The following is a 72,089-nucleotide window of genomic DNA, read 5'->3' as shown; positions in this document are numbered from 1 at the left end:
TATTAGTTTGGACCTAATAAACTTCAAAGCTTGGTCCCGATTAGCAGATAATCCCATGGGCTTTGATGATCCAGAGAAAGCATTTAGGTCAGCTCAATTGCTGCCTTATGCAGTTGAAATTCAGATTGGAGAGGAAGTCACCATCCCAGAAAGGACCCGACAATTCTCCCTGGAAGTGAAAATTGAAAGAGGACAGAAATTGAAAAACCCTGATGCCTATTGTAAGAGGATTCAAATCAACACTACAGCTAAGTCAATGCCTAGTCTGGGATACTGAATGGAAACCCTTATTGATGTATCTTTATGTCCAGTTCATGCGTTCTGGATGACTACCCCTATATAACACCCCTCTCTTGGAATCCCCCTGACCCCACTGAGCCAAGAAGTAGTTCTGTTTTGCAAGTTAAAAGGTTTATTTGAGAATTTAAACAATATATATATATATATCACACTTTATAATAAATTAATAATTGAATATCACACTTAATCTGATATGATAAAGATTAACAACGGAGAATCTGGCACTAGCCCACTTCTTGATAATCACTAAGGAGTTGACATGAAATGGATAAGGTAGCACACTGGTAAATAGGGATAGAAGAATAATGTGGTAGAGAATGCTTTATAGGGTTCAAGGAAATGCAAGGTTGAATGAATGAAATGCAGTATAGAAGATAAACTGATATGGTTTCACAAAAGACAAGGTAATCACTTTCCCTTTGGTGCAATTCACCCCCCCTATACAGTGTAAGGAGATGGAAGGAAGAGCACACGGTTCAGGTATACAATCACAATGTAATACAGAGTTCCAGTTTCCCAGCAAGCTTAGAGGAGAATAGATATGAGTTTTACACAGGCTCAAAATGCTTTAAAATGTGATAGCAATATATTGGAAAATGTGCTAAAATGATTTTAATTCCCTCTGGAGGTTCAGGTTGAGGATTAGTTGGTTTAAATAAGTTCAGGCTTACTTTAGCAATGTTCTAGGAATGATTGGCAGGTTAAACGAATTTTTGGCAAATGAAAGCAAGGAAGCTGCTGTTTTCACACGTGGAGAAATTTGCAAATCGCGGTAAAATTTGCGAGTGCGTTTTTCGCGATTGCGGCAAAAGTATAGGGAAAAGGAATGCAGTTCTAAGTTCGTTGAAAAGCCAAGATTCCCAGTTTTCAGAGGAAAGTTACTGCAAGTCTCTAAGACAAACGGTCACGGAGATATGAGCGATATGGTAAAGGTCGTTTTTCAGATTTGAAATTTTAAAAGTTCAAAGTGACAAGTTACAGCTAGCAACTAGAAATGACAGGTGACAGCTTTGCAAATGACAGGTGACAGTTAGGAGACAGTTCTGGTTAGATTAAAATAGATTGAATTATATTATTTTAACTAAGAGATTGGTTCTGCACAGTTCTGCTAGGTACTCACAATATATTTAGAAATAGAATGGGCCTCGCCACGGATCTGGTCAGGTTTTCTTCACTCGCCACGGACGGTCTCTGCGCACAGCGGTCTGGGTCAGCTCTCTGGTTCTGCGAACAGCGGTCTGGGTCAGCTCTGCTCTGCTTCTGGTTCTGGATACTGCTCTGCTTTCTCTGGGTACAGCACTGCTTCTGGATCTTTCTGCACAGCTTTCTCTGGACCCAGCGCTGATCTGCACGGCTCCTGGATGCTGCTATCGCTGTTAGGTTTGCTGGATGCTTAGGCCCACTGAGAAGAGTTCTCAGTTTGTGGGTTTATGCCCTGGCTTTGAGTTCTGAATCAAGTTCTTTGGAGTTTTAAAGTCTAAGTGTTGAATCTAGTATCTTCTGGATGTTGTGTGGTCCGGCAGAGCGCGTTGCAGCAAATGGAATTGAATGTCCCTATCTGTCCTGACTGTCTGCTTTTATGTGTTTTGAAAGTGGGTGGAGAGGCTAGCTTTCTAGACCCTACCCCTCTCCACTTGTCATTGCCCACTTCATCCTCTTCCCCTTGATTGGGGGAATGAAATGAAGTGTCATCATGATGAGGTCTGTTTATGATACAGAGAACCCACCCCTGTCAAATTACACACAATCTATATTTTGACCCAAAAGACATATTTGCACAGGTACACATTTGTTTAAAATTACATGCACCCATCACATATCACAGGAGGTATACCCTGCCCAAATCTGCTCTTCCTGGGGGATTGCATTCAGAAATGGCAACATTTGCACTTTTTAACTGGTTTTGCAATATCGGACATTAACCCAAATTTACACACATGTGCGCAAGGAGTATGGACATTAATTGATGAAGTGTCAGATTTTTAACATGCATACATTTTAAGTAATACCCTCTTAACTGCTAGCTTGCCCCCAGATCATACCACCGGTTGTAAAAACCTCTTAAAATGTGGGCAGAAAAATCACAAGAATTATGGTATCATTTAAATAATTTTCACAAGTCCGCTCTATGAATGATCCATCTTTTTAGAGTTATGATCTGGCCCCAAACGGGTGTGGTTTCCCCCAGCACAAGGTTGAATTTCTGGTTTTTCCAGTTCTGCCAAGCCAGCTTGCTCTCACAGGCAGTGCTCCTCCGCCTTCCTTCCAGGAGGAAGCCACTTTTACGACCCCCATAATAAAACATTTGCCTGAGTCAGGACAGGGCTTTGTTCAATTTCCTGCAGAGCCCAGGTAATTCAATCAGAGAAGTGTCATATCCCTTTTGGTGGGAACAGAAAAAGGCAGCTAGGCCTGGGAACACAGCTGTTGTGCAAGTCTCAACTCCTGACGGGGGTAGCTGGTGGGCAGAATTCAGTTTCATTAAGCCAGGTTTCAGATAAAATGTCACTTTTTGTTCCCCAGTTTAAGTCAAGACAATTTTTACATATACAGCTAGAATGCTGATTCTAAGTTCAAAACTATGACATTTCAACAGTGACAAACTATGTGCCACTCACAAGTAGGTCACTCAGTTAATTTAAACATTTTCGATTTTTGGTAGTTTTAAATCCAGTTTCAGTTAGGCTGCTGCAGACCTGCAGAGCTCAGCCAGTCTTGTTATGAACATTCAAGTCACTTCAGAATATAACTTTACATTGTATCCACCTCTTAGTAAGTCTTTCTTTGGCCTGCTTTGGGTTCATTTATTCAGTTTTACACAAATGTCTGGTGTTGTTTTAAAACGCCGGCTTTCTGATAGTGGTGAGTATTGGTAATGCAACCATTTTTGGGATTTTTCTTGGATTAATGCATTCCAAACAGGAATGGTTCTTACATGGAAGTAAATCCTTGCTTAACATTGTTTTGATGGGGCTCCTTACAGTAAAATGGTTATGTGGAACCCCACAAAAGGGTTGAATCTTTAAAGTGGTCCGGTGAGCCATGATTTCAGCAACTTTTTGACATCAATAACAGTGGATTTTGTTAACAAAGATCTTTCTTTACACTGGTGGGTGGCAAGTGAGGTAACCATTTTGGTGTGCGCACAAACTGCGTGGTTCTCCTGGATTCTGGCGCACTTGTGGGCTTTTTGGCCATCTTGGATTTTCTAAGCCCACAGCACCAAATGTTGCAGCATGATAGCTCAAACGTGGGTCAGGACACCCAACACTATATTCATCTAAATGCTTCTCTCCAACAGCAAGGGTTGGGGGTAAACCCAACACCACTAGTCAATATAGAACATGACACTATTCCAATAGAGGTGGATAACAGTGACTTAAAGAGTATCACTCTAGCCGCAGGCACCATTATTGGAATGGCAGTTGATGACCGACATTTTTCCATAGATTTAGGAAATGAACTGTTAGGACCAATCCCCAAGGACTGTTTTGACAGTGATAGTGATGACAACACGACACCAGACAGTATCTTTACCCGGCATGGGGGGAACTTCCTGGTGTACACTTCCTGCCCTTATGGTAAGGAAGATGTGACCTGTGACTTCAGGAGGATGAGGTGATTTTCCAGGTTCATGAGGGCTGCCTTCCCCACCTGAAGCCACCAGTCCAAATCAGCACTTTGACCAGGGACTTCTCCACCCAGCTGGAGGAGGCCGCTGAGATAGCAAAACCAGAAGTCTTTCCGGGCTTCAGGCAGATGGTTGAAGAGAGAATCAACCTAGATGATGCCTGTGAGACTCTGGAGCAGAAGCGAAAATTGAAACAAGTTTTCTTGGATTTTCAAGATCTCTTTGCGGTGGACTCATATGACTGTGGTCGCACTGACATCCACACAACAACAATTCCCACGGACCCTGGCATGACTCCAGTGTTTGTGAAGCAATATCGCTTGCCTCTCACATCAATGGAGTCCCTTACCGAAATAATTAAGAACCTTGAGTCCCGTGGGATAATCCGTCAAGTCCACAGCACCTTCAATAATCCGGTGCTGGGGATATTGAAGCCAAACGGCCAGTGGAGACTCTGCGCTGACCTTAGGGAGCTCAACAAATGGGTCCATACTTCCCGATGGCCTCTTCCCTACATTGGCCAAGGGCTGGCCCATATCTAGGGGTCACAGGTATTCAGTGCAATAGACCTGACCAATGGATACTGGACCGTACCTGTCAGTAGGGAGGACCAATACAAGCTGGCTTTACCTTTGGGGGGCAGTAGTACACATGGACCCGGACTCCCTTCGGATACATCAACTCTGACAATGAATTCAACATTTTTCTACATAATGCCATTGCCGACCTGGGTGAAAGGGGTAACCTGACTTATGTAGATGATGTTCTCATCAAAAGCTCAACTGTGTAGGTACACATAGCGGAGATCTGTTATGTTCTGATACAGTTGAGGGCTGTCGGAGCAAAACTTTCCTTTCAAAATGCACGGTGGAGTAGAACCCAGGTAAATTTCTTGGGGCATGAGATTACTCAGAAAAAAAAAAGTGGAAGCCCTCCAGAAATTGAAACACCCCACAACTCTGCGGGAACTAAGGAGCCTCCTTGGGCTGAATAATTACAGTAGAAAGTTCATTGAGGACTACGCAGAGATCACAAGACCCCTGATTCATCTTTTGAAGGAAGGTTCAAGTGGGAGTGGGGTCCAGAACAAGCCGATGCAGTAAGACAACTCAAAACAAGCCTCTCACAAGCGCCTTGCCTAGCTTACCCTGTCAAAAACAAGGAGTTCTTCTTGAAGACAGGGTTCTCTAATACATGCTTGACTGCAGTATTATATCAAAAGCATGACAAGGTCAATAAAGTAAAACTTTATCCTCTGTGGACAAAAAATGTAACGGTTGTGAGAAGGCACTCCTGGCAACGGTGTGGGCATTGAAGAATTACTGCCCGTTTATCCAGGGGGAACACATCATAGTGGAGACTCCACACCAGCCTCTGCAATACCTCCAAAGTGACAGAATCCGGGCCGGAAATGTGAGTAATTCCCTAATTACTTCCTGGATCCTGTCAATGCAAGGCTTTCCTGTGGAGATCATATATGGCCAAGACAAGAAGAATCCCCTTGCGCAAGGTCTGGCTGACTTGCATGATTGTGCCAGAGAAAACTGTCTCGAGGACGAAAGTCTAAAAATCAAGGGCAACATGAATGCATACCTCAATTCCCCACACAAAGTCTTTGAAGAAGACAAGTATGAGGGAATGCCCACTGTCTATGTGGATGGATGCTCTTACCATGTTGACAACAGGGAAAAAGAAATTTTGGCCGGCGTAGGGAATGCATGGGTGAATGAGACCCCAGATCCCTCTGCTGGGTACAAGATTGGTCCCCAAAGTAGTCAAGTGGCAGAGTTGATGGCTGTGCACCAAGCCATCCTCACTGCTGTCCGACATCAACTCTACAAACTGGTCATAATCACAGATTTGGATTATGTACGGAACGGGTTCGTAGAGCACCTGGTTAACTGGAAAACCAGAGGCATGCTATGTGCTAATAATAAACCCTTGAAACATGGGACATGAATTCAAAATATTGATGATCTGCTCACCTCGAATGGGATGGCCATCTACTGGAAAAAGATCAAGGGTCATTCCAAAGTAGAGGGACCAGACAAAACTGGAAGTGACCTAGCTGATCAGCTGGCTAAAACCGGAGCCATCCAAGGGGATCTACTTGAGATCGAGTCCCTGTTGGGGGAGATCCAGGTCACTGCTATCATTAGGTCCCAGACAAATGCTCACAATGAATTCTCAACTGCACAATGGAGTAAGGAGACCCCAGATGCTGATTTGATTACGGCTCAAAAAGGGGATCCAATAATTGGTAAGTTTTATCAACAGATTGAGGACTCTGAGAACTTTCCCCTGACGGATACTGATTACATAGGGAAAGAGGACCTCAGAGTGTTGATGAAATGTCCAAAACATTTCTGAATCCAAGACGGTTTGTTGGTAAGGAGATCCCTAGCTGGCCATGATCAGTGGGTGGTCCCTACCTCATTCCGAAGCCTGATGTTAAGTCACGCCTATGATGCGGCCACTGCCAGTCATAGGGGGTTTCATACAACACTTGAAATCTTAAGAGAAGTTGCATACTGGCCACACATTGGGCAGGACCTCAACCAATATTTGAAGGTGTGTCTTGTGTGTGCACAATTTCAGCCAACATCCCTCACACATCGTGTGCCTCTCCAAAAGAGGGGGATGACACTGCCTTGGTCAGATTTACAAGTCGATTATATCGGACCTGTGATTCGCTTCTCTAGGGGGAACAAGTACATGTTGACCGTGACATGCTTGTTTACTAAATGGGTGGAATGTCTCCCGGCCCCAAACTGCAAGGCAGAAACAGCAACTGCCCTGATGATCAACCACATCTTTTCGCGTTTTGGACTACCCCAAAGGATCGAGTCAGACCGAGGTAGGCACTTCACTAGCGAAGTAATGACAAAGATGTGGGAGATACTTGTGGTCAAAAGGAAGCTACTCATTTCTTACCGCTGGCCTCTAGTGGTGCAGTAGAGAGATATAATAAAACAATTGTGAGCATATTAAAAATGTTTGTGGCAGATTCTGGGCCAAGTTGGGATATTCGATTACCTCTTGTCCTAATGGCCATCCGATCTACCCCTTCATCTGCAACTAAAATGTCACCGTTTGAGCTGATGACTGGACGCAGGATGGTGCTTCCCCAGCATCTGCTCTACAGAACCCAAGAGCAGACATTGATCAATGCCTCCACAACTCATGAGTATGTTGAAAATCTAAGAAAACACCTTCAACATGCTTTTGCCTATGCTCAGCGAAATCTAGAAAGATCTGCAGACAGCATGAAGACCCACTATGACTTAAAGACTACAAGAAAAGAATACCATGTAGGAGACCGGGTCTACTTATACAATTTCCAAAGGAACTAGGTCAAACAGCACAAATTTTTGCCTAGCTAGAGGGGTCCTTTTGAAATTGTAGACAAAATCTCACCAGTCACCTACAAAATCCACATCGCCAAAGGCAGTTTGGCAGAGGGGGAAGATAAGTGGGTCCATATTAACCAACTAAATTGTTGCCATCCTAGGCACACTCTGCAGCAACTGGAGGAGTCTTCTGGAACCCCAGAGGGGGTCACTCCAGGGCCCTAGAATTCCAACTATAAAATATTCCATATATAGTCCATAAATTACAATCGAAAAATGTGTCCTGATTTGTCAAAATGTATGTGTCCACCCCACTACATTAATAGTGGTGGGGACATGTCTACAAATATGTTTTTGCTTTGTCACCCTAGTTAATTGGAAACCATGGAGACTAAAACCAAGGAGGACCACCCAGGGACCGGAAGCAAAGATCCAAGGGGCCCGGGGTATCGCTCCATACCCACATCAGGACTGGGTGAGGAGAACTGGTCGATCCACCCCTGATGGAAGAAAAGATGATGAACTTTGCCATTTTTGGAACCAAAGGAAAAGAGACAGATCATCCCAGTCTTGTGACTTCCCATTGATGGACGTCCACGCCAAATTGCCAGGGGGGCTTGTGGGATGTTCTGACCCACTAGTCTATGCACTGCAACATCACTGTGCGCTGCTTTCATAAAAAATAACTGTATGGCCACCAAAAAGCCTTATGTGCGCTAAAAATCTGTGAGAAGTGCGCAGGGAAACCTGAAAAATAGGCCGCCAATCCATTTTGCCTATGGCAGTGGTAAAAACGGAGACCACACTGCCAAAACCTATAATCGGGCTGCCCACAGAGTAAAATAAAACTGCTTGCAAGGGCAGTGCTACATCCCAAGGAAAACCCAGAAGTGCCTATAATCTGTTTTTCCTTGGCTGTTAAATTTGCTAAATAATAATTCACAAACAGCAGAGAAGATCCAACATCCTTGTGGGGTGTTCACCATCACCTTATTTAAGGAACCCCCATAAGCACAATGTCAGGAGAAACACCTTTCATTATAAAAAAATCCACATGCAAAAGGTGCTTACATGGGAAAAATATGTTAGAAATGGGCACAGTACCACTGCTCGCCTGTGTCAGAAGCTCTCATTACTTGTACTGTCAGTTTAAAATGTGTCTTAAATCAAATTGTAGAAAAGAAGAGACTTGCCATCAAAAGCAATATGGGTTGCTACAATTCAATTTCTATGTTTTAAAAAGACTGGAATGAAGAGATTTGTGTGGATATTTGTAGAAAATGTAAATTGTATTTTAGAAAAGCCCATGTTTAAACAGTGTTTTAAAGTGAATTAATGGCAGCTACACTGGACTTCAAAGACATTCCACAGCTTCTCCCCAAACAAAGGAATTTTCCTCCTGCTCTCTGCTCGGGAACTGGCATTGAGTTGTTAAGGGAAGTGGGAGGAGATTTTGGCCTGTTTGACGTTTGAAGTTTGATGTTTATTTTATTTGCAAAGCGCAACCAGGCCCAGGGGAACAAGGTGCATATTCTTAGATACAAGGTTACAATATATACAGTATGCACAAATTACATTACATTACAGATGGAGATACTAAAAGACAATGGGAAGTTAGCGCTACTCCTTCTCCTTGACCTATCTGCAGCATTCGACTTGGTTAACCACCAAATACTTTGCCAACATCTCAAATCTGCGGCCCACTTCTCATACTCTGCCAATGCCTGGATCCACTCCTTCCTAAGCAACAGGTCCATGCGGGTCTTCTCGCCCACAGCATCAGCTGGCCTGGATGGCCCAACACAAACTATGTCTTAACGACGACAAGACAGAGCTTCTATTACTAGGTCCAACTCAACGTCTCAATAAATTAGAACAAGCCTTCAAGTCTTTTACCATTGATGATAATAACATCAAGGTCTCTAAAGTAGGGACAAAGTAGTAGGGACAAAAGGCTCCCTTGACTGAAAGAAAATGCAAATTCGGGCGTCAATAGAAACCAACTGCTAAGGAAGAGAGGCTCAGGTTGCTCTGGCCCAGCCAAACCTTGGATGCGGAGCTAGACTGATATGTGTATCTGAAATTTCAAGGAAATATGTTTTTGGAATAAGACTTATAGAAAACTGTGAACAATTTGGAAAAATCTGTCTTTTACAGGTTGTTAATATAAAAACACTGCTCAAAATTGGAAACTACTCTGAACCCTGTGCGATATTCAGAGACCGGAATACTAAAATGTGGATATTGTTACAATTGTGATCATGCTAGGAATATGAAAGTTTACAGGATTATGCCCAGAGTTCATGTGCATGTACGTGGAAAAAGGTGTACAGATCTGACACTGGGTAACCAACCAAAAGTGCGAAAAACTGTCAGTTTTGAACCGAAACTCTCAAGAAGATGGGACTCGGACAGAGATGTGCTTTATTAAATATGTGATGTGTATATGTATTATTAGCAAGTTGGTGATATTGTAAATATGCTTTATGTGAAAAATAGGTTTTCTGTGTAGAAACAAAGGGGAGGTTTTTCCCTGTATTGTAAATTGCAGCATCACTGTGACACTAGGTTTCCTTCTCAAATCAGGAGAAAGGGAATACTTTGACCAATCGATCCCTAGAGGGTGGGCTTAGTATAATCAGCCTACCCACCCCTTTGGAAAATATATAAATACGGACTGTTGAGGATCTAGACACACACACACATTCACCCATCAACTGATTTACTGGTGAAGCGCTCTGCAGGAGTACCCAGATCAAGACTCCAGAACTCTGAAAGCAGAAGGCCCAATTTCAAAGCTGAACCTTTCTCAGCTTGGCCTTTAAAATCTTGCAACCTGATTTTAACCCCAGACTTCCAATGGGCACATCAAAATTGAACAGCCTGGCTGTGCTGTTTTCTGCTTCTTGCGAAGAACTCTTGCTAGAACCCAGAGATCCAAACCAGTAGATCAGAGCTGTAACCCAGAACCAATCCATCAGATCCAGTCCAGAGTGCCGTGCAGAGACCAGAGTGCCGGGCTGAGTGCGCAACCGGGTGCCTAAAACCTGTCCGGTGGGCTAGCAGATTCTAGTCCAAAACTTTTGACCAGATCTTTGACAGGCCTATTCCAAAACCATAGTTGTGAGTATCTAGCATAGAATTGTCCATAGCCAATCTCTAGCCTTAAGTAACCCTATCCAAACCATTTTTGCATATCCATACTGCATTGTAGAATCTCTTTGGTCTTTTCTGAATCTTTCCCTTACCCATTTAGTCCTTTGATAATTGCAGTGATAATCTCATCTTTGCGCTAATATTTTTGCTGAAGAAGGACAAGTGTCTTGGCGGGCAAAAGTCAGAGCGGAGGCGCCGCTGTTCTGGTGGCTGGCCGTTGGGTATCTTGCATCTTCATAGCCTCCCTTAGTGCCAAGAAAATCTTTGTTTGTAATATTCAAAAGCGCATCTTTCATTTGAAAACATTGACTCTTTCTGAAAAAAATCGACCTCTACTAAAACCTTCATAACTTCTGAACCGTACATGCTAGAAACGGAATTTAAGTGTCACATTCCAACTTCTCACAGTTTTTCTGTAATCGCGATTCTCGCGTGCTGAAAAGCTTGCAACGATTCTGCATTTGGCTCAATTTCACCACATGTAAAATAGCTATTTCTTGCATTCAACCTCTGAATTCAGTTTCCTATCTGCTAGCTATTCAACTATCATTGCTAGTGTTTACCTGAAGCTATCCGAAGCGGCTATCACTAGTTTTGAATCCAATTTAGAGAATTAAATCGATTTTTAGTGTTTTTCCCATTCATTACAAAATCACATTTAAAAGCATTTGACCTGTTTCAAAATCATTCCTGTCTCTCTCTAAGCTTGCTGGGGGAATTGGGATTGAAACTGGATTTGTGGAGTGTTTATTCGTGAAACCTGTATTCTCTCGTTCCTTCTCTATATTGCATATTAGGGGGGATTGAGTAGTGTCAGGGGGAAAGAGTGATTACATGGCATTTGATTGAACACACAAAAGTATTATTTCTGTGCTGCATTCATTTCCTCTCATTGCATTTGACTGAACCCACACAAAGTTTTAATTTAGGCTACATTATTCTTCTCATCCATACGCCTACTGATTAAAGAGATTGTTGATTGTTGTGATATTACCCATTGCTGATCATTGTATAAATATTAATAGTGTAGGTATTGTTCAAATTCATAAAAGTGTGATATATATCTTGTTCAAATCCATCAAATACATCTTTTAACTTTGCAAAACAACCTACTTCTTGGTTCAGTGAGACCGGGGGATTCAAAGAGAGGGGCGTGATATAAGGGTACCTCATTCAGAAATAATAGAACTTTAGACATAAATATATATAATTAAGGGTTCCAGCTGGGTATCTCACGCTAGGCATTGGCTTAGGTGGAGTGCTGGGTTGAAACCACTTACAATAGCTTTAATTTATTTCCCACTTGGACTTTGAGATTTCAAATGTTTTATTCTGACTAAATCATTGCTTGTGATTGTTTGCAACTGTTCAAAGCGGCACCCATTGGAATTTATAATAATTTGGTGTTTTTTCTCAGTTAATTCTAAAGACAATTTTAAAGCCATTCCCACATCTGAAAAGTCAATTCTGTTTTTTCTTGTGCTTGAAGGGGGAAGGTGGGACTGATATTCTGTTTGATTTGTGCTATTCCTGAATACCTGCTCTCTCCTCCCATCCCTTTACGTTGCCTATTGGGGGATTCAGGGAGGTTGAAGGGGGAACCTCTAACCATAGTGCCATCTGTTCTACACCAAATCAAAAGTATTCTTTTCTGTGCTGCATTTGTTTTTGTGCTCATTACTTGATTCATAGTGTATTAAAGATATCATTCAGTGTTCTGTCACGTCATTGGTGATTGCTGTTTACCTATTAAAATATATTGTGATTAAATTCTAAATACATAAATAAATATTTACCTTTGCAAACTAGCCTGATTCCTGGTTCAGTGTGACCAGGGGGTCTCAGGAGAAGGGTGTGATACGAGTGGTATATTGTTCAGAATATTGAACTTATAGATAAAAATAAATAAGGGTTTTCAATTGTGCACTACATGCCGGGCTTGACTTGGGTGTGTGCCGGAAAGAAATCACTTACATAGAGCAAAGCGGGGTTCATCAGGTAGAGTCCTTCCCTCAGGGAGCGGTACGCCACAATCCTCTCGTTGTCTCTTGTTGGATTGTGGAGCGAAACCCACGGCTTTCCCTTAGGTCTTTGTGGTGTGGAGCGACACCCCTTGAATTTCTTCGATCTCTCCTTTCCAGGCCCCTGGGGAGGTCCTCCTTGGTCTATAAAGGGTGCAGCCAGTACAAATCTATTGAATAAATAAGAACTGGTTACTACATTTTCCCACTGACTGCCTTCCTGGAATGTTGACAGAAGTGGGACACACATGCATTCCATTATTACAGTACTTTGATGATAAAGACAAATGATCACTCACAAGACACAGATAGCTATTGATTTGACTAGAATTTTTGGGAAACCCTTTCGTCCTGACAATGAAGAAAATACTCCCTATTTAATAATTATACCTATAAACCTACCTATTCCCTTCTGGTTCTTCTTTTTCTTGTTCTCATTCTACAGATATCTCCTCTATTTGATTTTCACTGGGCTCCTCAATTAGCTGCAACGTGTGCCTACGGTGATAACTCGTTATCTGATTAATATGGACCCATTTCTCTTCTAGATATAAATGAGGCTAAAGAAAATACTTTTAAAATTGCAAAATCGTTTAAACAATAGAACTCAGTACGCGAGAACAGAACCGAGTCTCGGCTGTGAAAGGAACTGACGGATACTAGGAGTGCATTGAGAAGCGGGATGACATGGCACCATGACTGCCCTACACTGTTATACCTTTAAAACTACTGTGAGGTGGAAGTGGAAAGTAGAGACCAATTGGGAATTGTCCACAAGTATCCCCTTCAAGTACAGTTCAATGAAGGGAGACGACCTCTTGGCCCTATATGAATAGGGGACCCATGTGCATGTAATTTCGGTCAGTGACTTGCTGGATTTATTTCTGGCATCAATACTACCCCTGACACGGTTTTGTTAGAGAGATATATCCCAGAATACATCACTCTTTCAGTTATATTGGGAATCCTGACTGGTGGCTCCGAGATCCTGAAGAAGGTCGCATAAATAGCAGACCCAGTGTGGTCCTAGCTCGACCGAAACATATGTAGATCTGAGAGAAAGGAATTATAGCTACTCTTTGAATAACAAATGTTTATTAAAATACAATAAGAACAATACTGACATTGATGGGATTGTCTTATGTTCATATGTGATTATTTAGGTTTCACTTTCAGTGAAAGAGATAAGATGTTTTTATATTTTTGAAATGTGTGAAAGTATGGAAGAGGAAAGACTTATGTCCAAGAATTTATGTTGTATAAATATGTTTTGAACAAAGAATATTGAAATTGTATGTGAAAATAAAATATTTTTCTATTGTTAAAACAGTTTTGCAATTTTGAAAGTATTTTTTCTAGCCTCATTTATATCTAGGTCCATTGCTTATTTTCTGTGTACTCAAAGGCCCACTTCTGTCCCCTGATCATTCATCTCTTGGCTCTCTCCCTCCTTCTGCTGTTCCTCGTGCTCCTTCGCGCACCATCCATCACAGGCCAGCTGTTCTCCTGACCAAACATGATGTGCCTGCACCATGCACATTATCCTTTCCTGGTCAGCTGTTCCTTGGATCAGGCGTGCAGTGCCTGCACCTCACGCTCAGCCATGCACCATCCCTCCTGGTCAGCTGTTCCTTGGATCAGGCATGCAGTGCCTGCACCACGCGCTCCCGCGCGCATCAAACTTCCAGGTCTGTTGTTCTTTGGAGCAGTATGCAGTGATCTCCGTTCGTTTCATATATCATCTAAATCAGCTGTTTCTGCCAACCATGCAGCATGTTTGCTGAGGGGTGATTTCTACCGAGCTAAACCTCACAGCCCCTCCATTTGACGTTGTACAGCATGTGATTTCTAGGCTTGCAAGTGTGTCACGTAGTTTCAGCCAAAATTGGGCCTAACTCTTATTCCAACACAGTCACTTTGTTTGTATTGATAAAAATTTCCTGAAACGTGTGTTTTTTAGCAATGCTGCACGGCATAGTTGGTCCTTATTGCTTTGAATATCTGGTGTTCCTGGCTGTTCTTCACCCCCTTCAAAGATGGCCGAACAAAATTGAGTCTGCCTACATTGCCTTTGCACGGTCCCCCCACCATTGGCTACCTTTGAGCTATCAGCCAATTGGTGGGACTGGGTGGTGGGAGCCGGTCCACTTACTCAAAGGCCAACTTCTAAGGCCCTTTTCTGCTTCCCTGCCCACTTACCGGGTCGCTTCATGACGCTACTACAACAGCCCGATCCCCTGGACCCGCCCTGGGGCTGCCATTTCACTCAGCCATGAACTGGAGTACCAAGACTCTCTTACATGCTTCTCCTTGGGTTTAGCTCCTTCCTTTTACCCTTTCTCTTCCCTTCCTGAAGCCTCACTCTCCCCTCTGCCTGTTCCAACTGTTCTCCTTGATATGCTCTGTCATGCTCCCATTCCAAAACTCATCTCTAACTCATACATCATTTCTTTTACCTATGGTGCCTTAGCATTTGTCATCAAAAGTCGAATTCGGGTGTGTTTTAGAAAATCAAATTTGGGTGTGTTTTAGAAAGTCAAATATGGGTGTGTTTTAGTTAAATCAAATTCGGGTGTGTTTTAGAAAGTCAAATTTTGGTTGTGTTTTAGAAAGTCAAATTTGGGGGTGTTTTAGAAAGTCAAATCTGGGTGTGTTTAGAATAGGCAAATTTGGGTGTGTTTTAGTTAAGTCAAATTTGGGTGTGTTTTTGTCAGCAAATTCGGGTGTGTTTTAGAAAGTCAAATTTGGGTGTGTTTTTCATTTCACTTTGGCCCTCAATGACTGTCCCATGCCGCTTCACTTGGATATTTCTCCCACTGACTCCTCTCTCTACCTGCCCATGGCTCTATCTGTTTCGCCTTTCTACTCTAACTGCTTCACTATCTATCCTTCCCTTCTCACTAAGTCTGGTAAGAAAAAATGTAAAAAGGATATCTTGGCCTCCAACCCAGGTCTCCCCATTGCTGATACCTATTCTAGCACTTCTGCCAGACAAACTCTCACTGACATCCTCTTTGTTGTTCGTTCACCAGATCTCTGGATCCCTCATATGATCTCTGTGCTCTTTCATTTCTCCTCCTCTCCCATTAATGGTGGCAGCTGCTGGGAAGTCAGTATGGATTCCTTTGACTCCTCCAGAGTCATCATTAATGTCTACCTACATGGCACTGTCATGGTGCAAAGCCCTCAGGCCAATCTACTTCTCTTTTATAGGCGGTTCCCTCGCCTCATCAACTTCCTCTCATCTCCAGCTGTCTCCTACTCTCCTCCCCTGGCTACCTTGCCCTTTTCTCCTTCCTCCTCTGCCCCATCTCATACTCCCTCCACACCTCCGCAGGGTGTACTTCTGATTTGTAACCCCTAACCGGCAGTTCTTTAAGGCTGGCAACTTTCTTCATTTTGCCACCCTCAACTCTCACTCCGCTGTCAAACACTCCTCTGATATCTGCCACCTCCTAGAAGAACTTGACCTAGATGTCCTTGGTTTTACCGAGAAATGGTTCATGGCCAGCTCTGTCACGAGCTTTGATACTCTCCTCCCTGACAGCTACAAGATCCTCTCCAGCCCCAGACCTTCCAGGCGCAGAGGGGGTATAGCCCTAATTTTCCCTGAGTGGATTCCTGCCTCTATCATCCCCACTTACTCCTCTTTCGAATGCCTTGTCTGTAGGCTCTCTCTTGCTAACAGCCAGTCTCTTACTGTTGCTACTCTCTACCGGCCCCCTGGTCAAATCACGTCTTTTCTCTCTGAGTGGGCGGACCTCTCTTCACCCTCCTGGCCTCTATCACTCAACTCCTCCTCCTTGGTGAACCTCAACATCCATCTTGATAATAGTGTCTGGTTCTACAGCTGCTGGCAACACCTTGCAACAGCAGTTTAAGCATTTTCGGTTTGAAGAGGGTATTCCCGACAGTCTCAATGATGATTGTTTATTGCAGCTGAGCTTGGTGAATATGATGATTGCGGATAATTTGATGACCGAAGGGGGTCAGAACGCCGAACTAGAAAAAGTCTTTACTCAATATTCCCATCACTGCAATTTAAGCATCTGTTATATAGTGCAAACTTGTTTAACAAGGGCAAGAGCAACAAATCTATAACACTAAATGCTAGTTATATGTTATTTGAAAAACCTGTGTAAAACAAAAACTCGCCATGATAGCCAGTCAGATGTATCTGGCCAAAATGCATGTTTCCATGGAGGTTTTTGAAGACACGGCCAGTAAGCCCTACCAATATCTTCTAGTTGATTTAAAAACAACCACTGTAGAGGATTATAGATTGTGCACCGATATATTTCCACCGGGATTACCCACTGTTCATATCCCAAAAAAGACATGTAAAAACAACATTAAGCGCAATACCAGATCAGTAGCTGGTCATGCTTTCACGAATAAAGAATAAAGAACATCATAAAATAACAGGGCAATAAGCATATATTGCTAAAGGCTGAAAGAAAAGTGGTCTTGCAGGCCGGCGGATTCATACGATCATTCATTGGCATAGCCCTGTTGGTAACCACCATCTTGCTCGGGGGACAGTAATGGAGCACACCCATAAAATGTATTTGGTGAACAATCATCAGTTAGAAATCCTGACAACTCCCACACCCATGCCGGATTGTGATATACGAAAGGTTGTAACCATGTGTCTCGACTCGGAAATGAAGGATGTTTTAAACAGACCTGATTTAGCAGTGCATGATAAAGCAGCCATATGTACGAATATGTTTGGGTTTCATAAGGTATACCTGTTTGCTGGGGCGCTATGGCCCTTGTATTAGTGGTGTTGGCTAGCAGCATTCACCTGCAGTGAGAGTTATTACTGCAACCTCTCACAATAAAAGTTCAAGCTAATGTTGATGTGCTGGTGATTCACGCTTTGCTTCAAAGGTAAGTATTTCCTCTTATTTAGAACACTATTGTCCACAGTCAGTTTAGTTGTGCTCGTAATCTATTTTCTTATTGTCAGCTACCCAAGGAATCTAGCAGTGTGAAGGCTCCACTGAAGGCAAGTCCGGTTGTGGTTGATGTGGTGAAGACTCTTAGCCAATGATATAAACCTAGTGCAGAACTATTGTTACATAAGATGAAACTTGCAAAGGATGTGGCTGCATGGACCGATAAGGGAGAATTTATCTAGAGGCAGGGTTGTCAGGGGCTCGAACTTGAATGATCTAGTATAGGGTGTTACAAATCGACACCCCACTGCTATAATAAATGCCCTCATCGGCTGGAAAGAGTTTATGAAAGCGGTCACTGATTTAAATGTTCTGACTTTGGTTGCGGGTATTGTCACCCAACTACGCCTTCTGTAGCGGCTAAGAACTGGTGCTTCTGAACTCCTTGCCAACAACACAGCCCTTTAGTCGCCCCTATAAACAGTCCCTACCCCCCCAGCCCTGGAAAGGAATGGAAAATGGAAACTGCCCACCAATGTCAAGGCCACACCGAAGGTGCTTCAGACCTATATGGTTATTTGAATAATGGGGGAGCCCCCCATTGTTGAATGTATACATTTATTCTCTATTTGTATTGAGATGTCTGTGGTATAAAAAAATTGTTTCTCTATTAAATAGTTAAATATGTCTTTTTATATTAATACATGTTTTCAATGCATAAAAACGACTGCTTCTTTTTTATGTTATATTATTTATTATGTATAATATCTATAATATCATGCTATGATTGTTGATTTTTAAATAAAGTTATTTTATTGATACATCTAGCACTGAATAGACAATCCACATTTGCATTTTTGACACACTGTAAATATTTTGTGAGATCTATGCACATTAGTTAACGTCTTGTTAACAAATCTTGTTAACATTTGATCATTTTGCATGTGATTGTTTGAATACATCTTCAAAACAGCCGACAGGGATCTCCATTCTCATATTTGACTGATAAAGAATATACAGTGTTGACTACAGGTCATGCCTTGAACTAGCACAGTAATATAACATAAATACTTTGCAATGCTTTTCACATAATCCTGGCATATATTGGGTGTCCAAACAGTCAAACACCATTAGCACACACCCCAACAGCCACAGAGCTATCCAGTGTGGTCCACGCTGGTCCTGTGAATCCGTGCTCACAACCAGGCTAAATGGGTGATTTCTGGGTAGGCGCTTGGGACATGTATCGCTGGCATACACACTGTGCAATGTTTTTTGAAAGTGTCTATGCTTACACAGAAATCCTTTTATCTGTACAGTAACCATTACATATCAAAGAGTATGTTTTTTTGTGCCTTGATCTTGAGAACACTATCAAAAACACTCAACAATAGCAGCAAGTGTGTGGTGGTTAGGTTTCTTTCAAACTTTATTTCAGCATTGAATGTTTCCGCTGCTCAGGAGGTTGAAATGACCCGCGGATGCATTGTTGGGTCTTAGATCGAAGGCTATTAAGGTATTGCCGAGAGCAAACCCGTTGCGTGTGAATGAAACTGGTGCATCACGCATGTGCTTTCCCAATGGTAGACACCAGCCCCATGTATCCTCTGATTATATTCAGTAGGCCAAAGTTGGGAGTGTATGCTTTGGCAGGAACCATAACAACGTCCTTATGCAGAACAGCATACTTCATGGTACAGTGTTTGAACGCAAATGGGTTTTTGTCGTATGTCATGCTGAGCACAGTTGTTTCAACAATCCACATGATGATTATTTCTGGGAGCTATCCCAGGAACAGGTGGTCTTGAGTGGTACCACGGCTACCGGTAGGAATGCTGAAGACTTTAAGGTGGTCTCTCTCCACAGGATACTTCACATGAGATATCTGCATCGCCTCTGGATGTGCCAGTCTAATAGTCAGAGAGATGCTTGTACATTTAATGAATACATTGGCCAATAGTTTGTATTGTTCAGCGTCCCCACTCATGATGCAAAAAGCGTCTGTGTTTCTGGATAGTTTTAATTTAAGATCAACACTGTTGATCAATCGTTTATCCTGAAAGAAAAGGTCATCGTGTAGACGGGCTAGTAAATAAAATACTCCACTGGACCTTGCATGATGGTCTCTTCTCGCGAATCCCTTCTTATCACCGCCCAGAGCGGTGTTGTCAAAATGTCCTGCATTGTCACAATATAAGAGACTCGTCAAGCGCTGCTTATCCAGTACATCGTAGTGGATAAGCAATCGTGCGCACGTATGCTCTAATCACAAAATTCGGTACCATCCACCTTAGTCATTTTACAGTCGTTCAAATAAAGGTGCATGTCGGTCAACACTGATACAAAATATTCTATGGGGGCTAGCGGTGATAGAGCCTCCTTAGGCGAGACCTCGATAAAGAAACTGTTATCGATGCTGGTCTGGGTCGGGGGTACGGTAAAGAAATTAAGCTCCGATTTGACAGATTCCCTGGAAGCTCAGTGGAAGAAGGTGAAATTTTAAAAATATCACTGCCCTTGTGCCTTTAAGAAATAACAAACTTCATCTTCTTACTTGGCTGTGTGCATCAGGCTTTTGATTTGCTTTTCTTGGTAAGTTTCGGGGGGGCCTGCGCAGCAAGGATGATGACCTCTTCCGTTTAACGCTCCTATGTGATTTATAAATGAGTCCTTATCCATCCTGTGCCTCCTTTTTCTGTTTGGCAAGACAAGACGCTCAGCCACCCCCGATGTCATGCTTCCCACAACGTCTTTTTCAATATTGGTGGTTGTCGTATTAACGTGAGGTTTAGCTAATTCAAAGCTGCAATGTAGAAAAGGTATCCCGTGTCTAAAAATACTTTAGAAAATACTGCAGATTCCCACCCCATACATTACGGCGGGTCAGCTGAAATATGGCTGATCACTGTAACCGGTCTGAGTCCTGTAATGTTACATATAGGCCAAGAGGTCTCCATAGTTCTTCACTACAGCCATTATATTGCTGATTTATTAGTCTTTCAGCCAGAGCGGTCTGAAGTGCAGCCACAGCCAGATTTATCCATATTTAAATGATACAAATTGCCCCTGCTCATCTCTTATCTGTATGTTGATGGTGTCAAAATGGTTTTTACAGACAGGAACATAATCAAGTTTGTTGTATTGAATGTCCACAATATCATTGTTGTTCCATTTAATCTCCACAGTTCTAAGTAGAGGGCGTAGCTATCCCCCACCCATTGGTACTCCACAATATCGCTGTAAAGCACTAAGCTATAAAAACCCTGATAATGTCGGCACAGGTATTATCCCATGGTCCTTTACTTCCAATGTGTTGCACAGTGCCCAATATCTTGCGCAGTCTCTGCGCTGTTGAAAAAATCTAACAGATGAGTATGGACCCTGTAGAAAAACTTTCCGTTGGTGTGGGTCTAGGTGTAGCGTTGTATCGCTGTACTCAGGTATATTTGATATGGCTTTGTTGATGACTCTCACAAGTTCCTGTATATTTGAATAATGCCCCTCAGGAAATCCACTCGGCCAGAACCGCAGAGGTTTCTTCATGTTATGATAAAGGTGGCTTCCCCGTGTTAAATGTTCCCATGAACGGATGTACTGAACTTCAGTGAGCGCCACCGTCCATTGACCCTCCAGATTTATGGGTTTGGCCAGCTTCACAGTAAAGTTTGATATTTTATTCCCTGGAAATATTTCAGCTGAAGCTTTACTGGGAAGCATAAAATAAAAAGGTGCACACTCCATTTCGACCCACGTTACCCTCCCGTGGTCTCTAGGGATCCAGGTGGCACCCAACTGTTGAATTTGTCAGGCCACCCCAGCCATTTAACTAGATAGTGCTTTTTGGCACCACAACCTTTACTCTTTATGCTGTCTTCGATTCTATAAACTTGCTGCTGGTCTTTGATGACTTTCTCGATCTCTTCCCTGTAAAAAACACTTTGAACAATCTCCCCCGAACAATCAATGAATCTGTATATATAAAGAACCACCCACTGAGCCACTCCATCTATAATAAAGATCTTGTCACTGTAGTTCTGAGCATAGCCCTTTGTAAAGACAACCTTGTGTTTTCAGATCCGCACATGTTCCCCCTTTTTCAGACAGTTTTTTCTAGACCTCCAAAGAATTCAGCAGGGTTACACCAGCTGGGGTGCTATTAATAGATCTATGATGTTTGTTGTTATACCCATTTATATATGCGGGTACCACCTCAACATTTCTGTGTGTGTTTTTATCCATAAAATATCACTAGAGCAGTGTTTTAAAGGTACATATAAAAAATTCTCCAATAGAGGCTATAACTTCAGAGTGTGTTACAAAGTGATGCATCCTGTGTTGCTTTAGAAGTTTCTGCAACAGCTTATTTAAAAGCTCCTTAATAGCGTCCATCTGTAGTTTAGTGGAGCTTCTGCCTCTGTTAAATGTGCACTTAAAAGCTGTGGCCCATCTTGTTCTTTAAAGCCTCAACAAAGGTGTATTTTGATAGAACGTTGCTGATGGCTAGAATATAGCTAAACCCATTGTTATCTTCTCGAAACTGACTCAAATTCATAATATCTGCCTGCCATTGTTGATCAATGTCACATAAAACGGTCTTTCGCTATTTAAAATGTTTTCAGGTTGGCTTGTGTAGAGTGTAAAACACGTCTTGATGGCTCCCCTTCACACCTTCTCACCATTGCTTCGCAGTTTAGGCAATAGGCTGTCAAGCCCTCCGTTAATACCAACACCTCCTTCATCATAATATATTTTAACAGCTTTAGGCCAGACATGTTTGCCCCATAACCGCTCCTCAACATAAATACACAATCAGGTTTTATAAACATCAGATTTTGATTGACATTTAAAACACCAATTTTTATTCAAAATATATTCACTTTAAATACTAGAGCAAATGGGCCTGTTATGGATTCCATAATAAATGTGATTACTGCACAAACATGCTGCCGTTTCATAAGCAACCATGTCGACATTCCATTAGGTGCTCAATTATACAAACTTTATCCCCGCCCAGTTGGGAACTGTTTTTTCAATAATGTTTCTAACACCCATCAGACACATGCGTCTAAACTGCTTCATTTTCAAAAGGGGAATATTTGCTGATTCTATATAGCCCATAATGTTTTAGACATGCATTGTTCAGTTCCTGTAGCGATCCTTATCTGTGTCAAGTGCAACAAATCTACTAAACATTTAGGGCTCAACATGAAACATATTTTACAAAGCTTTTTCCAAACAATCGTGCGCATCCTGCTGAGAATTATTAATTTGATGTCCGTAGCACCATCTGTAAAAGTGTTGTTTTAAACATGCCTCAGTCACTGTGGCTGTAATCACCTGGGTGGCCCGAACATCAGTGCAAAAGGACAGTTCTGTCCATATCAGTCTCCATTAGCCTAATACACTCCTTACACAGACTGTTATCCCCCGGGCTTTCAATTCGTTATGAACAGCAAGCACAATGAATGATAGGATTGTCTTTAAGGCTATCAGTCTCCGTCAGCGAAAGACAGGCCTTAAACAGCGTACTTTCAAAATTCCCCAGGATTTCAAGTTGCTTTGAACAGCAAGCACTGATGGGGCCCCGAGGCAACCCTTGCGTATGGAAACAAGGCACAATCACCACATACAAACTGATATGCCAGACACAAGGTTCAATTCCCAAAATCTAAGGTTTATTGCAAAGCAAATAGTCTTAGTCAGCAAACTGGGTCTCACATCCCGCAACGTGTGTCTCCAGACCCCGTGGGACGCAAGAGAGCGAGCATTCTACAACAGTTACATATATACAAAACAAACATCTTATTATCAGCAGTGACATATTCAATTCCGCCCATAATGTATTTCCTTTGAAATGGTTTCGATGATTGACAATTATGACAAATATGACACCTTCAGACATTTATTCAGCAACAGTTTGCAATCTGAGGACTTGCAGACACAATTCTTTGTTTTAGGGAACATAATGCTCTTGTTCTTACAAGCAAGCTGCGTGCAGGGCAGACACACATTCCAGGCCTCACTATCTTCTTGTTTCTATTCATGTACTAGAGTTCAACTCGCTCTACAGGGGCTCAGTGAAGGGGGGCTGTAAAAGAGAGCATAATTCAAACCATTAATTGTCATTTCTACCATTTCTATCGCATCAGCAAGACTAGCTGGCACCTGCGTAATGATTAAATGCCTTGTTGCTTACTTCCAAGGACTTGTGAGGGAGGAGGCCGGGCATTGCTGTCTGGGATGCCTGAGCTGCATTTCAACATGTAACTTGTGGCTTTGCTCTATGCATGAGCAATAACGGAATAGAATACGCCTACAGAAAAGCAGTTTGAACAGAAAGCAAGAAGCGAAAATTAGTCAAAATGGCGAATTCTATTCCTACAAAATGGACGCTGTCTGGTTATGCTCATGAGTCTGTACTAACAATGCTGAACACATGATGTGGTTGGTTTTTGGCCAACAAAATACATCGCCTATGCTATGGGAGGGTAATTTCTAGACTCACAGCACAATAAGTATTGGTAGTCTCTGCTACAGCCTAGTTCTCCTCACCCCCGCACACATTACCCTATTTTTCATCAAGGCCCGGGGGACGGAATCAGTCTCTGGTGCCATCGCCGCATCCACCTGTAGAGCCATAGATTCACAGTCTTCAGAACCCGCATTGGCCACACTTGATTGCTCCAATACTGCATTGTCGGCATCCAAACTCTTGGGTTCTTAGTCGGCCATCAAATCCTGAACATCTTCAATCCCATCATACACCATAAAACAATTAGAAATATGACTATCGTCATAACCCCCAGGGCTTCCTGGAGGTGATTTCTCCTTGTTGTAACTGTAGCAGTTCATAGTCATCATTTCCTGAGCAACCCCTGGCTGGTTAGAAGAGTGCATGTGTTTTCCATCCCTATCACAAAAGCTATATATTTGTGTTATAACACCCTCCCCCTACGTCATCACAGACTTAGGTTATCGCTTTAGATCGATATATATCAAATATATGTCCATCTATACTCGCTAACGCTCTAGCCTGTATCATTAAGATTATACAATCATGACATCATCGATCCTATTTATAAAATGTAGATTACATTTCTATCAAAGTTTAATGTTACAAAGTAATGCAGCAAACTTCATTGCCCATATCAAATTCCTAACGTCATCTATACTACCTATAGATTTAATACAGAATTCCTATAAAAATGTAGACCCGCTTTTATAGTCAAATTTATCAACATTTGTATATGAAATGTATATCAATTTTATATACAATTAATATAAAACTAATATAAAATGTATACTGTCACAAATCTATTTATAGCTCAATCATTTTATATCAAACATTCTTGAAATTCTTCAAATATGTAAACTGCATATAAAGTGTATATTAAATTGTTGGAATTCAATAAAAAAACGTCCATTTGAGATCAACTTTATACTCGATTCCTAGCGCCTTAAAGGCCAAACCCAATCCTGCTGCCTCAACGCATCACCACGCGTAACCCTAAGATTCGCAGTCTCTCTCTTCACAACTCAATTCGCCCTCCACCAGGCAACAGCACATACGCACGATCCCGGACACATTTTTTATATAAAAAGGTTATATTCACTAAATATCATTTTAATATGAATGTATATTCACTTTATATCCCTTTTGGATAAACATTTGATATAAAATAGATCATCGTTGATATCATGTTTGTACCAAATTTATATCAGGTTTATGTCAACCACATAACAAAAGGGTGCAGGATTAAGAACACAAAAGGGCCATTCCCATCTGTCCAAATGTAACATTGTAAAACAAGGGGGCCCCATGTACTACTGTCAGATACTTGGAAGGACCTCTCATGAATATTCATGTTAACATGGGACTAATGTCAAGTGCAACAATGTTAGTTAAAGATTTCATTTGAAAGCAATTTTCATTCTTAGTGTATTTCGTGAAGTAAGTGAAACAACAGATTCACAGTGAAAAAATCCAATTATGACAACACAGGAAGAATGTATATAATGGTGTCCAATGCATTTCGTACTAAAATACCATCTTCAGGGAAAACGTTCTGCCTGTTCTCATCATGTGCTTGTCTTCTGTAGTGTGAAATGTTTATGATCTTGAATGCTTGCATTACGATGTTTGGACTGTGCATGCAAATGTATCTGATGATACGCATATGGAAGGACTAGTGTGTAAAAACTCTGTGCCCCATTGATGGTAATGATTATTTCATTGAAATTAGGCATCAGAAACCTCTGTATTTGTAGCTACAATGTCACCGAGATAAAATCAAACACAGACCTTGCCAGTGGCTTTTCTTTTTTTTTCAAACTTTATTTAGGCTTAGCAAGCAAGGCACCACATGACTGTCATATACTAACACATTACAAAGATATTGCAATCATTGCGGAGTATAATTACAGAGATCAGGGGACGTGCAAACAAGGCAATGTCAGTATAATTTGGGAGTTTGGCAGAGGTAGGAAACACATACATCTTATAGGGCACTGTGAATCAGTTCAGTACATTAGTTTGGGGATTGCTTGGCTAAATCTACCCTAAGTTTCATCCATATGTCATTGGGGCCTGGCCGTACAGGGCAACAAGCCGGGTCACTACTTTAGGAGAAAGCCGTAATGATGTTATCCCACTCTGTCTAAATTCTCCCTTACTTCCTAGTTATACCATAAAAGAATGTTCATCACTTCAAACACCTTTGATATGGTATTTTTAATAATAATAGTTTTATGAACATATGAACATATGCCTATTTTTATGATAAACTATTCAGGAAACAGGTGAACAACACCTATGTTCCACTGTGACTCAATGCAATTGGTATCATCAACAGCCAAAAGCTGTTCAACGCTGTTGACATCTAGCTTAATGTTGGGGGAACATTGGTATGTCCAGTCTTGTACTGGAACTCTCTCATAATGACATATTCTACCAGCACATCAGTGCAACTTTCCTCAGGGGAGACTTCAAATAGCCTGTGTCTGAGTTTATAAGGTGTTACTTGGCCAACTCTTTACGACAAAGGTCCTTCCACATGTCTATGGTAATTATTGTGTAAGGTGATCCAGAATCAGCAATTGATGAAACCTTATTGTCTTTAATTTAAATTACCAATCTGTGAGTCTGACAATTGTCATACATGCATGGTATCAAGAGATGGCACAGACAAATAGAGAGACTTGGAAAACCTTTATTGTTTATGGTCAAGATGGAAAAAATACCTATCTTGTCCTAACTCTAAGGTGGGAATGCTTCCTAATGGAAAGTAAACAAATGGAAGTCTAAGGGCCTGATTCATGGATTACTTGCGCGGAAAAAAATTTATTTATGCGCCATTCTGCCGACAAATCCCCATTTGTTTAACAGAGATTTGCAGGCAGAATGGCGCACAAATGCCGTTTTTTTCAGCGCATATAATCCATGAATCAGGGCCAAAGTCTGTAAATCAAAAGTAAACTATTGTCTGTGTCAAAACCTATGCCTGCCCTCACTTCTACAAAGTAACAGGGTGTGTGGGATTTGGCCAACTTAATAGTGTTCAAAGAAAAGTCAATGTGAATATGGAGTTCTTCCACGGTTACCTTCCCCAAGTTCAAGACACTCAGGGTAAGAAAGTGCCACAAGTTCTCAGGATTCACTTTGCAAATACTCATAGTGCCTTTACTTATCTGGATTCACTTCTTCACAGGGTCTTTCAGGCTCCCCTTGTCTCGAGTTTAGACCCTCCTGGTTATCCTTCAATGTACCAATTATCAAAGTTTGCTTCCAAACACAAAACTAATGTTCACAACAGTTCCACCAGAAAATATCACTCTTCATTTGTTGCTTGCGGGGCTCCCTTCCCCATGCAAAGCCAAGTGCTTCTGACTTCCAACTTTAGTATCTCAAATGATTCCTTCTTGCACTTAGACCCATGATTGTCGTGTCACAAGTTACAGATCGCATGGTTCCCCCATTGCAGGTCATGGAACCAGGTGCCTAGGTTTGCTTAAGTCTCTCATTTGGTCTTTAATGTGGGGTTTATTCGGCCCTTCCTTGATCAACCTCCTGCCTGTGGGCAACCTCAATGCTTCTCAAAGCGCACAGTTCCTTTCACAGTTTCTTTAGGCCACTCTGGGTTCCCTTCCCCAAGCTGCAGACCCTCTGGTCTCAATGGTTCACCACATATTTCGTAAAGCTCAAAGTTGACTCAAAATATCTCTTTATTAGTTTTTGCAACTTTGCTCTTACCTCAAGTTAATGTGGCTCCCCTATTATCGTGGAGCTTTCAAAGGGATTTCAGTTATGCTAACACTTTGCTCGCGCACAGTACCCCTGCCGCAGCAATACTTCTTGAAAAGGATTTTTATTTTGCTCACACTTTACTCGCTCACAGCTCCCCTGTCGCAGCAATGCTTCTTTACCATCACAGAGACTTTTGAATGCGTATACCATTATACATGACTAATCTGCTACTTAATATCCTTTCATACGTTCTTTCTCATTGTTCATATCTCATCGGTATTCCGACAGCTTTCGGGAAGGAGTGCTCTTTCACTCGCAATTACACTGCTACAAAGTAAACAGTCTTTTCTTAACGAGTGCCAGGTTTCTTTCACTTCAGAAACTCACTGGTCATGGTTTTCGCGGCTTTGTCGCCTGAGGTCAGGGTCTCTGCACCTGCCCCCCAGACCCTCCTGGGCCTTCTGCTTTGCACAGGGGAACGAACACCTCTCTGGGCACATGGAGTACGAGATTAACATACCCCACGGCTCCCGTCTGTCAATTCCTCCGTCTCTCTGGAGACACGACCTTCTCACTGCGCTTTCTCCAGATCCCCTTCTTACAGTCTTACAGCATCATGGCGTCTCACTCTCCATGGCCTTGGTTTGGGCAGCTCTGGCTCTGCTGCCTCTCCTGCTCGCCGTCCAACTCGCTCCACTCGCTCTACACGTTCTCTTTGCCAAACATGTGTGTTCCTTTTGTATCCATCTGAGTAGTTAATATGCTGCAGGTGGGCATAGGTGAATTTAATCGCCTGACCCTTCCTGGCCTCGTTAGTGGGACATGTCAATAGGGGAAGTTGATGGCCTTGATCTGCATCTTCCTCGTCCCAGTAACATAGTGGTGGTTCTCATGGAAATCTACACTCATCTTGACTTCCTCTTCTTTGTCTCACTATGTCCAGGAAAATTACAGGGGTTAAGGGAATAGGACTGACAGTAGCCAATAAAGGCTATGGGAGGGGAGGGTAGGTCACTATCATCAACCTCAGGAACCCTCCATCCAATACCCAGGAACCCTCCACTCAGGTTGTCCTCCCTCACTTGTCCGGCGCCAGGGTAGGGATCCAAAAGCGATGTCCATTCCCTGATCTCCTGAACAGAGGATCCCTGGGGAGTAGGTTGGGAAAGACCCTTAGGTTCATTACACAATATTTGTTGTTAGCAAATAATATACATCATCACAAATTCATCATCACAGATTCATCCATTTTACTTGTTTCCTTATCTTTTTATCATCAAACACAAGAGAAATGTGCCATAACACTGTAATTGATACAGTGCTGTCTGACATCTGGATATGCATACAAGTTGCCTAGAAGTCTACGGCCACGTCATCTAAATCAGTTTAGCTTGGCTGTTTGCATACTGCTCTATTTGCTCTAGATTCTTCCTTACTAACTTGATTAATACTGACTCCAGTCTTTGCTTCCTTGGTCTTTTCCTTTTTATGAGCTTTAGCTCACAGCGGCATCTGCTCAACCTTTTAGGACATTACAATTGCTTTAAGTAGATTAGGGTCTTCTACTAACCACAAACAATCCTTAATGTTATTATTATTATTAGTATATATTATTATGTTATCCCTAATTGATTCATCCACACTAATCCCAGCACCAAATTTACAAGATATTGAGAAATTAGGTAAGGCTGTTACGTACTCATGTACACCTGCATGTTGTACTTGCTTCCTAAAGTAGAACTTTTGACACTTTATTATTATATTGGTTTTGGGTAAGCAGTATTGGTTCAGTTTTGTAATCGCTACTTGCAGTGAATGTAACGCTCACCTGGTATCCACAGGGACGTCACTCAGCCTGTTCTGACCTCTTACGAGCTCAAACCCTTCCCTGGGGGATATTCGACTGGAGACTGTGCCTTGTTTTCTTGGATAGTGTGCTCTCCATCCTGCTTTCAGCGCAGGGACGCGTTGATTGATGCAGGCTCGTTGCTGCCTAGTTACTTCACTGGCAAGAGTCTGACAGGTAAGTATAATGACTCTTTTGAACAGTTCACTAACTTTGTTCCTTTCCTTCCTTAGATGATGGCCGGTGTCCGGGGATGGCGGTGTGCTGCTGAGATGAACAGCACTGAAGGTGAATGAGAGCGCGATGCACCCCTTTCGTATTTGCATTGAACTGAGTTATTTTTCTGTGTCTTTTAGGTGCACAACGTTTTCAGCGTGGATGCCGGTTATGAAGAACAAATGCGGTGGGTAAGCGTGGTATGCGGCGCCTCTAGATGTTTCCACGCTAACCTGGAGTGTCTTTCCCCTCTTGCAGATGGATGAGAAGTTCCGGAGACAGAGTTCCCCCAGAGCGGCTGGGATTCAGGTAAGCGTTTCAAGCTCATACAGTATTTAAGCGTAAGCGAAGATTTGCAGAATGCTTACTAATGCCTTTTTTCTGTTCTTTTCCCTCTTTCTTAGGAAGCGGCGTGCCGGGATGGGAATGGCACCGCCGAAGAGGCCCGCAGAACAGAAGGAGTGATGAATGATGGGCAGAAGCGCCGCAAGGTAAGGCTGTTCCTAACAGTGTTCTTGTTCTTGCAGGAGCTGAGCGCAGAAGAAAGATGCAGGCCTACTTGAGACCGATCCGAACACGGTGTCACGCTGCAGGTGCAAAAAACGCAAAGCATGTTTCTCAGCCTGGGTGTGAACCACACCCAAAAGACTAGACCGCACATGCAGTTCTGGGAACCGAAATATGTGGGGGCATCCATCTTGACCCCATCAATGCACTACAAGCCCAATCCCCAATGTTATCCTATGGGAGTCAGTGAGTCTGGTGCCACAAGCACCAAGTCTGACTCCAAGTGGGTCTTTGGAGGGATGGAGAGGCCCTTGAGGACAATGTAGGTAATAGTGGCCTGGCTCCAGCCTGACATCTTGGAGGGCTGGGGACATGAGGGGGAAGGAATCATGACAGCACTCCCCCCCAAGGCCCCACTCAAGGTGGCTCTTCTGTCTGGTCCTGGTTTGGTTAGATGGTTTTGATGAAAACGGCTAAGCAAGCAAGGTGCATGGATGTGCTCACAAGGCTCCCATGCCCTGTCTTGTGAACCATACCCCTTCCAGTCTACGAAGTAATATAATTTGGATCTGACGTACTTTGAATCTAGGATTCCTTGACTTCGAATTCTGGCTCCCCGGCGACTGCTACTGGCTGCGGTGGTGTTGCTGCCCGGGTCCCAGGTTGAACAGGTTTAAGGAGAGACACGTGGAACAGAGGATGAATCTGCATGTTTGACGGCAAAGCTAGTCTGACCGCCACAGGATTTATGACAGAGGTGACGGTGAAAGGACCCAGGTATCTTGGATGGAAAGTTCGGGCTCCTTTAATGGACACGTGTTTAGACGCCAGCCAGACTTTGTCTACCACTTGGTAGTTGGGGGCCTTTGCTCGGTTTTGATCAGCAAACTTCTTTTGGCGATTCTTAGCTTGAAGTAGGTGTTCAGCTGCCCTTTTAAAGGTTTCAGAAATGGTTGTGTGCAAGGTTTTGACTGCTGGCATTTCCAGGGTTGTAGGAACATCCAACTCAGAAGTGCGTGGGTGCCTGCCATACATGGTATAAAAGAGTGTCTGCCCAGTGCTGGTCTGTAGGGAATTATTATAAGCATATTCAGCCATCCATAATAGGTCGAACCAGCTTCCTTCAGCTTGGTGTAACATGCAACGCAGATACTGCTCGAGCGTCTGATTTGTCCTCTCAATTTGACCATCCGTTTGGGGATGGTGACTGGTGGATAGCCAGCCGGATGTCGATCTGGGCCATAGAGCAGCATTTTCTCCAGAAGTTAGATACGAATTGAGTACCTCGGTCTGAGACCAAAACTGAAGGAAACCCATGGAGCCATACGATGCCTTCAAGAAATACCTTTGCCAGAGTGGAAGCATTTGGGAGCCCCTTAAGAGGAATGAAATGTGCCATTTTTGAAAATAGGTCCATGACCACAAGAATAGTGTTTAACCCTTGACTGGGTGGTAAATCAGTAATAAAATCGAGGGACAACGTGTGCCAGGGTGCTGGTGGGATTTCCAATGGTTGTAATAGCCCAGCCCGTTTCTGCTTGGATGACTTGTTTTGAGCACACACTCCACAAGATGGGATGAATTGGATAATGTCTTTACGCCATGTGGGCCACCAATAATTTCGCTTTACCTTGGCTAGGGTTTTAGCGATTCCGGGGTGGCCCTCAATCAAGGAATCATGATAACCGGACAAGACTTGTTCTCGTAGTTCTTGGTTTTGTAAGAATAAACGATTCCTGAAGTAGGGCAAGTGATCTTTTATCATGTAATGTTCTCCTTGTGCACTCCACGCTTGTAATTGCTCCGGACTCATCAGGTTTTGGATTTCTTCATGTAATTCTTTCTGAGTTATGGTTGCTGTGTTTCCTAGGAGCTTGTCACTCGGGATGATTGCTATTGGGCCAGGGGTCTGATACCCTTGCTCTTCCACCCCCATATGGGAAAGGACATCGTCCTTCCCGTTTTTCACCCCTGGTCGAAATGTAATCACGTAGTCATATTCAGCAAAAAAAAGAGCCCAACGTAGTTGTCGTGAGGATTGGGCCTTTGCCATTTTTAGGTACTGGAGGTTCCGGTGGTCAGTTATTACTGTGATTGTGTGTCTGGCACCCAAGAGGTAGTGCCGCCATGCCTTGAAGGCTAACTTAATGGCCAGGAGTTCTTTGTCTGTGATAGCATAATTGAGTTCAGGGGGTGTGAATTTACGCGACCAGAAGGCAAAAGGGTGTAACTGGCCCGTTTCGGGGTCCTTTTGTGAGAGGACGGCTCCCATAGCCATGATTGGGGTGCCAGTTTCCACCAGGTATGGGAGATCAGGGCAAGGGTCGCATAAGATTGGGGCAGATGTGAATCTTGCTTTGAGTTCCTGGAAAGCCTCCTCGGCTTTTGTTGTCCAATGGAACTTTTTGTTGCTTTGCCTTAGTAATGACGTGATGGGATGCACGATTTGCGAAAATCCTGGGATGAACCGGCGGTAGATGTTTGCAAAACCCAGCATACTTTGAACCCCCTTGAATGAACTTGGGGATGGCCAGTTCAGGATAGCATCTACCTTGTGTACATCCATTCGGATTCTATTCGGGCTGAGAATAAAGCCCAGGAATTCCACCTCAGAGACGTGGAATGAGCACTTTTCGAGCTTGGCGTAGAGCTGGTGTTGACGGAGTTTCTCCAATACGGATCGGACGTGTTTAACGTGGTCCTGCTTTGATGCAGAATATACTAGGATATCGTCAATGTACACTAGAGCGCACACATCAATCATTTCCCGTAGGACATCGTTCATGAAGTATTGAAATGCAGCAGGTGCGTTGCAAAGGCCAAAGGACATTACTTGATATTCGTACAAGCCGTATTTGGTGCGAAAAGCGGTTTTCCATTTGTCCCCCTGTTTTACGCGAACAAGGTGATATGCCCCCTCAGGTCTAGTTTTGTGTAGATTTTGGCATCTTTAACTTGATCAAGCAATTCAGGGATCAGTGGCAGGGGGTAGCGATTTTTTACGGTAATCTGGTTCAGTGCACGATAGTCGATGCACGTTCTCAAGTCTCCCTCCTTTTTCGGTACGAAGAATAGAGGACTGGCTGCTGGAGACTTCAAGGGATGGATGAACCTGTTGGCCAGGTATTGGTCAAGAAAGGCCTTCAGGTGCTGGTTTTCTGGTTCCGTGAGTGCGTAAATTCACCCACAAGGGATTTGTGCACCGGGTATCAGGGCGATTTGGCAATCATATGGTCTATGCGGTGGCAGGGTATTAGCCTGTTCTTTCTTGAAAGTCCTGGTATTCACTTGGTAGGGTGCAGATTGCCACAGTCACAAGCGTGGAGGTTCTGGTGTCTATTGGTTGTTTCTCTTGGGGATAACATGTGTGGGCGCAAGTCTCGGGAAAAGCCAATTCTTTTGCTCGCCAATCGATTTGAGGATTGTGAGCTACCAACCATGGCATTCCCAAAATCAACCGTAACTGTGGTCCCTTAATGAGGTCGAAAACTATAGATTCTTGGTGTCCATCCTGGCACAGAAGGGTTAAAGCTGCAGTGCATTGGGATACTGGACCAGAAGCTATTTCTGTGCCGTCAACAGTGGTAACAGTGTCGGTGGTTGATTTAGGGTGTAATGGAAGCCCCATCTTTGCCACAAGATCCTGCTCAATGTAATTCCCAATGGCTCTACTGTCTATTTATGCTCTTACTGCGTGCATCCGACATGGTTGTTGGTGATTGATCAAGACCACAGATAGTGCGAAATGGGAGGTCTGTAGTTCACTTTCTTCGCACAACAAGTGGACCCCTACACTTGCCAGGCTGGGGAGTTTTCCAATTCCTTGATGGTATCTTCCTTGTCCATGGCCCCTACCGTCCTCCTCGGTGGCTTCACAGGGCACTCTTTAAGGAAATAACCTGACCTTCCACAGTACAGACATAACTTCTGCTGTCTCCTTTTATCCCTTTCCACTTTAGTCAAGGGGGATCTGACCCCCTCCTTTTGCATTGGTTTTCCTGAACCTTCCGTTGTTCGGGCAGTATTGTCCTTTGAACGCACATACATAGGGCAAGGGTCTGGTCTGGTTCCATCTGCTCTTCGGTCCTGCAACCTATGTTCCAGTTGAACAACAAGGTCAATGAAATCTGAGCAGTCTTTCGGGGGGTTCACTACTTGTGCGAGAACATCCTTGAGCTCCCCCCGCAACCCCTGATGAAATAACGTGGTTTTCTTCTCCACTGGCCATTCTGCTTCAACTACGAGTCTATTGAACATGGCTATGTATGTTAATAGGTCTTGATTCCCTTGGCGTAGGGACAGAAGTTTGTTGTCTAATGCCTGCCCATGAGTATGACAGGCGAACGGCTTTTTCATATCCTGCTGAAAGCCCCTGAAATTATGCAGCAAAGAATCATCTTGGGCCACAAAGGGTACAGACCAGTCTGCGGCGCTACCACTCAGGTAGGATAGCACAATAGCGACCCATGATTGATCATTCGGAAAGTCCCCTGGCCTACAAAGGAAGTGCAGGTGGCACTGGTTCATGAATGTTGCAAATCTCTTGGGTTCCCCCGTAAATCGTTCGGGCGGGGCCAAGGGAACTGCCCCAGGAAGGGTTATCTGAACGGGATTGGCTGATGGCACTGGCATCGAGGGCATGCTTCCCGGCAATGGTGCATGCCCTGCTTGTGACTGGAGAAGTTGCCGGCTTAAATCATCAGTGCGTTCTTTGGCTACTATCAGCTCTCTCCTCAGGGTGTTGGTCTCCTGCCTGGCTGCATGTACTTCGGAACATAGCTGCCCCAACATGTGGGCTAACTGGTTGGTTTCTGACGTTTCCATGACGCCCAGGTGGATTTTGATGTGAGGCTTTGCGTTCTGTAACACTCACCTGGTATCCACGGGGACGTCACTCAGCCTGTTCTGACCTCTTACGACCTCGAACCCTTCCCTGGGGGCTATTCGATTGGAGACTGGGCCTTGTTTTCTTGGATAGTGTGCTCTCTGTCCTGCTTTCAGCGCAGGGGCGCAGTGATTGATGCAGGCTCGTTGCTGCCTAGTTACTTCACTGGCAAGAGTCCGACAGGTAAGTATAATGAGTCTTTTGAACAGTTCTCTAACTTCGTTCCTTTCCTTCCTTAGATGATGGCTGGCGTCCGGGGATGGCGGCGTGCTGCTGAGATGAGTAGCACTGAAGGTGAGTGAGAGTGCAATGCACGATGCACCCGTTTCGTGTTTGCATTGAACCCCGAGTTCTTTTTCTGTGTCTTTTAGGTGCCGCAACCTTTTCAGCGTGGATGCCGGTTATGAAGCACAAATGCGGTGGGTAAGCGCGGTATGCGGCGCCTCTAGATGTTTCCACGCTAACCTGGAGTGTCTTTTCCCTCTTGCAGATGGATGAGAAGTTCCGGAGACAGAGTTCCCCCAGAGCGGCTGGGATTCAGGTAAGCGTTTGAAGCTCAAACAGTATTTATAAATAAGCAAAGATTTGCAGAATTCTTACTAATGCCTTTTTTCTGTTCTTTTCCCTTTTCCTTAGGAAGCCGCTTGCCGGGATGAGAATGACACTGCCAAAGATGCCCACAGAACAGAAGGAGTGATGAATGATGGGCAGAAGCACCGCAAGGTAAGGCTGTTCCTAACGGTGTTCTTGTTCTTGCAGGAGCTGAGCGCAGAAGAAAGATGCAGGCCTACTGGAGACCGATCCGAACACGGACACAGTGAGTGTCACGCTGCAGGTGCAGAAAACGCAAAGCATGTTTCTCGGCCTGGGTGTGGCTTAAATAGTCTCTGGGTATCCCAGGTCTCTCTGGGCTGAACCACACCCAAAAGACTAGACCGCACATGCAGTTCTGGGAACCGAAATATGTGGGGGCATCCATATTGTCCCCATCAATGCACTACAAGTCCAATCCCCAATGTTATCCTATTGGAGTGAGTGAGTCTGACACAGGCACCAAGTCTGACTCCAAGTGGGTCTTTGGAGGGATGGAGAGGCCCTTGAGGGCCATGTAGGTGATCGTGGCCTGGCTCCAGCCTGACATCTTGGAGGGCTGGGGACATGAGGGGCAGGAATCATGACACTTCTCAGATCCAGTCACTGCTGTAGTACTCTCTGAATTTCAGCATTCCATAGACGAGCCCTCACAAAAGATCAAGCTAGACTAGCACCCTAACTTCAATTGGAAGTTCCCAAACGCTCGCAGTGCTTGCCTCATCACACATGATTAAGTAATATTGTGACTTATTGGCCTGGCTGCACTTAATCAGCTGCAGGCCCTTTAACAGAGCTTGCTCACATGATTCTCAGGATTCAGCTTCACCCCTCAATACAGGCTGAGATGTACGCTGAACAGTCTGACTTCTGATTAGTCTTTGAGAATGCAGGATGAAAATGTCATGAGTCCATGGGGTTAAGGGTGTAGCTGCGGTCAGTTTCTGGTGCACAGGATACTGATGTCTGGCTTGCATGGGCTCTAGTGAACCAGTCAAGTGACAGTAACCATCAGCATACAGTGAGCCCCTCGTTAAGTAATCTTGGTCACTGGCATTTGAAGTAAAGGTCAACATATTATAAGGTTGAATGGTTCCTTATTAGAGAGTGTCATACAGCTGTTTACTGCTCTGTTCTTCAGGAGTCTTGTCACAGTTTCATGCATTCTCTTGCTATGCCATTGCTCAAGTCTTGCGAAGGCTCTGTTAGGCTTAACACAACAAAGAGTATTCATAAAGTGCAGACACACTATGCACAAGGCCACAGTTGAGATTATTGCACCATACCAGATTCAGATTTGTTGCAAGAACAAATGGTTGCAGTGAGCTGCTAACAAGTGTCGAGTGAGTTGGTGGTCAATGTGAACTTTCTTGTAAACAATTAAACACTTTTATTTTAAGCTCCTATGTCTGATCCATATTGAAATCCATGTTCGGTGCGAAAGGCATGGTAGAGTGGATCACTGACCATGCCCGGTGTGAGGTGGCTTCCTTTTTTGGGTCACGCACCATAAACCTGATCATGCTAGTGAAGGGAAGAGCATCCGTGAGCACCATTATAAGCTCTGTCACAACATCCCATCCCAGGTATAACAAAATGATATAGCACATTTGAAACATTTCACTTAATCTAGAACATAGTCTTGCAAATGATTCGTAATTCATCTTCCAACACTCAATGGATATATCCTCTGGTTATCTTCACCTGTTGTTCCATCGTACCTTCAGTGCTTTTGATCTGTTTGCCCAATGTTCTCTAGCATCGGATTATCTTATCCTGATCTGTCAGTGCTTAATTCTTCCCACCGTTCCTCAATCTTCTAGATAGCACCATCCCGGTCCTCCATAGGTCTAGGAGACTTTTGAACCAGCTGCAGTTTCTTGTTATCCTGGACTGCACACATAAAACTGTTATCATCAACTCTTGCTTCTCTCTCGTGAACCGTGGGTTCATTTCATATGGAAGGCTTAGCTTATGTCTCTGGTTTTGGTTACGTATCAGCACCTGATTACCAGTATCCAACAGAATGTCAACTGGAGGTTTCTTTGTCATTGTCCTGTATTTGTTTTTGCCTGATGTACCTCTTGCCAATTTGCACTCTCTCTGGCCTGATACTCTGGCACAATGGATCTCAGCTTTTGGTTGTACAGAGCCTACACTGGTGCCCCCACATGGCAGTATGCTGAGTGGTGTAATAGCCATTAGAAACGTTGTGAGAGCATGTTGCAGCCCTTCCCCTTGTTCATAGGTGAAGCAGAATGGTTTGCTGTGAGTTCTCACAAATCCTTTGGTATCCTAATTGGTCTAGGGCATAGAGGTGTGATCCTTTTATGATTGATGCCATACTGTTGCATGGACTCCTCAAATTACTTGCCTAGGAATGGCAACCAGTTGTCGGACCTAACCGTTTCCAGTATGCCATGAGCTGTGAGCTATTCCTCAATCGCAACTATGACTTCCCTTGCAGCCGTAAAGGTGACACATTTAATCTCTGGATACCTGCCCAGTACTCCTAGGAAGTATTTTGAATGGGGGAAAATACCAAACCATGGCCAAATACTACCATGGGATGTTGCTTCTCTCCAATGACTGAATGGGCAGTGTCTTCAAGTGTGTGCCAGCTGCTTGGCACCATTTACATGTGATTAAGAATGTGTCTCCCTCAACTACCAGGTTCGGAAGCCAAACCCTTTCTCGCAACCTGTTTTTCTTCTTGCTGGCCCCTGATGTCCTATGTGTGTGAGTGCAATGACTATCAGATCTGGTGGGGTTGCGAGATGCTAGGCCTGCAACAGACCCTTCCATGCCTTCAGAGAGTTCAGACCTCACCCTCCACAGACATTGAAGAAAGGCTTGTTCTGCTGGTATCTTGTGGGTTTGGTCGGCCAAAGGTTTTTCCGGGACCCTGCTCTGAGCTGTTCTAACTCCTCCTGCATGCTTTGATGCTTGGCTGTTACTCCATTGATTTTTGTCGGAGACATAGGGCCTCATTAAGAGTTTCCCGGAATCCTGCGGGTAATTGCAGAGGGATACCGGGAATCTGCCCTTGCCATTGCTACTGCCCGATATTCCAGTATTACCATGATATTACAGGTGGCGGAGTGCTGGTAAATTCCCATTACCATGGAGTACTCCATGGGAAGGTATTGCTGCAATTACCGGCACCAGTATTACCAGTGCCAGTAATTGGAACATTTCTTTGCTGGTAGGGGCGTGATCTACTGGCAAGTCAGGCCTAATGGGAGATCCCTGGACCCCACCACCAAACTTGAAGTGTGCCGGTCAGGAAAAAAAAAACAGATCCGTAATTACCGACTTGAGGCCCATAGTCTTGGGGGAGATGGCATTTGTTATGGTATAGAAGTGATCTTCAGCTTTACCATCTACAAGTCGTTTCCACATGGATCGCTCAGCAGGATGAAGCGAGAAGTAGTCTGCTGGATTGTCTGCACCTGCCTGAAATTGTAGCAAAACTCCATACTACTGCAGCTGTTAGAGCCAGCTCACCACCCAGAGAGGGATTCAAGAGGCTGAACCCAGCATGACAGGCACGAGCCATGTGATTGGCCTCCCAAATCTGTACACAAGTAAATATGTACATATGTACATATGCATCCCCAGCCCATGGCCAGGGCTTCCCCTTCGATTTGGGAATACGTCTGTTCCGTGGGTATGTCATATACTATAGACTTGGCCATACCATATTCATCTCATTGTATGACACCCTGCACTAGGCCCACCAGGCTGTCATTGATGATTAGGATGTCGGATTTTGCCATTGTTGTTTCAGCAAATAGTGCATTCTTCGTGTTCTCATAAGACCCTGCTTCTTGAAGCCCCCACACCCAGGGATTGTCCTCCTACTGCAGAAATGTAGCATCCCTAGGAAACTGCGCATTTAGGCAGGATTCCTCAGAGGATGAGCTGCCTTGATGTCTACCACCTTTCTTGGGTCTGCCGACAGACCTCGGACTTGGAAAATCAACCGCAGGCACTTGTCTCGTGTGTTCTTTTTTTTCAGTCTTGTGTGAGTGAGGATGTCTTCACTCATATTAATTACTTCTGGATGCCCTGCCAGCATGCTTCATATAGTGTACTGAAATACTTTGTCCTCTGACGAGACTCTGAAGCTTAGCCTTTTGTGTCAGAAGTCCAATGGAGAAGGAAAATGTCTCCATGGGCCTGGAGTCGTTGTGCAGGGATCTATTATTAAGAATATTGCCAACCCTTTCAGGTCTGTTATTATGTCATCTAAAGTGGGTCCCGGTTGTGTCTCCCTTCCATGCAAATTCGGAGTTCTTACTGTCTTTTGGTTTGTGCGCGACTCTGATGGGGATGCCTACAGTGTTGGGCCTGGCACCTTTTCTATGATACCTTCCTTTTCAAGTTGCTTTAGGGCTTCCTCCACAGTCTTCCCCATTTGAAATGGGATTATTTGGTGCCTCAGTGCTACCGGTTGAACCATGTGGTCTACATGGAATTTCACAGAATTATTTGGTGCCTCAGTGCCACCGGTTGAACCATGTGATCTACATGGAATTGCAGAGAATTATTTGGTGCCTCAGTGCCACCAGTTGAGCCATGTGGATTACATGGAATTGCACTCGTTGTCCCTTCCGGCATCCTATGTTCTGAAAGACTATCTGGTATGTTTGGAGATCTCCCACTTCTTCCTTCTACACCTCCAATGCAAAATGCACTATCCAGATACATCACACCCCAAGAGAGTGTCTTTCACCTCTACTGTGATATAGAATGTGGCTAGAGTAGACAGTCTGTCATACATCACCTTTTGCTTTCTGCCGATGGATTTGCAGAAAAGCAGACCAATCCTTATTTTTCCTTTCACCTATTTTTATCTTTCAACAATACCTTAATCATAGTGCTCTATAGCAAATCACTACAGAAAAAATTTAAATAAAATAGAATAAAATAAATAGTCAGGATATTAATGATTTCGACAGTAATGAATGGAAACAGACTGGCAAAATGTTGTCTGCACAAAAGCATTGATTTTGCACGCGGTTGATGTTTTCTAATCAACATCCGATTATGACTTTCTATCTCAACTCCAACACCACTATATTAGATATTGCCCATCAGGCTAGTACTGCCTGCAGTCCGGCTCCTCTTTGAACCCAAACAAAAATGTTCAACTGACACTGTGGCCCAACCCCTTTACACGCTGTCCTTCCCACCGTTCTCCGCTATTGGGGAACGGTCTGAACCCTGCACAATTCAGAAACCACATTTTTACTATCTCCAATGTTAAATTTCATCGGCTATCCATCGCCCGAAAATAAAATTCAGCACCAAAAGATGGCAAATCTATTGTTTGCATTACATGCGTACGTGATGAGAAGGTGGCAGTACACAATCTGGGCACAGAAGAAGGCAGGCACCATTCTGTTGACTGCTTTGTAACCGCGAGGAGGTGAAAGTGGGGGTATGGGAATCTTTTCCAATTTTCAACATAAAAAGAATGATCAAACGAAATGATGAAGCAGTGAAACAATGTCAAAAGAAAGTCGATATTGTACTGTTGAGTTTTATGGGCACAACATTTGCAGTCGAGGTAGGCCTTTTCACCCATTTCTAATCAAATTAACCTACTTGTACTACCACCTGTATTGGGTGATGTGAGAACCAAATTACTACAAATGTCTATGATGAACCTGAGTTAATATAAGAGTCTTCAGTAAGTATTACTGAAAGGGGTAGTATATGCTGCCCGGCGGTGGTTGTGCAACCACTGTGCAGCCCACACATCAATTTATGTGCATCCGGCATTGTCAGTAGATGTTCCAGGAAGTTCTTAAAACCAGCATGTGGAAGATGAATGGATGGGCCGCTTTCCACTTCATGCCTGTCCTCCCATTCCAGTGCCTCTCTCTGCAGAATCGGTTTTACAAAGCCTGCGGACCCATGAATTCCTTCCTAGTGGTCTCGTAGGACCTCCTACTCCTTGGTGTATACCACCCCTGTAAATCAGAGGCGTAACACAAAATTCAGGGCCCCCACCCCCGATAGACATGCTTAGGCCCCCCCCAACTCGGCAACAAATCATGGGTCGCACCACACTCTGGCACAGCCTAGATTACCACGCTTGCTATGCACAAACGTGCTGCTGCAGAGGTACGCTGTACAATGCACTAGGATAATGATATAAATATGTGTTTTAATTCATTATACAGCACATGTTTGGTGAAACATTGGCTAAAAGGCCAGAGCGTTTGCAATTGTTTTGTAGGGAATCACTAATCTAAAAATACAATACATGCAAGTCACCATCAGTGCAGGTGAGTATTAATCCTTTAATTAATATAATGCTTTGCTATTCAACATTCCATGCCACAATGAAAACATATCCAACTGGCTGCACAATGTAGACCAATCTAGACATGTAATAACATATTACAGTAAAGCATGCCAGGCCACATTTAGACATACCTAGACTGGTTGCACCAAAAATGCCAGTGGAAGCAGTAACACTTATCATGGTAATTGTATCACAGATGCCCAGAAAAATATACAATGCTGCAGTAAGAAACGGCTAGACTGGCAGCACACAAATGCCAGTCTAGCCAGGTAATTACCCTTAGCAGGACTGCTTTATCAGAGATGCCCAGTTAAAAAAAGTCAAACCAAACTAAGAAATTACTAGACTGGCTGCATCAAAATGCCTCTCTAGCCACTAATAGCACATAGCAAGCACGCTTAATCTTGACATTGATGACCATTATGATGTATTGCATAAACCCCATCCCACCCCACCCCCCACAGTCCCAACACATTCCCTCTCCCTCCCACCCCCTGCCCCAAACCCCAAAATCAGCTTATCGCCCAGAATTACCTTCACATCCCTATTCCTTGTCTCGGTGCTTACGTATGAGGCTCCTTGCCTCATAGATAAGTACTGGGATGAGGAAGAGTGGGACTAGGAGTAATGAAGATTACAGGTAACTAAGCCAGGCATTACCTCCATGTCCCTCTACCTCATGCCAGTATATGTGTATGAGTCAAAGTGCCTCATACACAAGTACTGGGATGAGGAAGAATAGGGCTATGAGTAATGAATATTACCTATAAGTAACCAAGGGATTAAACCGAAGTAGTGGCGTAACACCATTGACCTGGCTGGGCTTCACCCCTCCCCCCCTTGGAATTATGGGCTATGATGACTCGACCTGGCTGTCCTACTGAGCCGTTGACAGACAGAACAGGACATAGATGTGAAACGGCACCTCGGTTTCACTGTTAACAAAGGCCCAGCAATTACTAGCGTAAAGCATTTCACTCTTAGTACCTGCATTCAAATGCATAATTCTTTAGGCAACGGAAATCTTGATGTGGGTTTAGTACTTCCATGCCAGGGAACTGATTGGAAGGGTAGAGAGTGGACAGGAGAGGCTTATTCTCACAGCAGTCCATAGTGGGTGCTTTCAGACTTAAAAGAGAGAGTTAACTGCTTGCAACATTGAAGTTGCATTGGAATAGTCTCATTAGAATGTGTTTTGTTGGCCTACTCATTAATAATACTGGAGACTATGGATTGCCATACGACCATACTCTTTAATCATTATAAATCAACTGTCAACTTTACATTCCACATCTTCCTACAATGTTCCATCGTTCTCTCCATATGACCTAATAACATTCCAACGTTCTAACAACAGTAATAATACAGCAGAATGCATAAAGAAGTTAGATGCTCCACACAAATAAGTGTACCCCTCCCACATCGCCCGTGAAGTAAGAACCTCTCCCAACATTTGAAGGGTAAGCACCCCTCCAAATTTAGGCTTTGTTGCACCCCTGAACACAAGCATGCACACCATTCAACATACACACACGCATGCACCCTCACCCACCCATACACTTAAGTGTGTACCCTTTCACCATACAGGCACACCCAGGCAGCCACCCATACATTTAAGGGTGCACCCTTTCACCATACAGGCACACCCAGGCAGCCACCCACACATTTAATTGTGCACCCTTTCAACATATAGGCAAACACGCCCAGGCAGCCACCCATACATTTTAGTGTGCACCCTTTCACCATACACTCACACAGGCACCAGCTATACATTTAAGTGTGTACCCTTTCACCATATACTCACACTTGCAGCCACCTATACATTTAAGTGTGTACCCTTTCACCATACAGGGACACCCAGGCAGCCACCCATACATTTAAGTCTGCACTCTTTCACCATACACTTGACACGCACACGCAGCCACCCATACATTTAATTGTGCACCCTTTCATCATACACTCACACAGGCAGCCACCTATACATTTAAATGTGCACCCTTTCACCTTACACTCACACATGCAAAAGTCATGGGGTTGGAGCCCTATTACTTCAAAAAGAAATTATTTCTTTTTGATTTCACTCTGACTTCATAAAGCAATTATTTTCATTAAGGACAGCACCAACATGGAAATTATGTTTTATGAAAGCAGAGTGACTAAAAAAAGAAACTTTCTTTTTGAAGTCCGAGGGCTCCCCCCACCCCATGACATGGAAGCCTCTAGTCCAAGGGGCCCCTTCCCGCGACATGTGGTGGCGGGGACCCCCACACCGGGGGATGTGAGGTGGCCCCCATTACACCAGTGCTGAACATGGCCTCATAAGCACTTTTGGGGATCGGGGCCCAGACACCTTTGGGGCCCCCTCCACAGAATCAGAGGAATTAAGGGATCCAGAATTTCTGGTAGTGCCCCTCTCATCGCATCACAACCCATAGCTCGATATGCTGCTTTGCAGTGATTAATCTAAGCATGGACACTCCCTTTCGGTCCCATTCTCCTCGTCATTCTTGCTGTAATAAGAATGATAAACAATTAGCATTTTAAGAGCAAAATTAGCAGTCCACGACAAGGGTAATTGTGTTCTAGAATAGCTACTGGACCCTTTTTATCAATAGCAACCATGAGGAAGGAAAACCAGCCATAGTATAAATGCAGGACACAGATCATATCAAAAGGTGCAACAATCCATAACAGATGGACGACTCAGATTAGCTGTCTCACAGAATGAATAAGTGTTCAAGCATGGATACAGGAGACCAATTAAAAGCAAGGAGAAAGCTACACATACCATAGCAAGTGGATGAAGAATAGAAGTGTCCAGGAAGGTGTCCGTATCCAGACAGACAGAGATTAGAAGAGGGATGTGGTTTTCATACAGTGTTGCAATTACAGAGCAAATAAACAAGTGGTTGTAGTGTGCAATATATAAATGTTCACTATTATTATAGAGGAAGCAACACTATAGCCAGTGAAACCATGAGTGAGGCTTTTTTGAAAATCACATCCCAATAATTAAATCAATCTGAAAGCGGACAACATTGAAAGGTTGAGGAACTGTTAATTTTGATAGGTTAGGCAATATATGAGATTAATGGAGATGAGGATCACACATTGGTTAAGAGGTGAAACTAGGATTTACCCCCCTTCTGCAATTTCTGCACTTTACCACTGAACCTTGAGGTCCTTTAAGACGAGGTAACAGTATCTGAGATGGATGGGGATGCAGATCTTACTCATACATCAATAATCAGACCGACTCAGTAGAGTTTGGCAAAAACATGATTGTTTTAATTACGCTTGTTAAAGGTGAGAGTACAAAGGGCATCAAGGGACCCCGCACAACATCCTCTGTCAAGAGTCTCTTGAAGCATTACATGAAAACACACAACTTTATACTAAAAATTCATCATGAGTGACGTCATACTATGTGGCGAAATAAGAAAACCTACTAGGGGATGTTATAGGCTTAAAGGCAACATCTAGGTATACTTTCTAAGGGGTATGGGATTGTGATTGGATCTCTAAGGTCAGGTGGACAACTAAGCACACCCCAAATGCAAGTCATCTTCCGTGTCAGACTAATATGCAACGTTCTTTTGACTTCTCAAACTATAGGGCTCCTTGCTACGTGGCCTTCTACAATTGGTTGGCATGTATGTACCCTTCTGGAATATTCCACTCGCTAGCAGCACGCAAGCTGGTACCCTAGGTGCTAGAGGGCTGGTTTGGTCATACCTCCCCACCCAATTAGCCCAACATCCATCATCACTCCTGCAGTCTGCCAGTTAATTAGTCTTTGAACTTGGCCTTACAACAGCTCACTGTGCATGAGAATAAAAAGGAGTGAAGGCATTCCTTTTCTTCTGGTCTCTGTGTAGCTTGCCCCAAAGTCTATTTTCATCTGATCATGTGACAGGAGAACACGTTTTGAGCTCCTTCGTTGCATTTAATTCTATTAAATAAAGAAAACCAGGCACTTCTAGTTCATTGTATCTTCTCGAGTAGATAACCAGGCTGTTGGAGGCCTGGCGCTTGAGATTGGGCCAGCCAAGCCTTCTCGAATCTTCCTTCGCCGTCAGCTGTTCTATTCTGCTGCGCCACACTTTCAGCACTTTATTCACGGAGTCCCAGTTTGCTAAAATGCGTTGTGGAACATCCAGATTCTATAAACACAAATATATATTGGTGGCACCGCCTGCAGTCTATTCACTACGTATAGCCAGCCTTATGATTACTTTGTCTACTTACGTCACTGCATCTGTGCATTTATGAAATGGCTCTGCATTTTCTTCAGTGCTTCTTTGCACATGCAATCTTCATTCCGCAGATGCATCATTTCTAAATTATTGACTTCCCCATCAGATTCTATAAGGTCTATATTCTTTCTTCACTGGCATCTCTGATGGGGGCGTTATTTCTACTTTATGTGACATCACCAGTCTTCACTTTCATTCATCTTCACAGTTATAACGGAACTTCCTTCAGAAGACCGTCATTTCTTCGCGGATACATATAGGGTTTTCATATAGGCAGAATGGGATAGGACTTTCAGTAGAGGTACTTTGCTCTTCCTCTACACCACTTTCTCTGCCAGTTCTTACCATTAACTAAAATAATAACATTTTATAGAATTGACTTGGGAAGTACACAAATCATATAACAAAACAACACCATTTTAAAAAACAAAATGCTATAGAAGCGTATCATGCAAAATATGAATAGTTAAGCTTCATTGTCTCCATCATCCAGGGAAGTATACCAATACCAGCATTCCAATTGATGTGAGCTTGACATTTTTTTTATATGGGTTTCGCTTTTGTATTTTAAAGCTATAAAAACGCCCAAAACACAGGTGTGTGAAATTGTTATTTATAAACGTGTAGATAAACCTTTGAATGGTACAAAAAGGGAAAATGTTTTTTTTGTCAAATGAGCAGAACAAAAATATGATTGCCATAGGTTTGTGATATCTGGTCCGCCTTCTTCTGTATCGAACCCCTTCCACTCAAATGTCCTAATTAAAAAGAAAGATCAGGTAATGGACTAAACAATGCCCCTAGCAGATGGGAAGGCAAGCATTTTCTCTGACAGCACAATACTGTCACTATAAGAGGAATGATCCCGGGTCACTGTATCATCTGCTGGCAGTGAGGATATGAGAATGAATGCTTTTATTCCACAGTCTTGAATTTAGTTACCCAATCACCTCTCCAGACTAACATTTCATGCTCATCATTGGAGGTGGCTGCCTACGTTTTCCAACCACCCATCTGGAGACAGTTTTCTGATGCAATGATTTTGTTAATAGCAACCACTATCTGGTGCAGGTACATTGCTGATAATAGCATATGGTGTGTTAAACCACCAAACAAATATATGCAGGTTTATGAACTTCAGCCATTAGATGGCTGAGTTGGCCTTGCTGGAATTTGGTTTTGTAATCTTGCATATGAACGCAGATCTCTGCAACAAGTGCTTAACACACTGAGCTATCTTCTGAACCATTGCAACACTCGAATTTATCAATATCCATGTCACATTTGGCTATTGCACATGATCAATATGATCACTGCAGAAAGAAAGCTACAGGAGTTTTGACGTAGTGAATGCACATTCTATGTCTACCACAGTGAACACATAAAGCATTCCAGGACGAATTAATCAGAGCAGAATGTACTTGTCTACAACATACAGATAATAGGTTTAGCCTCAGCAACATGGCATAAATGATCCTGACATATGCTCTTTATGTTTGGTGAACAATGCAAACTGACTTGTTTAGACCAGGCATCCTTGTGGGGCCCCCCCTCTCCAAAAAGGGAGCCCGGGGCAAGTGCCCCTTTTGCCCTCCCATAAAGACGCCTCTGCCCCTGTAGTACAGGATATCCAATCTACTGTAACCATCCCTTCCACTGACCTCAGGTAACCACAAAGTGCTTGTACATCATTTTGGTGCTTCCTAACAAGATTTGTGCTATATTAACCCAAACACAAATACAATTACATGATTAAAAACTGCTAATGCCATTAAGATAACTCATGCCGGTGAGATGGCTAAGTGGGTTGAGCACCCACTGCTCCGAAAAATTTGAATAATTGATAATTATATGTAAATATGCTCTTATGTACAGTGCTTTGGCAAAGGTTCTGTATGAATAAGAAATCATTAGCAAATCATATTTGCTCTATTGCAGTTTGCTTCCCCTTGCAAGTGTCATTAATAAAAGGTTCCTGCCAGGGTGTAGCGTATCATGAGCAAGGACATAGCAAAGCAAAGCAATGTGTCACCAAACCTATGTCTCTGTTGTAGGAAAGCCCCCTAGACGCTCACACCAGAGAAAATACAAGCCACCAGGGAAAAAGGCCTAATACATCTCTTGCAAGGATAACAAGTTTTATGTCCATACAAAAAGAAAAAAGCGTCAGCAAAGCACTCTGCTGCCGTGGAACGTTCTGACAAAATCTGCAGGAGCAACACATTAAGAAGATACACAGCATCATCAGTGACATCATTACATACAGTAGAAACCCGCTCTGCCGGTTATTGAGACACTACACATAGGTCACCTGCTCCCTAGGGGATGCAAGGCCATTGATCCCAGCTCTGCCTGTCCCTCTTCTTCCACGTGGGAAATTTTGCAGTCGTCAGCAGTCAGCAGTTGGCCAAGTAGCAATTATATTAATAACTAAGACAAACACGTCTATATCTATATAACAGTGCACCTGGTACAAGCAGACAGGGGCCCAGGGGGAAAGCCAAGGTCATACTAACTCACACACTTCGCTCGCTCAGTCAGGCCGGCATTTCTCCAAGGTCTCCCACCCTCATAATGAGCTATAATTTCATCCCTCCCTGCACCTCGCAGCACAAATCACGTGACCTAGGAGTGAAGGTAGGCATGCCTGCTTTCTTATCTTTCTTATCAATCGAGGGTCCAACAGGTTTATGGTCAGTGGTCTGGGTTATCCGGTACATTCGAATTTGCGGGTCTTCAAGACAGGGCATAGGGGTGCTATAATTTAGGATTGGCACTGGTGAGGGTTGGAGGCCTGTGCCCTCTTTCTCATGGGATCGCATCATTCACAGCCACTCAGCCTCCTCCCGTGGCCTTGCAGGGCACATTCTTCCCAGGGCGCGAAGGTTGGCAACATTTTAGGACAGCTCTGGCCTTTCTCATCAGTGTATGTGGGATACAACCTATTGGCTTGCTCATCTACATGGCCTAGGCATGGAGTGCTGACTGCTGTGCTACGTTTAAGCTTTGTGACACAAATTGGCTGCTAATTTCGAAGATGGCTGTGATTCCTGCATGTGCACTACACCTATAAAACATGCAATAATATGATTGTGTATAAGACTGTAAGAGCACCCTGCTCCCCCTAGTCTCTTACATCACCAATGACGTCTTTGCCTTATTCTAAAGTGCCTAGGCGTGTTGGAAGATCGTGTCCGCTTCCCAACATTCTCGCATTTCGGTAATTCTACATTGATAAATTCCCCTATAAGCCCTATAAGTTTGTACCCGGGCAGTGTTCCTCTTCCAACTTTTCAGCCTCCAGATAAGGTTGTGATCCCTCCTTTGGAACCCATGCTCTGCGTACATAATGTAAACTTTGGCCAGACTGGGCATACTCCTCAGGGGTGCAAGTCATGTATATGTAACCCCCATCTCCTGCTAAATCAATCCAATGCTCTCTATAATGCTCGGCTTCAAGTGGGGGTGTAGTGATAGAACCGGGAGGCTGTAAGCACTGCTCTACTAACACCATGTGTGGTTTGTTTGAGTCAATTGTTTGGACAGCACTATCCTTTGTACCACGAGGTGCATTTGTTACCCCAATTGAGACCATCATCATGGCACTGCTAGGTCCTGCTTTAGCACAACATCGAAGTCCCAATTGGCAGGTGCAAAAAAGGATCAACATGAGCATGATAATGGGCACCAGCATCTTCATGAACGCCCCTTCCAGGATGGTGCCCAACTGAAAACTCTATCAAACCAGTAATCATCTTGTATGCCAGCTTCAGTTAGCATGTGAAATCTGAGAGAGTGTAGTGCTCCTATTATTTGCATGAGGGAGCTGTTCTCTGAGCTGTTTGGAGGCATGAACATGCAGCAAGAATCACCAATTGTTCGGCAGAACCCTCCTTCATTCACTGTGAACATATCAAGCACATACCAGTTCTGGTGGGTTATCAACCTTATGGCGCACATCTCAAGCTTTATTGCGTTGAGGCCTTGTTCTGTGTCGTTTGTCAGCTGCACAACCTTCCATCTGATGATTTGCAGCCACTTGGCATTTGTTGCTGTCTGGACCCCAGGTAGATGTAGGCATGCAAAGAACATTTCTTCTTTACTATACAGTCTTTATCCATTTTGGTATTTCTTTGAGCAATTCGGAGCAGTCCAGAGACAGATAGTTTTATCTTCTTTTTCTGTGCAACTTGCTGTTCGCTTCTTTCTCAGGCAAGACACGGAATATGGGGCGTGGTAATGGGCTTTTAGTGGGCCCCATTGTGGCTAGGGCTGGGGTCAGGACAGGCAAATTCTTCGATCCCACTGCAAGTGATCCTCAGGGATCACAAGGATTGCTGAGTGTGGCATGGCAGTGAGCAACAGCCCCTCAATGGTGGTGGGAGGTACAGGAATGCCTGCTGTACACACACCCAGTAATAGTTCATTACTGCAGCGGTGCCTTTTTTAAGGTCTGGGATAAACAATGGCTTATTGCATTTGGTATTTACCCCTACAAAAACAGTTCCTTCATTATAAAAGCATAGCTCATGTGTTTCATGTTGTTGCACTTTTACTGGCTTTTCCATTGTTTCGACCCATGTTAATTTTTCGACATTGTCATTCCAGAAGTGTGCACATACTTCATTCACTTGAGCCAATTCTTCATCTCTGAATCCCAGTAACCCTCAAGCTGCGCAACTCATTGATGTTTCTTGCCACCTGCTGTCTACATATTTTACTCCTCGTAAGTTCATGTAGGGGCTTTGCAGACACTGGGTGCTTTTGGAGTTTTGTTTGCATTGCAACTGATCAGGATCCATAGTTTCTAATTGCATGCGTTGTGCCTGGAATGTGCCTCACAGACTACACAGTCAAAGATGAACCAGGCATTGAGCCTCTATAGTTGGTAGTTCTTGTGATATTAATAACTTGGGTGCACCTGGCGCATGTGGTATCAACAAACAAACATAACTTCCATTCACTCTTCTCTTTCCCACTGAACTCATGTCTGCGTACCAACTATTTGAGAATTCTGGACGATACACATCTTCCTTTTTTTATAAACCTAGGTCATTACACTCACCATATCTATATTTTCTAAGTTGCCTTTTCGTACGTATTAAAGTTATGCTATATACACTTTCAAGAGACCTGGTAAAATCGAAAACTGCTCTGGAATGGGCACTAAAAGCCGTAGTATTACGAGCAGTGCTGTCATTGCTCATTTGATCATTAACATTGGTGTCTGTGGCCATAGTGAAGTGTGCGTAAAAATGTTTGGTCTCATTTACATCCTGAATTCCCTTTTTGGTTACGTTAGCATCTTTAATAGACCCATTAATGGTGGCATTTGTTTGTATGTACCCGCCCTTTTATATGCCTGCCCCATATAAAAGTACACCCCAAATAAATTCCTAAGCCAAACATAAAAATTGCAAATAGTCCAGCAATGTAATGCATTGCACATATATATCAATAGGAAAACCTCATTACGTTTCCTAAAAAAAATGGAATTGTTGGAGCTCGGTGTATCCATTGCGATGGCCACCTAAAAAAGAATCTGTAATTTTAAGGAACAGATACGAGGATGAGGGAGAGTTAGCAAGACAGCAAAATAGATATAGAAAAAGAGAGAGATGGTAGAGAGAGAGGAATTAAGAGCGGGATAGAGAAAGAGAGAGTATGGGGAACTGCAAGAGTACAATTCCGGTGCAAATGTAGTGCATCGCAGCGTTGCGTGGGGGTATTGGGTGATACTCCTTTATTCTTTAGAAAAGAATGCTTGTGCTGTTATGGAGAGCAGAATTTCAGTATCGTGGGATAGGGTTAGTTCATTCTGTCGGTGGAGGTTGGGGCAGAGCTGCCTTTCGGACATCAGGGAGGTGCACCCAATAACGTAGCTCTTTCACCTTGATGGCAAGGGAAGTGGCATACACAACCCGAAATAGAACTCGGCTGGTTCCCTCACCTAATAAAATTCCTAACATAAATTGGATTACCAGGGAAGAGCTGCAGAGGGGCTGGTGTTGAAGGTATGTCAGCTGCAGAGCCAGATGCTTTGTCTGTCTGGGGAGGTGTAATCTGTTGGGAGAAGCATTTTATTCCCTTTGTTATGGAGGACAGGTAGCTACTAAATTCCTCCACCAAAATGGATGCTGCTCTATGAGCGTCTGACGCTCGCCTGACAGGTGAGAGCGACGTGTACATGCGTCGGCCTGTGACCACTTTGTGGGGCGATCAATGGTGGTCTTTGCAGGGCTATGTGGCAAACTGAATGACGCGAGTGGTAGACAGTTTGTTTGTTGTTTGTTTTATTTGCTTGTATAGCACACAAAGCCCAAAGGTATCTGGGCGCTTTTCTTAAAGTACATGGTTACAGATTTATGTACAATACAGTGCAAAATACAGTAAGCTGTACATTAGTGGAAATAATATTGGCATTTACAAGTATATACATGAACATGGAATTTATACAAGATGTACAGAAGAGCAGGTTCATAGTTAGCGCTTAGGTAAGAGTACTACTGGCCGCAGAAGGCCTGAGAGTGCGTCCTACCCTAGCGCTAGGCATTGTCAAAGGGGTTTCTGAGGTCTAGAGGTCACAGTAGAGCAAAGTGGTTATTTAGTTAGATTGCGAGAATAGCCAGCATTTTGTTTTGTTCCGAAATGAGAGGAACACAGGATCGATTCTTAGTGCAGGTGGAAACCTATTCCAAGTCTTAGCTGCTAACACTGGGAAACTGGAGCCTCCTGCTTTGTTTAATTTGAAAGTCGAAATGTTTAGACAGTGGGCGTATGTAGATCTGGTAGGCCTAGTGGACTCTTTCCTAGAGGATTTCTTCATCAGGTACTTAGGCGCTGAGTTGTTGAGGCACTTGTGCCTGATCATGAGCGTTCTGAAGGTGATCCTGTCTTGGAACGGAACCAGTTAGCGTTTTGTCTGATATGTGTGATGTGGTTAGACCGAGGGATATTAAAGGCAGCCCTGAGAGCATTATTTTGCAATACTTGTAGCTTATGCAAATTCCTTTGACTGGTGCCCAGGTATAGAGTATTACAATAGTCTAATTCGGACATTATAAGGGAACTAGCAAAGGTGGGACAGCTGTTGGTATTCAGGAATGGTCGACAGGCATTTATCAATTTTGATGTGTGTGCCGTTGAAGAGGCAGTTGCATTAATCTGTCTTTAAAGGTTTAAGGCAGAATCTAGGTAGAAACCTAGGGTTTTTGCTACCCTGTCTACTTTGATGAGGTTATCATCTATATTGAATGAAGAGTGTTTAGGGCCAAGTTTGCTGAATCTTAGCTTGGAGCTGGTGAGGAGGATCTCAGTTTTATCGTCGTTGTGACAGAGGGCATGATTGGCCATCCATCCCTGTATTTTGCTGTAGATTCCATTGAGGAGTGTGGTGTCAGATTGGTAGTTATTTGATAGAGTGATGAGTATTTGCGTAGCATCTGCGTAATTCGTGTATGATACGCCTAAGTCATCTAGATGGTCAAAAAGACGCCTCGTGTATATATTGTAGAGGGTGGTTGATACACAGGATCCTTGAGGGACTCCACAAGTTATGAGGGATGGATTGGCTAAGGCGATGGGGGAGAAACCCTCATGGATCTGTCCGCCAGGAAGGAGTTGATCCAGGCTGCAGCTTGGCTAGAGAATGAGGCGGCTGTGGTTAGATGGTCGGTTAGGATGTTGTGGTCGACTAAATCGAACGCTGCCGACAAGTCCAGAAGGAGGAGTAAAGCAGGCTTACCACTGTCCCTTGCCTCATCCATTTGGATTTTCCGATCCAAGAGGACTGTTTCTGTCCCATCTCTTGGTCTGACGCTTGATTGTCTGAGGCCAAGGAGGTTGTTTGATTCAAGGTGGTTTTGAATCTGAATATACGCTGCCTTGTCTAAGATTTTTAGGAGGAAGAGCACAGTGGTAATTGGTCTAAAGTTAGTTGGGATATTAGGGTCAAGGTTTGGCTTTTTGATGAGCGGCATGACCCATGCGTCTTTAAGATTTTTTGGGACAGTGCAGGAGGCAAAGGAGGCATTTATAAAAGAGGTGATAAAAGGAGCAAATTCTTTGGCACCTTCTTTTATAATGGTGGCTGGGCATATGTCGCCTTGACACCTGGACGATTTAAGGCTTCTGATGGTAGATTCCACCTCTAGTGAGGTGACAGGGGTGAATATTTAAAGGCTGTGATTGGAGTAGTGGGAGAGGCAGATTGGGAACTCTGGTTAGATTGCATAGCGTTTGAGGTGCTTGTTTTGGCCGTAGTCGACAGGCTAGCTTTCTTTGCTTCGATTTTAGTTTGGAGTAATGTGATGTTACTGAGAAGATCCTTTTGAATATTGGTACACCAAAATGCATCTTTCTTATAAGAGTCAGGTGGTGTGATAGGGGATTCCAATTCTTTGAGGATGGTGAAGAACTCCTATGTGTTAGATTTGGCATTAGAGATTCTAATGTTGTAAATCTCCTTATTGGTTTCTAGGACAGCAAATTTGTAAGAGGTGGAGGCGATTAATTATCCTTGTTTTGAGCGGAAGTTTTTTTTTGCTGTACATAGTGATTTCAGCTCAGAGGTGAACCATTTATTGAGGTGTGGTAAATGTTTGGCTTTCCTTAATTTGAGAGGAGTTAGTTGGTCCAGGACATCTAGGAGGTTCTGATCATAGAGATCTACCATAGCGGCAGGATATAAATCCAGAGACAGTTGTTGCTGAGTAATAGGTTGAATTAAAGGGAGAATACTTTCTAAGGAGATTAGGTAATTTTTCCTAGTTAATGTTGGCGGGGCTTGGTTATCCTTTGGTGATGGTGGCTTGGAATCAAGAATTTCAATAGAAATGACATTATGGTCAGACCACGCATACAGTCTATTGGCTAGTATTTTGGTATTGCAAATGAAGTCTGCTACCCAATCAAAGATTCTACCTTACAGTGTGTCAGGTCCTAAATTCTCAGGGAGAAGCCTAGTTCTAAGAGGGTATTTGGGTAAGATGGCTAGAGCGTTGGTATCTAGGTTGTCATGTAAGCCTAAATTCAAATCGCCTAGGAATAGGATTTACGAGTTAGGTTTTGTATTTTGAGTGAGGAGGCCAGTTATGTCATCCTCAAAGGAAGATAATTGGCCAGGTGGTCTATAGTGTGGATGAGGAGCGTCTGTTCTGCAGAGAGTGGGAGTTTCACGGAGAGGAGTTCTCCAGATGTGAACTGTGGCTAGGGCTTTCTCTAATGGCTAGGTTATTTCTGGCAATGACAGCTACCCCTGTTCCTTTCTTGGTAGTTCTATCAGCCCTGAAGATAGTATACTCATCAGGTACTGCTAACATCGGAGCTGGGCCGGCAGCTGGGTATAGCCAAGTTTCTGTGATTGCCAAGAAATCGAATTTATTGGATGTGATCAGGTCTGAGATGTTTAGAGCATGAGCAATTAATGATCTTGCATTCATAAGGGCTCCCTTGATGGTGGTGCCTTCTAGTTGTGGCGGAGAGGCATCAGGCTTGTATGTTGGAGTTAGAGAGAATGATGTGAGAGTAGTGTTCGACAGTTAAGCCTCAGTGGCTTATGTTGAGCATGAGGTCCTGATGTGGTGCAAGAGCCAAGTCTCGTGTTTCTGAGTGAGAGGAGGCATGGTGCCTTTGAAATGTTGTGAGGGTCAAGCATGGTGAAGCTGTGAGTCAGTGAGAAGTGACCAAGCAGTTTTTGGGGCGAATTACCTGAATTTTGTTGAGTTGGTAAATTCGTGAGTGTGCAGAGAGTAATTAAGATTAAGGTGGGGGACCAATATTGCAGGGTTGTGTCGGGAATTCCCCCGAATTGCCATGGGTGTGGGAGGCACTGACATTGGCAGACCAAGAGCAGTATGCAGTACTTTAACTAGTATTTAGGTAGGCTAAGTACAATACACGATATTAGACCAATGCAGTACACAATACTTTGACTAGTGTTCAGGTAGGCTAAGTACAATAAACGATATCAGGCCAATGTAGTACACAATACTTTGACTAGGGATCAGGTAGGCTAAGTACAATACACAATATCAGGCCAATGTAGTACACAATACTTTGACTAGACTAGAAGCAGTACATGATAATTCAAGCAGGCTCGAGGTGTGATACAGGATATCAATGCCAATTGGGTACAGTGCATGGTAATAGTTTAGGTTTATGTGCAGTGCTCAGGGTTGATGTACAGTTGAAGCATTTACAGCTATATAGTTGAGGCAAGGGTCAGGATGGAGCACTAAGACATCAGCTGCACCTCACCAATTGCGAGGCACGTAACACACAACAATGTTTTAGTGTGTGAGGGGATAATTGAACCTACGCATTATGGCATAGATCAGTTGCCTTTGTAACAGCACCAGTGACGCATGAGTAGATGCACTCTATAAAGTGATCACAGGACAGAGGGGCACAAATGAGAGCGCAGGGTAGTCATTTACGGCCATCTGTAGTGGCATACAATATAAGGCAGCGGTAGAGTCAGCAATCGCAATTTGGGCAAAGGCGTACAATTACGTTGAGAAGAGCTGGAACGCAGTATTTACTGTGCATCCGATAATAAGAGTACTTAGCGCGTTCTGCGAAGAGGTTGCCACCGGTCGGACGTGAGGTAGAGATGTCACGTAGCTTCATAGGGATTAGTGGCTGGAGATGGTCCGACTCAAAGGACTTATCTAGATGGAAAGTCTAGGATCGGATAATGGGGGCAGGATCTGTAGCACTCGTCAACACGAGGCGAACAGGGTCAAACAGGGCCTTTATCACAGCCTTCGTCACTGGCCGGCTCTTCCACCTGCAGGCGGATGTCGTGGTTAATAACTTCTGAGTTGCTAGGTGACGCACCTAACAAGCATCGTTTCCATGCCGCGTTGCACCCAGCATTTTGTAACCAGGCAGCATGTTTTCGGGCAGCGAATACGGGCAAAACTCAGCACAAAAGAACTGTGGATGGGCCCGGGTGGCTGGGAGAGCTTGTTGGGCAAGGGTGGGGTGCTCAGTATGAGGGGCTCACTCTGGATGGGAAAGGCTGAAAGCATGATGCGCCGTGCAGCAGGGTCATCGCTGGATACATGGCAGCAGATGGCGATGGGTGCTTCTGGGACTGGTGGGGGCTCGTGCCCTCTCCACCTCCGATGAGGTAAACTTCTGTTCAAATTGGGGCAAAAAGGGCCTTTATCACGGCCTTCGTCACTGGCCGGCTCTTCCACCTGTCGACAGATGAAGTGGTTAATAACTCGTGAGTTGCTAGGCGACAGGCCTAACAAACCTCTTTTCCATGCCGCGTCGCGCCCGGCATTTTGGAACCAGGCAGCATGGTTTCAGGCAGCGAATATGGGCAAAACTCAGCACAAAAGAACTGTGGATGGGCTTGGGTGGCTGGCAGAGCTTGGTGGGTGAGGGTGGGGTACTCAATATGAGGGGCTCACCCTAGATGGCAGAGGCTGAAAGCACGATGCTCTGTGCAGCAGGGTCATCTCTGGATACACAGCAGCAGATGGCAATGGGTGCTTCTGGGACTGGTGGGGGCTCCTGCCCTCTCCCCCTCCGATGAGGTGCACCCAGTATTCTTTAAGGTGGTACACAATTTTGACAGCTTGCTTACAAGCAGGCCATTTATCATCTCTATGATCCCATTGGCCTGTGGGTGGTAAAGGGTGCACATCCGATGCCTGATGCCCAGTAATGTTGAAATCTCTTTCAAGAGGACATTGAAAAATAGCTGTTATCTGACCTCAATACAACACACATACCCCATTAAGGGAACACTTCATGCACTATAAATGTGGCAGCACACTCAGCATCAGGATGTGCAAAAGGCCCCTCCTCCATCCTTCGTGAGAAGGGACAAACAACCACAATCAGGTAACGAGATCTATTACACCTTTCGCCCATATCCGCATAATCAATGTGGAGTTCGTGGAACGGGCCAGTAGGGCGGGGCAGGGTGCCTCTGATAGTCCTTAGAGTGAGGCCTGTGTTGTAACTTTGGCACATAGTGCAATGTGTGTCCATGTTTGTCAATTTCTCTTGTAGGTTAGGGATGAACCAGTCTTCCTGAATGTCTGCTGCGATGTGTTGTTTGGAAACGTATGATGGATGAAGTAACTGGTTGAATGCTATTAGTAATAACACATGGGGCATCACCGCTTTCCCCAATATTTCCTGTCTTTATAAGAGGTCTGTTGGAGACTGTTTACACCCCCATTTCACCCAAAGTTCTTTCTCTTCCTGTGGCACCTGTCCCTGTAATGTCATGGCACAAGTTGTGCCGCAAGCAGGCTCCCACCAGAACCCTGAAGCCCTTAAAACCACTGCAAAAGGGCTCCTGGAGCTAGTCCTGGTGCCTTCGGCACCAGGCTCATATGTAGGAAGGAAGGGCTGTTCAAACTAGGTCCCATTTATGTACATGGGCCTTTAAATCCAACATGGAAGCACCCACATAGTCTAGTTCTAAGAACCAAACCATGCTGTCTAGTGTTTTGGGTGTGGCAGGCCTGGAACTACTTTCCCTGGTACTACTTTACCTGGGCTATATAAACCACACCCTGACTGCAGAACATGCTTCGTGTTATTCTGCAACCAGCAGCGTTATGGTCATCGTGCTCAGCTCCTGGTCGTCAGCATCTTCCTGTAATCCTGCAAGAACAAGAACAAGATTATTCTGTTTTACCTGAGAAAACACCATCCAGCACTCAACATCTCAACTGGGCTGCATTCTGTGGAAACCGAGAGAAGAAGAAACATCACTCACCTGTGAGTACTAGCTGAAGGACTTCCGGCAAACTGCTACCACAGCTGCTGTTCGAACATTGCGACCTGCAATAACGAGAAAGGGAAAAACAATATTAGAACGCGTGCTTCCAAAACATCGTATTCCATCAGTTTTACCTGAATTTCATCGCGCTACACCACGCTTCCATCCGGAGCACCACATCAACATCTGCAAAGGAAAAGAGCCATATTCAGGTTTGCTTTCAATATTAAACAACCGCACAGCGCTGTACTTACCTTAACGGATTCCGGGGGCCTGTTTTTCATTGCGCTCTCATCCACTCGCAGCAGCACAGCGGCCCCGTGAGGAGAAGAAGAAGAAAACACAGGTTAGCTTTAAAAGACAATCGAGGTGCTGCGCTTCGCGCTTTCTCTTACCAAGCAACGTGCCTCTCCATCTGGCACGCCAGCATCAGGACATTCGCACCTGAAAAGAAGGAGATAAAGACATTAACGAATTCCCCACCATAAACAGAACAAAGACTTACAATTAACAAACCTACCTGCCTACCAGCAGATTTGGGTTCACAGCAGGTCTGGGCCCAAGGAAGGCGTATTGCACCAGTGAAGCAACTCGGGCAGCTCGCCAACAAACATCAAGCGCCCCTGCACAAGAAACGCAGGACGGATAGCTCACCCTACAAATAACTAAGGTGAGAAAAGAACCCAGTGGGAAGGGAATCGGTCAGAGGGAGGTGGGAGATTCACCCATTAGAGTGAGTTATCACAAATCCTCCCATCTGTAATTGCAGATTCATTATTCAGCACTGGGAAACTACGCATCAAGGGTTCCAGATCTCAGAGCCTTCCAGATGCCCCCGGGCATATCAGGTGAGCGTAACATTTAGCTCGATCAATTGTGCAATTGCTAGTGCACTGTATGAGGTGGGCAAATGTTCGGTGTTGTATGTCAGTATGTGATATTCCGCCACTTGTGGCACTGGGAGGTATGCTGTAGTTTTCGCTGCCGTGGATATTAGTGTGGGTGGTACAGTTTATGACCACAACTACAGATGGCTGGGAGAGCACATGAATGAGCTTGTCCCGGAATTTCAGCATGTTGTACGTGGATCCGTTCACCCCTTCTCTTCCACTGTGCAAGACCTGCATGTGCTCTGGTGCTAACGTATGCTGAGGCAGAGTAAATGGTCACGTGATACTCTTGGGATGCTTGTAGGGCTTCAATAAGTGCTATGAGCTCAGCCACTTGAGCCGAGAAATGCATTGGTAACTTTTTCGGCACAAGTGTCTCATATTCCCCATTCATTAGGCGGATCACTGCTGTCCCAGTGTGTCATAAGCCTGTGTTCTGGTCAATTGTTGCTGGCACATCAATGAAGAGGACCTCCCCCTTCAAGTGGTCTGTCATGTGCTTTAGGGATATCGTCTTCCTTACCCTCCAAAGTAACACAACCATGGTTGGCCAAGTCTTCAACAGAGCACATTTCAGTTATTAAAGTGGCAAGGTTAACTGTTTTACATTGCACAATTTGAATGTTTGGACTGGATAGAATGATCTCGTATGCAGAAACTCGCTGTGTGGTCAGTGTGGATTTACAGCGTTCTAAAATGGCAAATACTACGGGCTCAACATACAATGGGCCTCATTCTGAGTTTGCCGATCTGGAAATAAGGTTGCCAGTTGTCACTGCAAGGTCTGACCTGCCAGGTGCAACGGCCCCGGAAAGCAGAGTCTCCACGGAAGCACCAGCACCGTTAGCAACAGTACCGGTGCTTCTGAGTCCCCATCCACGGGAATGGGGTCTAACATTTTCCAGCACCTGACTTCCTGATCCGCCAGGACTTGTAATTTCCCAGTGGCGCAGAGACGTCATGCGACAAATTCGCACCAGGCCTCTTTCTCTTGGCCTCTCAGTGGTCTGAAAATGAAACTCTATCTTCCTCTGGCCTAGCCCCACGTGGGTGACCATTTTGTGAAACTCCAACAAATCTATCTTGGGGGTGGTGGTTCAATCTGAACCCCCCCCCGTTAATGCCTGAAAAATATATCACAGCTAATCTATCTCAGGGCAGTGTGCACTGTGCGCTGTGTTACACCAAATTTGGCACATACATGACAAACCAAACCAAACACTAAGAAATTATACAAAATCAAATTACAATAACATGAGGCAAAGAAAACACAGGAATTGATTCAACAATGAAAATAATTTTATTCATGCACATCAGTGTGCATGATGAACAGTACTAGCAAAGCCTGGGTGAAATATACTGGCATCTATGCAAGTAATCTAATAACAATTATCCAGTCATGCTGCATCTATAATGCTAATAACAATGCATGCCTAGTAATAAAAAATGCGGCCTAGCAACAAGTTGCAAGCGTCAGCATTTCTCTCTCTCATCACCACACACATCACTTCAGCTCTCTCTCTCATAAGAAAATCTGGCTGCATGAATCTCCCCTTGAATCAGTGTGTCAATCCCATCTCTAGTGTGTGTGTGTGTGCCTATCTCCCATGTCCCAACTAGTCAGTCAATCAGTTAGGCCTAGAACCATACTCCCCTTTGCATGATCGAGCTTCCCAAGCTCCCATCTTGAATGTGTCCCATCTCTAGACAGACAGCTAGGTCTGCTCATGACTTGAGGCGCTCTCTCCTCTCCAGCTCCCTTGCAGCCAGCCAGCCCCTGCACAGCCTCGCACCGGGCCTCTTTCTCTTGGCCTATCAGTAGTCTGGTCTCCTGCCAAAGCTCTCTGCCAAACCCGATATCGAACTCTGCTCTCATCTGCTCTCCCAACCCGCTCTCCCAAGCTGCATGTCAGCCAAAGCCATCGATTCTGATTCTACTGCAAAACACTTCCCCTGGATATACTGTGCAATGACGCAAGTCATCACTAAGGTTACATGTCAAAACTCACTTAGCAATCATTTCTCTAAAAGCAGAGAGCGCCTAAAGGTCTATCAACATCAGTCATGTTCTCTCTAGCTCACTGTGTTCTTGTCACTGTGAGATTACAAACTGGATCTAACTGCATTCAATACTGTGTCTATCTGTTGGCATATGTGGCCTTCCTTCTATTTTACCATCCTCCCATTCAACTGAAGTCTTCTCTACCAAAAAGCTCTCCGTACAAAGCAACACTCACTCACTCCAAATTCCCTCCCACCTTTCTGCTGTCTGCAAACCCAAGGAGGCCTGATAAGCCAGCCCGTCTCATTCGCTTCTGCTAGGCCAAGAGCTACGGCCTTATCTGTCGGCCTGCCAGCCTTTGTTTACATTCCAATCCTTTCGCACAAACAGTGGAGCTTCTAACTCTCTCAGAATGGCTTAAAGAGCCATTTTCATGCATTAGCGCCTCGCACCATTTCTCTCAAACCAAGCGCTATATAATAGACTCAATGTGTTCATACCTAAGTGCACATACATGCGTGTCTAAGTGCATACATCACATGTGTCTCAACAAGTCTAAGCAAGGCCTCTTCATATGACAGGCCTATTTCTCTAGCAAAATGCATACAAAATGTGGCTTTTAAATGTGGCATAACAATGTGGATATTGGATGTATCTTTATCTAAATATGTCTGATGACAACCCAACAGTAGGCCCATTATCTTATCTGGACTAACAACGAGGATGGCGGCAACCCGCCGGTAGCACCGGCAAGTTACTGTCATCCTCGTAATGAGGCCCAATGTCACAGAGCACCCCATAACGATAGTAGAGCTTTTTCAAAGGTGAATGCCTCTGCAGCAAGAGCTTGCTCACAGTTGAATTGACCCAGCATCACTTAATCTAGGATACCACTGTAGTAAGCAAATGGCTTGTGGCCCATGGAGCTCTTCTAGGTCAGTACTGCAGTCATCGGTTGTCCATTAGAATGAGAGAATAGGTAGAAATCTTGCGAGTAGTCTGGGTTTTCTAATACTGGCTCAGTTGAAATGACCTCCTTGAGCTAATTGAAATTGGTACACATCTCTTCTATCCATATTATTTAGCTGTCACCCTTCTGAGCTTTAAGGCCCTGCAACAGCGGCCTAAATCAGCATGTAGTATTCTGTTGAAAATGCTGGGGGACTCACAGTACCCTGGAGGCAATCTTGTGTGTTCAAAGCGCATCCTCCCATGTGTAAACGCAGTGAGGTACTGAGAATCTGGGTGCAGGGGAACAGATAAGAAGGCATTTTTTAAGATCCACCACAGCAAAGAGGGTTGCAACTTTGGGGATGTTACAAAGTATTGTTTCAGGGTTCAGTTCCACTGGAAATTCTGCAGCACGGGGAAGTAGATGGTAAAATGATTCCCTGATTTAGTCGGGAAACAATGGTGTTCCTTTTCCCTTCCTCCGCCTCCCTCGATAAGGGGTACTGTCTTTCCCGAGGCAACATTGCTCCTAGCTTGAGTGTTATTCAAACTGGAGTCACCCCTTGCAAGAGTCCAACATTGTGAGCATTTGTTGTCCACAGTCTCTGAGGGACCTGTTCTAAGTCTGTGTCAGTGAAGGGGAGTTGCGCTGCAAGGGCTATCAATGGACACTACACTTTCCGATACTGCACAATAATGTCACAGGGGATAGCAATTGCTAATCCAGTCTCGCCATCATCTGGTTTGTCTTCAAAGAAAACTTCACCTGTCACTTCCTTGAGGGGCATTGTAGGGTCAATACACAACACTGTGCGCCTCTCACATTATCTCAATCGGTTCCAATTACAACAATCCATCTAGCTGACACCACTAGACCCTGCAGATCTAGTGACAATATTGTTCCTGCCACCAGTTCAGCAGATACCACAGGTCAAAAAATAAAATCAGACGGCACTCACCAACAAACTTTACCAATTTGAGGCACTGCTTCGAGAAGCACTGTTATGCTGTACACAAACAAGTCAGGGTCCACAGGGATACCGCAAACCACAGCCTCTCCCACCCTTGCATGTATTATGACCATTGCTCGTATAACACACATGCCCGGTGTGGCGCACGCCACCCCTACATCTGTGAAAGAAACAGTCATGTTCAGTTTGCTCAATAGGTCTCACCCCAATATATTTATCGGGGAGCACTCACAATATAACAGAGGTGCACACACCACTTTTCCTCCCATTTTGATGTCAAGTTCACACTCGATGGTAGTGCCCTTTCAACTAATATCTCATCAGTTTTTTTGCACAAGTTTTGCTTCCCCCACCTGCAGTCGCTGGGCTGTTTCCTTTTTTCGCTCTTTTATTCTTTTACAGTGATGTATGATGCATGATGATAGTTTGTATCTCGCCCCCCCTTCACTTCAATGCCCACAATTTTCTCCAGTGCCTTCTGAACTACTTTGAGCAAACCCCTTTTAATAACGTAGTAAAAAATAGGAACTGATCAATCCCACTGGTCCCGTGTCTCTGCACGCCACATCTCCTGAATCTTAAAAATACACTGCACAGGGTCCTCATTGTCCCCGATGGTATACTGCATGATAGACTTCAAGTCTGGCATGTCAGGGTATGTTTTCCACAGCGCGTCCCACACCTGAGCACTGATGTTATCAAAGGGCATGCCATCATGTGAGTCATCGTCTAGCTTTACCCCCTCATACCCTGCCTTAACCCACATGTCTCCAGCTTGATCCCCCACTATTGCGACAAGCAAACTTTTAACATTCCCCACAACTAAGGGAATCCCTGCTGTCTGTTTCTCAAAGGCATAGATCCATTTCCCTGCCCCAGAAGTATGTATTCTTATCCATTTGCACCCAGGGCACATTGTGCATCCTGTCTACGCCTCTGTGGAGCAACGGCATCTGAGTGCCTGTGTTCCTTCCTTCTTTACATCCACCACTTCCATTTGTCCTTGCTACTGCCACACAGCCAAACCTGTTCCTTAACCGTGGTCCTTAGAAACTTTCTGTCATCTGCTCATTGCCTTCCTCATCCTCGAACTCATCTATGGTATCCCATTCCTCTTCCTTAACTCCCTGTCTGTACCTTTGTCCGACCTTACAGTCCCATATCCTGTGCTTCCTGCTGGCCCATTGCTGCCTCCAATCTTGTCAATGTGCACATCCTTGATTGCCGAACTGTCTAATCTGAAAAAAATATCTCCTGCTCTCCATTCATCTAACCCATTCCCCTTCTTCTCTCTTCCTTCCTGTGTTGCCCTTAATCGAGACAATTCCACCCGCGTAGCCTCCAATGCCTCTTCTAGCTCCTTCTGTACCTCTGTGTTCTGGGGCGAGATATCGCTTGGTGTCGGTATGTAGGAATTGGGACTGTCTCGTACGTTGGGTTTTGAAGGCAAGTCCCTTTATGCTCACGCCAGAAAGAATACACCTCTCTAGGGAAAAAGTTCAAGAGATTGCTTGCAAGGATAACAAGGTTTAATTGTGCAAAAGACAAGAGTTCCAGCAGAGGACTCTGCTGCTCGAATACGTTCTAGCCAAAAACCTCATGAACAGTCCATTATAACCGTCCATAGTGTCACTAAGGACATCATCCATAGGGTCTAAACCCACACAGCTTATTGGTGAGACCATATACAGTGTCCTGCTATATAAGGGATGTCAGGCTATGATTGGGTCCCGTCTTCGCCATCTGTCTGTTTTTACGTGCGTCAGCTTGGCTCATCTTTCCAGGGAGTGATGGTCAGACTCTTCACATGTTGCTGTTCCAAGGCTACTATTGTAACCTATTGCTACTACTACATAATTATGGAATGCACCTGGGAGGCTCAGGGACAGGCACGAGGGGGAAGGAAAGGAATACAAACATGCTGACTCACAAATTCTGTGCTCTGTCTATATCGCACTCCTCGCACCCAAGGCTTCCACCCTCGTGTTGATTTATAATTTTTCCTCCCTGTACCTCGTACTACAAAGGGTGTATTTATGGGAAGAGCTGAAATGATTGTGTATGTTCAGATCTTTTATGACCATTGGTCTTATCGCTGGTGAGCTGGGGTCACTTATTATCATGCAATCCAGAGGCTCTTGAACTGGGTCAGTGCTGGGTGCCATTACTCCTGGTGGGCTGGGTGGGGGTTAGAGGCCTGCTGTTGGACTGACTGTGATGAACGGGTGCTGCAAGGAGACTGGTGCTGTCTCATGGCCTTGCAGGGCACATTCCTTTCTGAAATACTATGTAATTGCAACAGTTAAGGGACAAGGGGAAGTTACTGAGGGAATTAGAAGTGCAAGCTCATTTGTCCTCAGGGTTTTGGGCCTGTTCCGGTTTCTCCATTAAGCTTCTGTCTTATTGTGCGGGCATGCAGGGCTGAGTGTGTCTACCATAACTAAAACATGGTGTCTCTTTATATGCGCACCCTAATGCTATGCATCTATAATTCCCACGATATTGTATCCGTGCCAAGATCCTTAACACGGTCCTTTTCCCCCTAGCACATCGCGCAACTACCTATGGGATTTGCCTCACTCTAAATCACCTGAGGGGGTAGGATAGATTAATTTCCATCACAACGGTTTGTGTACCCCATGGCTTAGCGAGTGGTTAAAGACCTGTGTGCAGAGGCACAATCACAGTTTCCTGTGGTGTCAGAGACATCGCAGCTAGGGCAGCCCCTTCAATATTCTGTGCCCCATCCCCATCAGAGTCCTCCACATCCTCTATTATTTTCCACAAATCCAGTATGTCCTTCCTCTTCTAAAGCTGTCTACCCTTATACTTAGCAGAAAAAAATGTGCTCATGTGATATAATATCCCTGTATTGTGGGTGTGCTGCTCTGCCCTCCCTTTTTGTCTCTACCACCCATTGTTTATGATATTTCTTGATCCTGTCCTTATATGATGGTAATGCAGTATACATGTATTCTAATGGGGTCCCCCATCCCATTTTCCCAATCTGCGCACCCCAGAAGCCCAACCTTTACAAACATGTGCTGTGCACACTTTAATAACAACAGTCTCTACCTGTCCACTGTCCCCACCTACCCATCAACCACTGTGAGCACCTCCCCATGCCCCCTTTCCACAAGCACACACACACACTAATTCGCCACACGCTCCCAAAACAAATGATCAACACTGACCCACCTTTGGCCTCCTCCTTGTACATAAAAATCATATTACACTTAAACAACAAGCTTCACTAACATGCTAAAATAACAACCACTAATTCCATGGAGCCGACTAATTATACAGAGATCCTAATTTTTGCTTTTATCTCCTTGTTACAAAACAAACGGCACAATCATCTTCCCTCACTTGGAAATGTATACTATACTCCTGTGTTCTCTCCATAAAATCCTCTTAAATATAAAGATATAAGAATATAAATGGAATCTTGCCACGTGGCCTTACCACACCTTACTTTCACCCATGTATGCCAAACTCCACCACGCTTGCTACCCCTCCTTGTTATCCCTCGCAAGGGGTGTTTTCACATCTGTGTGTTCACCTGAGATCCTCTGTCACGGTGTCCCAATAATGGCCAGCACTCTTCTCTGAGTCGCACCATGCTTCAAAGAGCAGACAGGATTTCTGTAGAAATGGCTCCTTCACACCTGTGCGATTTGTGCGCTTGGGACTGGTCACTGTAGGTGGGCGCGGCCCCTCCAGAGAATCGCCCTGGAAGCTTCCGTTGTTGCAGGGGTTGCTGGGATCACGTAGGGGTCACCAAATGTAGAAAAGTCCCCTAGATGCTCACACCAGAGAAAATACAACCCACCAGGGAAAAAGGCCTAATACTCCTCTTGCAAGAATAATAAGTTTCATTTCCATACAAAAGGAAAACAGCACCAACAAAGAACTCTGGTGCTGCGGAACTTTCTGGCAAAATCAGCAGGAACAGCACATTAAGAAGATGCACAGCATCATCAGTGACCTCATTACATACATTAGAAACCTGCACTACTGGTTCGTGAGACCCTACACATAGGTCACCTGCTCCATAGGGGATGCCAAGCCATTGGTCCCAGCTACGCCTGTCCCTCTTCTTCCATGTGGGCAATGTTGCAGTCGTCATCAGTCAACAGTTGGGCAAGTAACAATTATATTACTAAGACAAACACATCTATATCTATGTATCAGTGCACTTGGTACGATCAGACAGGTGCAAAGGGTGGAATCCGAGATCATACTAACTGCCACATTTCACTCACGCCCACACATGGCTGGCATTTCTCCAAATTTTGCCACCCTCATTCTAGGCTATAATGTCATCCCTCCCTGCGCCTCTCAGCACAAATCACGTTACATAGGAGTGACGGCAGAAATGCCCTCCTTTCAGATCTCTCTGATCGATCAGGGGTCCAACAGGTTTATGGTCAGTAGTCTGGGGATGAATGGTACATGAGAATTCCGGACTCCTAAAGCCAGGCCATTGGGGTGCTATAATTTAGGATTGGAGCTGGTGGCAGTTGGAGGCCCGTTCCCTCCTTTTCATGGGATCACACCAATCATAGACTCTCAGCCCTCCTCCTGTGGCCTTGCAGGGCGCATTCTTCCCACAGTGCAAAGCTTGGCAACATTTTAGAACAATGAAGAGTTTTATGGGGCTGTGCAGCTCTGGCAATTCTCATCAGTGTATGTGGGACACAACATGTTCCCTTGCTCATGTTCGTGGTCTAAGCCTGGAGTGCTGACTGCCGCGCTAAGTTTAAGCTTGATGCCACAAAAGGGCTGTTAATATACCCACATGTGCACTAAGCCTATTAAACATGCAATAATATGATTTTGTAGTAGACTGTAAGAGCACCACTGTCCCTGCTATTCTCTTACATTACCAATGATGGCCATTGCCTTATATTAAAGCACCTGGGGGTGCGGGAAGAGCTTGTCCCCTTCCCAGCATTGTCTGTCCTTGCTCAGTTTTATTTTTGGATTTGGTTTTTCAAAAGGCAAAAAAAACACAGTTAGACTGTAAACGATCCAGAGAGCAGCTCACATTATGATGAAAACTGTATTAATCTAGGACACATGTAGCATCCCACCCACTTCATAGGATGCTTTCATGAGGTACGTGGTGTTAGAAATAAAAACAAATATTTATGTGTTATAGCTTGGGCACCCCCTGTTCTACATCTTTGATGAATGGTCTCCCTGCATGTGTTCTGCGCAAAGGACCCGTCAAATGAAAAATGTTATGTCATACATAACCGCACAAGAATAGCACCATTAATTCAATCATTGACTTCACCCTCACTACAGAGAGACAGGACAGTTCTCCTCTCTGCCCCCTGTGTAATTCCATGTGACCTAATTAATTCTGATGGTTTTCACTGTGGCTGCCCTTCTCAAGGAGGGGAACCACACTGCTGTGCTCACTATCTCACCCTGTGATCATCTAATGTGGACCCCGTATCTGGCCGGTCGCTGCCCCAAGCTCCTTGAAATGGAAGGAAGTAAATATATGCACAAATATGCATGAGAAACCAAGTGTAGCAAGGGAGGCCAAACCGACCAAGGGGAGTTTGCAGATTTCTACCCCTGAGAATATGTTTTTCGTAATGGGTTAAAATTATGAATTGTACAGCAGCCCTTCTGTAAAAATTGGGTAAAAAGAGTTTGCAATTGGTTTTGTAGGGTAACTCATGAAGAAATCCAATAGACACTGGTCACTAACAGTGCACAGGGGCATTTCCTAATGCATTTTTATGATGCCTTTCCTCACAATAAATGTCAGTATAAAAACATGTTTCTGCTCGCTGTGCCCAAACATGTCCATGCTGGCTGCACCAATACATGCCAGTATTCCTATAGAAGAACATATTCATGTTTACTTTCTGTATAATTTCAGTAACATGTCCAAGTTGACTCAAAATATGCCAAGTACCTGCACATAACATATTCCAGTTGATTTTGCCATTAAAAAAGCCTTGCCACCATAAGAAAATGTGCCTGTCACGTAATAACAGTGAAGTTTACTTTATCATATATGCCCAGTAAAAATGCCATGCCACAGTCTAGAAATGGCTATACTAGATGCGCCAAAAAGTCAGTTTAGCCACGTAATAGCACTTGTCATGCTTACTTTAGTGTAGATGCCCAAAAAAAAGTTCATGCCACAGTAAGAATTTGCTAGCACTGGCTGCACCAAAATGCCACTCTAGCCAGATAACAAGATTTAACATGCTTGATTTATCAAAAATGGCAGGTAAAGATTCCATGCCAGAGGCAGAAAATATAACCAGACAGTCTGCAGCAATGCAGTGTAGTCTAGAAACATAACATCACTTATCATGCAAACATGCTAAGTAATGGTACATGGCTAGACTGGACTCCATTGCGTCTGCCCGTCTGCCCGTCCGGCACACGTTATGCCTCTATGTCACCAACAACCTTACCTCTGACTTCTTGCTTCGGGGAGGGTGGTAGAGGTAGGGCCTACCAGTCCCGGAAGCGACCCCGACACGAGGTGGAAGAGAAACACACTCCTGAACAGATATCCCCAAGAAATGCCAGGAATACGTGAAGGAAAAAGCTGGCTGAAAAAACCTCCACAAGATGTGTTGGACCCAAGACAGATGAGCCAGCAGCCGATAATGTGGGATGGCAGGATGGAGACAATAGTCCAGATAATAAATAAATAATAATAAATAATATTACTGAAAACCAGCAAGCAGCTATGAAGGAGAATTGGAGGAAGGCAGACTTCAGGCCTAACAGAATCATGGACCAAGAATAGAGCCAGAAGGAGGAAGGGGAATGCTGGAGAATCAAGGAGGAAGGCAGAAGGAAACAACAAGCAACAGAGCAAAGCAGGCCACCTAGACAAGTGTCCCCTCATGGACACGAGCGTTGTGACGCGAGGGGTTTTTGGCAAAATGATGCTTGTTCCGAGGTGCGTCTGTACCCAGTGGTCATATTGGAATGAGCCGGTATGCATCCAGCAAGTGTACCGCATCCAACGCAGCGGCACAGTTAACCTAACACTCTGGCATTGGATTTTTGTTACTAGGCATTGCTAAAACCTGCTTTGACATTGATGCCCAGTAAAAAATACATCCCTGCCCCTGTATCCCCGAATCATTTGGGCTGTGCAGGGAAAAATGGAGCCCCCAAATCAGATGCCCCCTCACCATGCTGATGAGCAGGCCTCTTGATTCATTCTCCAATCCAATGCCCACTCACAAACATGGTGAGTGGGGGTCACCGTGCTTATGACCAGGTCTCTGTTTTCAAAAAAGGTAGCAGGCCCTCCTCTCCAGAAAGAACATGGCATGATAACCTTTTCATTCACTTTCTCAATCACACACGCCCCCACACAACATAACCTCTTCACACGCACAAACATACACTCATTCATTATGCGCAGAGCCGCGCTCAAATTCACATCTTCTTTTTCTTACCTGCAGGCACCCAAGTCCAGAATCCGGTCCTTCTGCGCAACATGAACGGGAACCACCAGGACGTGGGAGGCACCTCCTGGTCCTTGGACATGCATGCAGGAGCCGGAGCATGAGCTGGAAGACGCTCTGACTGTTCTTTATGTTCCAGAGGTGCAGGAGCATCCCCTCGCATATTTAGAGCTACCCCAGCCGTTATCCCCAATGGGCCATGCAAGGCTGGGGAAGCAAAACACTACAGCCTTTCATGGGTATGCAGGGGCACACAAAAAGCCAGGCCTGGAGGCGAACCCTCAGCTACTTATTGCAGCTAAGGGAATGTTAAGTGTTTTTTCTGGGATGGCTTGGTGGCGGCTTGACCAAAATGGGTGGGTTAAAACCCTGTCACCCATTAGGGACGGGCCGCCTCTGCTTGGAGGCAAACCCATGGGCACAGAGCACTGCATCAGTTGATCCTGGGTTGAGGCGATGAGCACAGCAGTGCCGCACCCCTCCTTAGGAACAGGGTGCTGCAGAAGGTAATGTGGCGTTACAGAGTGGCTCTAAGTGGCGTGCCGACTCGGCCATCGAAATGGGGGGCAGACCTCACTGACTGGTAAATGGCACTCCGGTCTAGGAGTTATGTATGGCATAACATTGTTTTCATTTATACGCTCTCCCGTGCAGCACACGCTCATGGGAACCATTCATTAAAGGTGCAGCCTGTTGATCGCAGAATGTAGCACTTTAATATTTGTCTTTAAAAAAAACGGGGTGTGGACTCCACACGTTGCTACAATTGAGTGATTAAGTGGACTATCAAGATTATTTTAAAGTCTGAGAGCAGACATTTGTCAAGCTTCCATGGGCTT

Source organism: Ambystoma mexicanum, chromosome 1q (assembly GCF_040938575.1).
Source record: "Ambystoma mexicanum isolate Mex_15411 chromosome 1q, UKY_AmexF1_1, whole genome shotgun sequence".
Classification (NCBI taxonomy): Eukaryota; Metazoa; Chordata; class Amphibia; order Caudata; family Ambystomatidae; genus Ambystoma; species Ambystoma mexicanum.
This window is presented reverse-complemented; position numbering follows the sequence as displayed.